General features: G+C 49.0%; 2 protein-coding genes and 1 long non-coding RNA gene across 3 annotated transcripts; all 3 read left to right on the top strand.

Annotated features, from left to right (window-relative positions):
- Positions 1 to 23,871: 23,871 nt before the first annotated feature.
- LOC141277245 (uncharacterized) lies at positions 23,872 to 33,317 on the top strand. Its single transcript, XR_012328295.1, has 5 exons — positions 23,872 to 25,134; positions 26,837 to 26,941; positions 29,057 to 29,146; positions 29,903 to 29,994; positions 32,912 to 33,317. It is a non-coding gene; the product is annotated as an uncharacterized lncRNA (long non-coding RNA).
- Positions 33,318 to 40,161: 6,844 nt separating this feature from the next.
- On the top strand, positions 40,162 to 50,452 carry LOC117309220 (uncharacterized). Its single transcript, XM_033845982.1, has 6 exons — positions 40,162 to 40,231; positions 40,874 to 40,965; positions 43,951 to 44,056; positions 46,407 to 46,496; positions 48,475 to 48,566; positions 50,270 to 50,452. Exons 1-6 carry the CDS (start codon positions 40,162 to 40,164, stop codon positions 50,450 to 50,452), a joined length of 633 nt encoding a protein of 210 aa, XP_033701873.1.
- Positions 50,453 to 57,672: 7,220 nt separating this feature from the next.
- On the top strand, positions 57,673 to 66,850 carry LOC117309219 (uncharacterized). Its single transcript, XM_033845981.2, has 6 exons — positions 57,673 to 57,742; positions 58,384 to 58,475; positions 60,893 to 60,998; positions 63,320 to 63,409; positions 65,361 to 65,452; positions 66,571 to 66,850. Exons 1-6 carry the CDS (start codon positions 57,673 to 57,675, stop codon positions 66,751 to 66,753), a joined length of 633 nt encoding a protein of 210 aa, XP_033701872.1. The 3' UTR covers positions 66,754 to 66,850.
- The last annotated feature ends 2,304 nt before the right edge of the window (positions 66,851 to 69,154 follow it).

The following is a 69,154-nucleotide window of genomic DNA, read 5'->3' as shown; positions in this document are numbered from 1 at the left end:
TTTTTTTTTGCGGTACACGGGCCTCTCACTGTTGTGGCCTCTCCCGTTGCGGAGCACAGGCTCCGGAAGCGCAGGCTCAGCGGCCATGGCTCACGGGCCCAGCTGCTCTGCGGCATGTGGGATCTTCCCGGACCGGGGCACGAACCCGTGTCCCCTGCATCGGCAGGCGGACTCTCAACCACTGCGCCACCAGGGAAGCCCCTCCAATAGTGTTTTAAACTTGATAATAACCGCAACAAGTATGCTTCAGTTACTTGAGTCTGCATTTAAAATTTTAATCCTATATAATATTTTCTCAAAAACAAGAATGATCCTGTAACATAGAAAACACGTTGCTGTTGTGGAGTCTCTTTAAAGTGTCCGTCCCTCACTCTTCCGTGAGGTTAGATGGTTACCCCTGGTGGTGCCTGACTGACTCCAGGGTGGTCACGGCGTCGGTGATCCTTCTACGATAAGGGGCACCAGTGTCAGTCAGGGTGCGAGGGTCAATTCTCTTTTAAGACTACGAAAGGAAGTCTAGGAAGGGAAGGAAGTGAGGGTCGTTGGAGTTGCTTGACGGGCATTTAGGGAATTCTTTTCTCCACCCGCACCTCACTTGCAGGGGTAACTATGCCCCTGCCATGTTTATTCCCTGAGGTTTGACCCTTCCCTGGCCTCAGCTTATTGGTACCCATGGGTTCCCCGTGTCCAGTCAGACTCGGACTGAGGGCCACCTGGGTGGTCACACAGGCTGGGGCTGGGTGTGTTGGTGAACAAGGCCACGTGCCAGAGGGAAACTTAGTTCCTGGTGCTTCACCCACCCCAGTGCCTTGGGGATCCTGGCTGAACTGCCTACCTTTGGGTTCCCTAAGAACTCCTGCCTCATTACAATAATCGTCCTTGCACTTGAGCTGGCTTTGTTATTAGTGTAGTGTTTTGCTGTTTTCAGCAGCCCCAAATCATTTCCCCTTTCTGGGAACCACCGAGTCTTGTGGGAATGCCACAGTGCCCTGCCCCTTCCCTGTCCAAAGGCTGAGCCCTGTGCCAATCAGGCTCCCTGAGCAGAAGGGCACACAGAAGTCATCCCAGTGGCAGCACTGACCATACATGAGTTCCTGCTACAGAGAGAGGCAAGAGCTGTTCTGGTAACTGTCCTTCCTGAGGCCTGATTGTTTAGTTCTTCCTTTGATTTTCTGAGTACCCATTATCCTTCCAGGCTATTCCTTACTTGCTTTACTTGGCCATAGATAGTTATTTATAACCCCAAAGAGTCCTAACTGATACAGAAATGGATGCAGAAATGGGTTGGAGATAATAAACCCTGAGGGAAATTGGGATACTTGGAAACATTCAGTATTGGGCCTTGGAATGGGAAACTCAAAGACCAAGGCATGTGGCCTTAAAATATTTAAGTACTGCCCATGGTCGGTCATCTGGACTCACCTGCTTCCTGGGGTGAAGGGCTTGATAGCAGCTGTCACAAACAAATCCAAAGACTATGAAGGATGTCGTCAGGGAGCTCAGCTCCATGCTCTGTGGTGACCTAGAGAGGTGGGATTGGGGGTGGGGGTGGGGGTGGGAGGCTCAAGACAGAGGGGATATATGTATGCATATAGCTGATTCACTTTGTTCTACAGCAGAAACTAACAATACTGTAAAGCAATTTTACTCCAATTTAAAAAAAAGACTATGAGGAGTGTCGAGATCAGAGGTACAGGTGGGTTTCTACCTTTAACCTGCAGGGCTCTGACTTTGGTCCGTTAAACCCATAGCCTTGCCCTATTCCCAATGTGAAAAGCTTGGGCAGCCCTAGGGAAACACGATCCTGGCAATCAGAATGGTGGGTCTAGGAGACTCGGAAACACTGAGACCACCCTGAAGCTCCAAACCCTTGAAAACACTCCTCATTCACCACTTCCATCCCAGAAATGGAATCCCAGAAATGCTCTCTGATGTTCTTGGCAATGGGAAGAAACTGAGTATTGAAAAGGGGGCCGCTTCTCAGAGGAAGCATGGCTGGTGTAATCGGATCCTGGGGGGGATGGGAGTCCTGACACAGATTCATGGATGTGATGCCCCCACAAAGGATTTATATAACAAAATAAGCCAAAGTCTAGGTCCAAAAGAGGCTGACTAGGGCCACCATACTGGAGTCACAACGTCCTTGAGTCTGTTTATAGACAATGTCACTAGAGTCCAGGGACCCTTGAGGAAGGACTCTGTTAAACATAACACCTGTGCCTTATGGAGATAATCCATTTGTTGATAAACAAACCTTCCAAGGACCAGTGGATGTTGCACCTAAACAAACACTCATCCTTGGGGTTGGGAGCATTGCAAGGTGAACAGCAATTAAGATGTAATGTGCTGTCTGCAGGCAAGCCAGCTCCCGAGAACTGGGCTCTACATCTCCTAGTTGTACCTTCCTAATTCTTCACTTGGTTTAACTCATTCCTCCCCTGGGAAGGCATGAGTGAGGATGAAGCCAGGACTGGTACTATGTCCACCCTCCAAACAGCCAGACATCTGGGGGTAGGTTGATCACACCAAGCCCCTTTCATCACAGAGAGGGCAATGTTTTATCCTCAATGGAACAGTGATGTGTTCTGGATTTAGATTTTCCTTTCCCTCCCCACCAGCCTCTTCTCAACATCTGTGGGCTTCCTGTGTGTTTCATACAGCACTTAGGCACCACATGTAGCAGTCATCCATCAGAATGATGCTCATGACAAGCAACCACAAAACCTCGATGACACCCAATAAATGTTTATTTCTCACACATCGAGGATCAGATCGGTGAGAGGGCTCTGCTTACCTTGGCTGGGCTTGTTCATGTGCCTGGGGATTGGCTGGCTGTCAGCTGACGTCGGCTAGCAATAGCTGGGGTTGGGAGACACAAACAACTCCCGTCCTCCTGAGACTAGTGGACCACCTCCTTATGGTGGCGGCAAAATGCAAGAGAACAAGTGAAAATACCCAAGGCCTCTTGAAGCCTAGACTTGGAACTAGTATACTGTCACTTTCATCTCATTCTGTTGGCCAAAGCAAGTCCCTTGGGGTGGGGAATATACTCCACCTTTAGGAAAGGAGTTAAAGCCACATGACAGAGAGGAGTGAAGAATCAGAGACATTAATGGAACCTCAATACCTTGCTGTTAACCAAGGAATTCTCTTCCCATGATTTATATCCCACACACCTGTATAATCCCTAAAAAACATCCTAGGTATATCCTAAGGAAAACTAAGCCATGGTCTTCGATGAGAGAAGCCACCATCTGACTTTGGAAAGCTGTTTTGCCAAATGTGACATATGCCCCAAACCTACTGTCTGTAGTTGGAAGACAAAAGTCCAGGAACAAAGAATTGAAAACAGAGGTGTACTTCCTTCCATTGCATCTCATTACCCAATCTCCAAATTCTTGTTTCAGGAAGCCTGTTGATTTAGAACTCTTACTACCCAAGGGAACTTTTACAGCTGGAGACACAATAGTTCCATATAACTGGAGCTAGACTGTCCCCTAGCCTTCTGGGGTTCCCTCTCTGACCACTAGACAAATAGGCAAAAAGAAGATTATGATGATAACTGAGGTTGGCCCTAATTAACAAGTAGAAATATGGTCGGTCACTGCTTATTTTGATTATCTCTTGTCATGTAACAATTCCAAAACTTAGTGACTTAAAATAACAACCAACAATCATACATTTGCTCACAGTTCTGCAGACTGGATTGGACCCAGCTAGGATCTTCTGCTGTCTTGTCTACAGTCACTCATGTGTTATAGTCATATATCTGGAGACTCAACTAGGGCTCCCTGAAGGGTTGGCTTCTCTCTTGCCTCAAGTTGAGAATTGCTGGCCGGTGAAGATCTCTCTAAGTCAAATCCAGCCCATAAAGACTGGAAGAGGTAGCTACTTGTTCAAATGTACAGAACAAAGCAAACCTACAAGGAACATGAATAATCAAGAAAACACAGCACAATCAAAGTAAGAAAACAAATCTCCAGTAACCAACATGGTAGAAATGGAAATCTGTGAACTGTCTTACAAAGAATTAAAAATAATCATCTTTAAAAAGCTCAGTGAGTTACCAGAGAACGTGGGTAGACAACCAAATGAAACCAGGGAAATTATACATGAACAAAATTAGAATATCAACAAAGAGAAACAAACAAGCAAAAGAACCAAGTAGAAACACTGGAGCTAGAGAATACAATAACTGAACTGAAAAATTAATTAGTGGGGTTCAGAAGCAGAATTAATCAAGGAGAAGACAGAATTAGCATACTTAGGGGCAAGTGATTCAAAATTTTCAGTAAACAAAGCTACAGTAATCAAAACAGCATAGTACTGGCACAGAAACAGACACAGAGATCAATGGAACAGAACAGAGAATCCAGAAATAAACCCACACACTATGGTCAATTAAACCATGACAAACGAGGCAAGAATATAAAATGGAGCATTAATAAATGCTGCTGGGAAAACGGGACAGCTACATGTAAAAGAATGAATTTAGAGCATTTTCTAACACAATATACAAAAATCAACTCAAAGTGGATTAAAGACCTAAATGTAAAACTGGAAACCATAAAACTCCTAGAAGAAAACATAAGAAGAACACTCTTTCGAGCCCTGGTCTGGGAAGAGCCTATATGCCGAGGAGCAGCTAGGCTCGTGAGCCACAACTACTGAGCCTGCGCATCTGGAGCCTGTGCTCCGCAACAAGAGAGACCACAACAGTGAGAGGCCCGCGTACCGCAAAAATAAATAAATAAATAAATAAACAAATAAAAATTAAAAAACTAGTCCCAATACCACTATTACACTTAAAATAATTTCTTAATATCTCCAAATACCCCGTGTTCAAATTTCTCCATCAGAAACGGCAATCTATTTTAAAAGTGCTATTTTAAATCTATTTTTTAAATTACTCATATAAAATGAGCATAAACTTGTGATCTTGTTGAACGCAGTTTTTTTTTGTTTTTTGCTTTTCATTGGATGCACGTAGCTCTTGGCTGCACAAGGCTGCCGAGAGGTGCTGGAAGTTTTGAGGCAGGGTCTCTAGGGACCTCTATGCTATTTAATACTTTGCCTCCTGGTAAGGGGATGAGGTGCAGAGCGTGAAGGCCCCCTCTCCCCCATGCTCCCTCCATCTGCAGGAACCCAGGGCTGGGGTGAAAGGAGTGAGGCGTGCCACTTCTTGCTCCCACCTCCGCCACTCTGGCGTCCCTCGACCGCCCCCTTCGGTCTCGGGACTACATTTCCCAGAGGCCCTTGAGCTCCACCCGGGCTCGAGCTCCTTAGCAGACACGGAGCGACTAGCGCGGCGAGGCGCGGTGCCTTCTGGGACAGGTAGTTCGGTGGGCGGGTCTCGGAGCGCTTTGGTCCAGGTTTGAATTCCGCCCACCCGCATTCGGCTCTGAGGGAAGGCAGACAGTAGGACGAGCGGTGAGTTTTCGGCAGGGAGGATGGGAGGTGGGTTGGGAGAGGAACAGTGTGTGTGTGTGTGTGTGTGTGTGTGTGTGTTGGGGGGAGGACTCTGTATCGGCCAGTGGAGGAAGCGGGGATGGCTCGGCTGCGCGCTAATGGGGGTGACAGCGGGCGGGTCCTCGGCCACCCCTTCCTGACCTGTTGTGTCTCTGAGGGTGAAGGGTCTGGGCGTGGGTGTGAGTGAGTGACTGGCTTGCCAGCAGGTGACGATGTCAAGGTGGGGGGGTGTGTGGCTCTGCGGGGGTCCGGGGAGTGTGTGGCCTTGTCTGTCCGTCCCAGGGCGGGAGATTTTAATGGGATTCCACACTGCACGAATTCTGACTTTGTGAGGCGTCTGTGTGAGTCTGCGTCTGACTCTGCGGAGTTGTGCCCAAGGGTGTGCATTTTTGTCTGACAGGTGGAGTCAATGGGTACTTAGGTGTGTGTGTCTCTGTGTGGGTGTGTGACTGCAGCAGAGTCTGATTGTGTGTCTGAATTTGAGGAGCTCATGTCTTCACTATGTGAGGGGCATGCTAATCTGATGGCGGTGGCAGACGGTTATTAAGGGGCCTCCAGGACCCTGGAGGGGTCAGTTGGGAGTTAAGGGAGCCACTTACGAACTTGGCCGGCTGGGGGCATGGTTGAATGATTTGGAGGGAATACCTGAAGCAGTTTAGGGGGCGTTGGAGCTGCGGAAAGAGGGTTCTCGGAGGACGCATATGAAGTTTTGGGAATGAGAAGGGCTTTTGGAAAACGGCTTTTGAGCCAACAGTGGTTATGCACATAAGTGTCCGGCTGTCCTGGGGGCTGGGAGCATGAATGGTCCGCACATGTGAAAGGAGGCAGCTTCTGGGCAACGGGACCTGGGTCTGTCCTGGGTGTCAGCCAGAGGGAATCGTGTGTCTGGAGGGTGATTTTGAGTTTTGAGATGTGGCTGCAGGTGTGTTTGTGTCTTCATGCCCCAGTGTCCAACGTGTTTATCTGGAAGCTGTGTGTGTGTGTGTGTATGTCTGTGTGGGTGTGTCTGCGTGGGTTACCTGTGGTTTGAAGTTGTGTGAATCTGAATCTGCACATTTGTAAGTGGGGAGCAAGTGGGTTTTATTGTTTTTAAAAGGCTTGCAAGGCTGAGGGGGTGACTCCGATTTTCCAGGTGTGTGTGCGTCTGTGTCTGTGTGTCTGCATGCCTGTATTTCTGTGGATGGATTTCTGCATATTTGTCTGTCTGATCTGCTAGGGGGTCTCAATTTTTTCAAGCTTACAAGGCTGAAGGAGTGATTCTGAGGTTTAAAGTGAGCCATTGTGAGTAGGAGCTGGGGGGGTCCAAAGGGGAGTGACAGGGGGCATCTGAGGCGAGAGGCTACTGGGGGGTTGGGTCCCCAGGTGAGACTGAGGGTGGACCCTGGGGTGTCAGGCAGAGGTGGTCTGAGTATCCCATAGGGTGCCCTTTGAGCTTTAAGTGTGCAGACGTGTGTGTCCTGCGTGTGTGTGTGCCTGGTGTGCCCAGTATCTGAAGCTGTGTGTACATGCACATTTGTGTGTGTGTGTGTGTGTGCGTGCACGTGCCTGAGTGTTACTGAGCCTCAGGTTGTGTTACTGCCCATTTGTGTGTATTTGAGGGTCTACAAGTGGGTCTTAATTTGTACAAGTAGAACACCGAGGCCGAAGGGGTGTCTCTGAGTTTCTCAAAGTATCCCACTGTGAGTAGGAGTGTGAGTCCTGGGCAGGAGGCCACCTCGTGGGAGGGAGTCATTGTGCGCCTGATGACCCTGCAGGACCCACCCTGTCCCCCAACCACCCCCAAGGGGTCCCCAGGCCCCAGTGCCTCTGATGCATGAGCCTCTGTGCCTTTCCTAGGAAGGCCTGGCCTGGGCAGTGGGGGAGGAGCGCTGGGGGAGCAGACGGATTCTGAGGCCCAGTAGGAACCCCTCAGTAACAAGGATAGTGATGCTGGCAGGCTGGGGGCCTTCGTGGAGGAAGAGGCCCCCAACCCTCCCCCCTAAAAATACAATTGTAGCCAACACTCTGACGCCTGTGCTGGTGTCAGAGACTGTTTTAACCACCTGACTTGTGTTCGGGGGCGGGGGTTGGGGGTTTGTGCGTATCACTGAGCAACTCGGTCCCGTTCATTCACCCAAGTTTGTCTACCGCCTCCTTGGGCACCTCTGGAGCCAGTGCTGCTCAGGTGCCAAGGAGAAGCACTGAACAAGCCTGCCCGCTCCTGCCCAGCGGCCCAGGCAGAACCTAGGTCGGGAGGTCAGTCCCGAGGCCACAGCTCTGAAGGGTCCCTGTCATCAGGGCGGGGACAGTTTGGGGCCAGGGCAGCGCGGGGTCGCGCTGCAGAGTCTCCTCGGGGATGTGCGGTTGCGTTCGCGGCAATGGGGCGCAGGAGCTGCTGCCTAGGAGCCCCTGAGACCCGATGGTGCCCGCGGTGGGGCCCCTTGAGGAACCCGCATCTCCCCTGAGGACGGTCGGGATGCTCAGATCCTTGTGAGCCGCGGGGTGACTCCAGGTCAGGGTTCCTCTGGCCACTGGGAGGAGGGGAGAGTGGAGGGGACAGAGGAGGCTGGGGTGTCAGTAGTAGGGGTGGTGGGGACTCCGTCCAGGACAGGTGGAGGAGGAGCCTGGGTCCTGGTCCTGAGGTTTTAGGGGGTGGGACGGGCAGATGGGGGACTCTGTACTTGGATGGAGGAGGCCGGGGTATGGGGGGAGGGGATACTTTGGGAGAGGTCTTTTCGGGATCAGGGGGCCAGGTACGGAATTGGCCTAAAAGAATAACCAGAGGGCCATTCGGGGGGCGTGGAGCCCCTCCTGCAGGCTTTGGGGGGCGCCTGAGGAAGCTTATGGAGATTTACTTAAGAGAAGGACACTTGGCAAAGGGCTGTGCAGCCTCCAGTGATTCTGCGCGTGCACTTGCTTCGCTGCGGGTTAGGACCGGGGGCATGCCAGGGGCGCCCATCTTAGAGGGGCACCTCTGGGGGTTGGGCCATGAGTGAGACTGGGGATCAGCCCTTGGTGTCAGCCAGAGGGGAATTGTGTTGGAGAGGGTGACTTGTATTTTCAGGTTGTGCATCTGCCGTTGTGTGTGTCCCAAGCATGTGTTTGTGTGTGTGTGTGTGTGTGTGTGTGTGTGTGTGTGTGTATCTACTGGTGGGTCTCAATTTTTAAAAATAGGTCTGTGGGCTCCAAGGGTGTCTCAGAGGTTTTCAGAGAACATCATGGGGTGTTGGAGTGTGCGTGTGAGTCCCTGATGGGGGATCACCAAGTTCCTGGGGGATCATCGTGTGTCTGATGGTCCTGCCGGGCCAGCCCTAACTCCCCAGCCACACTTGAACTGGCAGCCAGGCCCTTGTGCCTCAGCTGCTCTGAAGCATGAAGCTCTGTGACCTGGGGATCTTCTTCCATAAGGTTCTGTCTTCCCTGGAAGACCTGGCCCAGAACCAGGGCCTGGATGGGTGGGGGAGGGGCGCTGCGGGAGATCAGAGGTCAGAGGCCAGGTTGGAAGGTCCTGGCATCAGGGACAGTGATGCAGGGAAGGTGGGGGTGGGAGAGGAGGTGGAGGAAGAGGCCTCCTAACTGCCCTCCCCCCCACCAATAACAACAGAGTTGGATCCAACACATAAACTGCCTGACTGTGTGTCAGGCTGTGTTCTCAATACCTGACATGTGTTTAATCATATTCAACCCTCCTGTTTAATCATTCATTGTCCTTATGTTTATGGAGGGGACACCTGACAGCACAAGAGGTTAAATACCCGCTGAATCGGGGCTTGTTAGGTAAAATGCAGGATGCATACTTAAATTTGAACTTCAGACAAACAAAGAATTACCTTTCAGTGTAACCATGTCCCAGATATTTCTTGCCTATACTTAAACATAACTTGGCAAAACAAATAATTATGTAGACCCGTCCCATGCAGTGTTTGGGAGCTACTTATACTACAATATGATTTGTGTATCTGAAGTTCAAATCTCAGTTTGCTGTGTATTTCTTGTAATCTTGTTGTTAAATCTGGCGAGCTTGATCCTTGAGGTCTCTCCGCTCGTGACTGGAAGGCTGGAACCCCCCAGTGCACCCTCCAGACACACTGGCCCAAGTCCTGCCCAGGGTAAAGCTGGGGTGGAGGCGGGGTCCCAGGACCCCACAGCTGAGCCTGCTGCTAGGCACCCTTGCTGCAGTGCTGGCCGCTCGCTCCCCAGGGGCTGTGGTGAGGGGTCTGTGGACCAGCCCCCTCGTCTTCACAGCAGTCCTGAGAGGCCATCCCTTGAGCATCCTGTACCAGAAGAGGCCCCCGAGGACAGGGAAGAGGGGTGCTGGTCTGAACCATTTGGTCAAGCTGCAGTGTAGCCTTAGGACAGCCCTGAAATACAGCACTGGGAATGCTGGCCATGAGTGTGCTTATTTAGTGCCTGCTGTATGTCAGACACCACAGGCCCTTTTGATATAAAGTTAACTGAGCTGCACCTTCAGGCCCCAGCACTTTGTGTCATAATTTTTCTATTCTTAAAGAGGCATAAACCCCACACCCATGATCCCTGCCCTTGCCCTTGCCAGGTGCCATGGCCATCGCTCGCCCCACATCACACACTGGGCCTTGGAAGCCACTCTAGGAGGGAGGCATTGCCAACACTTCCCCTTGGATGCTGGGGACCTGGAGACTTGGGGAGGGGATGGAGCTGTCTGAGTCCATCCGACACCTGAGAGCAGTGCTGGCGTTCACACCCAGGCCATCTGGGTCCCCAGCCCAGGCACTGACTGCTCTGGTCTCCTGTCCATAGGGAGCACCTGTGGTGTCACGATGCTACCTCTCAGCACCATCGAGGGCCAGGAGACGGAGGAGGTGCAGACCAAGCCGCCGGAGAAAGGAGGTGAGACACACACGGAGTGGAAAACTGTGGGCAGGTGGCAGTGGGGAGGGCCCCCCGGGGAGACCTGATGGGGAAGTGTTGACCCTGAAGACTGATCCCAACCCCAAATAGCTCCCACTGGCTCCTGCTGGGGAGGGAGGGCCCTGAGGGGCACCCAGGATGGAACCTCCCTGACATCACCTGATGTCAGTGCGTCCTGTCTCTCCCCTGTTCAGAGCCTACAGCAGTGTCTCCTGGGAGCTGAATGCATTGGAGCTTCTTTTTGTGGCCTGGACACCCCTGTTGTCTTACCCCAGCCCCTTCACTCACTGACATTCCCTGTCTGTTCCCTGTGAGACTACAGGATGCAATTTAATGCATGTCTGCAGGCACTGCTGTGCAACGTCCCTAACCTTTCTGTGCCTCCGTTTCCTCCTCTGTAAAATGAGATGATAATAGTAGTTATTTCAGGGAGTTATAATGAACAACCAGACAAGCTAATAATTGTAAAATGCTTAAAAGTGTCCCTGCCACATCGCAAGTACTCCTCACATATTAGCTCTTGTCAAGGGTTCGTGATGAAGATTTTATTATTATTGTTTCTCAAGCCTCAGAGGGCAAGATGGCCTCATGCCTCTTTCTTCCTCCCTCAGCCCTGCCTTCTGAGGTTCCTGATGATCTGCTGAACAGTCCCTCCAAAACGGAGGGAACGATGTCAGCCAAACTCCTGCCGATCTGTCCCTTGGTAAGTCTGCTTGTTTCCTCGCTTGACCAGAGTCCCCTGGGTTCTGAGAGGAAAGGCACATCCACCACCCCCTCTGCCCAGCAGAGACCCTTGGGTGGCTCAGTGCCCCTTGTACCCTTGAGGATGTAGCCCCAGCTCTGGGGGATGGTTTTCTTGGAGATGCTGCCCTCTTTCCTGCCTTCTTTTCTTTCCTAATTCCTGCCTCTGCTCCAAGGTCACCTCCTCCATGAAGCCTCCCTTGCTCACTTTGGCCTCATTTCTCTCTAACCCCTTGCTTTGCTCAGTTTCTTCAGCGTTATTATTGCTACCTGAGAGCACACCTGTGTCTGTGTGTTCATCATCTGTGTTCCCTACTCGAGTGGTTCTTGGGGAGCAGCAACCTCCTCTGTTGTTCAATGGCATATCCCCCTGCCTAGAACAGATGTAGCCAGTGTTAGGCATTGTATACACATGGGCTGATTAAGTGAGGGAATGAGTTACGTAAGGGTCCCTCCTGCGTAGGCAGCTGTGGCTTTGTCCACCTGGACACCATTCCTCCTTCTCCTACTAACACCCTTGATTTTTCTTGGGAGACCACCTGTCTCCATGCCCTTTGGATGGATCTGATCCCATCCTCAGACCAGCTCCAGGTATGCCCCTGATCAATCAGAGCCAGCAATGCCAAGGTTCCCTATGATTGGTTCCAGGCTGGGCAGGTGACTCAACCTTTGCCAATGAGGCATCTGCTCTGCCTCTGGGATTCTTAACAGGTGGGAGGGGAGTTTGGAGCGGCCCTGATGGGGAACCAGGGGTGCCACGGGGAGAGGTCAGGGGAGGCACAGGGTGAGGATGCTCGCAAGAACACGTTTCCTATTAGTGCCTGCAGCAGTCCCAGGGAGGACTCCCTAGAAATCTTATTAGAAAAGAATGTAAGAGTCACAGATTTTGCAAAGCAGTACAAAGATCATCCAGATTCACCAATTGTTAATATTTTGTATTTTCATGTTCTCTCTAATATATATATTTATATATACATTCCTCAGTCTATCACCTTAGATATAGAATATACTCTTACATAAGTGTGGGACTGTTGTAACATTCAGGCTTTTATCCTTATGCACACTTTCATCTGATCTATGTCCATATTCCTGTTTTGTGAATTAGCTACATACTACCTTTTCTTTTTCGTTCTTTTCCCCACAGCACAAGGTCCATTCTGGTCCAGGTATTGTGCTTAGTAATGTATCTTTAGACCTCTTTAATCTGGAAAATCTCCTCAACCTTTCTTGCCTATGACAACTTTGAAGACCAGAGTCACCCCACCCCATATTGTTTTATTTATTTATTTGTTTGTTTATTTATTTTTTAACCATTTCCCCGTGAATGAGAGTCAGGTTAGCTATGATCTCTGGAATACCACCTAAGTGATGCCCCGTCCTTTTCTAGACATCACATCTAGGTGCACACGAGGTCTGTCTGCCATCATTGCTGATGTACTCGGAAGAAATACTTGTCCGATTTCTCTACTGAATACTTTCTGATTTTGTTTTCTCCCTGCAGCTAGCTAATAAGAGGTCAGTTGGGACACATTTTTCATGAAGCAAAAATCTTAGAAGCGGACAGCATTCTGTTTGGCCCATTTTGGGTACTTTGCCCACCACTGAACCAATCATCAGCTGAGGGGATGCAGGACCCTAATTGCCCCAGCCTGGGTCCCATGACCATGGGAGTGTGTGGGGTAGAAGGTCCTTACCTTTCCCCAAACTCAGAGAACAGAAGTATGGATGAGGAAGTGATTCTCAACCAGAGGCAGTTTGCCCCCCTGCAGACATCTTCAGTGTCTGGAAACATCTGTAGCTGTCACAGCTGAAGGGGTGATGCCGCTGGTGTACAGCAGGTAGAGGCCAGGGTTGCCTCTCAACTTCCTACAATGCACAGCGTGCAGCATCCCCTGCAAAGGATGATCCCGCCCCACAATGTCCGTAGTGTGGATGTTGAGAAACCCACACTAAGGCCATTTTGGGGAAGAACTGCTTTGCAAAGATGAGGGCACTGAGTAGAAGAAAACCCCTCTGACTAAGCAGGAGGCATTGTTAAAGATGCTTTTCTTGGATTATCCTGTTCAATCCTCACGACTCCCCTTTGAGAAAGCACTTATTTATACTTCATTATACAGAAGTGTACACTGAGGCAGGGGAAGGTCAGGTCGCTTGCCCCAGGATCCCCAGCTGTTTGTAGCCAAGTTGGAATTCAGCCCCAGGTGGGCTGCCGCTGAGTGCACGTGCTCAGCCCTCACACTTGGGAGAGGGGATGCTACCCAGGGCACTAACGTTCTCCTCTTTCTTCTGTGTTCTCGTTCCTTTAAGCCAACTGTTTGCTTCGCCTATTACTTGGAAACGGATGACTCTGACTCTGATTCCCAGTTTCCTCCTGAACCTTCGAAACCTGGCTCGAACTGCACCTCCCCTTCCAAGGCTGGTGCAGAGTACGAGGAGATCCAGGCATGGGAATGTCCCCTGTGCTGCCTCAGCATCCTCTGCCTTTCCTAATACCCGAGGTCCCTCTGCTTCCCGCTCTAGACCCCGTGCTCCCCAAACATGCATGCTGGGCTACTGTGATGTAAAATTCCAAAATATAGCTGCTTAAATATGCCAAAATTGATTTGTCCTCCGTGTTGGTGGTCTGTGTGTAACCTCTCGGGGCGAAGGTGTAGACACTCTTTGGAGTTGGGCAGCCAGGGTCCTTTGACCTTGGTGCTCTGTGCCACATGTCTGGAGAGGGCTCACCCCCACGTCCCATCCACATTCTGGCTCAGGGGAAGGGGAGAAGGATGAGGAAAGGGGAAGACACACTTTAGTCCTTCAAAGGGCAACTCCTACAAGATGCCGGATCACTTTTCCTCAAACCTCATTGGCCAGAGCATAGTCACATGACCACATCTAGCCGCAAGAGATGCTGGGAAGTGCAGTCCTTAGCTGGGCAATCCTGTGCTCACCTAATTGCTTCTATTATTATAGCAAAGGAAAATGGCTATTGTGTCCCTACTGATTGGGTCTGTTAAGTTAATTTATCCTCAGCACCAGACTGTAATGAATACACGAGTGAGTAAGTGTATTCTTCAGTTCTGTATCTCTCTCCCCTTGACTAGGATCTCCTCCATTTTTACACAAATATTTAGAATAAGGAATATTTCGGGACTTCCCTGATTAAGACTCCAAACTCCCAATATAGGTGCAACGGGTTTGATCCCTGGTCAGGGAACTAGGATCCCCCATGCGGCATGGCATGGCCAAAAAAAAAAAGGAATGTTTCTTGAGCACTGACCATGTGGTAAGCCCTGAGCTCATTTCTTTACACTTTTTGATTCCCTTAATCCTCACAACCACGTGACAGGTTCTGTTATCTCTCTTTCCAAGACAAGAGAACAGAGGCACAGAGAGTTCATGTCACTTGCTTCAGGTCACACAGATCATAAGTAGCCAAGCCAGGATTCACACCCAGGCAGGCTGGCTCCAGAGTCTCTGCCCTTAACCATCATGGTAATAACCTCACACATGTGGACACTGGGACTTTCCCAGATGGTCGCACAACTGTGAGTGGAAGAGCATCTTCCAACATTCATACCTTCCAAGATTCATAGCGTCCATTCACTTACCTCTTCAGATATTGCGTAAATACTCGGAATATGCATGCAGCACTTACGTTTAGACACAGTAGTGCCACTTAACTGCAACAACAACAAAATCCACAGAAATTGTCGACTGAAGTGAAAATGTACAATGTGAGAGCTGTGAGTTTCCATTTTGTGTGGGGTTTACTGAGGACTATAGCCCAGGAGACAGCCGCTCTGCTCCACAAGGTAGGTAGGAGGTCAGGTTCTGTGTGATTTTGGAGAACGTGTATGCGCAATGACGCACACCGCTTGGTAGAAGGGTACCGTTAGTCACAAGGAACACATATGTCACTTATGATTTTAGCCCTTTTCTAAGTATGAGAAGATACAAGAATAGTGGTTTTTAAAATTTTCTCCTGAAAACATCTAACTCTCTGAAAGCCTTTCTGCTGGTTTCTCCCAGAGCATAGGGTACCTCAGCCTGATCTTCACTCTTAATTACTTTCCAGATGTATTGCTGGTATCAACTGAAGTGGTTAATGACTTCATTTTTGTAGAAGTGGGTGGTGGGGAACCTTCTTTTGTTGGCAGTGCCTTCCTCTTGGTCATAAATTCAACCAAGGTTTGGGAGGCATTTTATAGCCAGTTTCTCCCTCAGCGCTAGTAAGGTTTGTTGCTAGCTCAGGCGAGTATTTAACCGATAGCCCGTTCAATGTGTTATTGCTGGACTATGCCCTGTTAATGGTAGCCATACATGTCTCTGGACCACCTATCTTACTAGTCCCTTATGGTCCAGGAAATGGTTCCCTCTTGTTGCTTCTTCCCGTATCTAGCATTACACTATTACGATCACTGATCTCACGTGGAACCATATATTCGATCCGTTGTTTCAAGGCGCCTAGGCATCATTATATTTATTGGAGGCTCAGTCACACAATTCTGTTTTATTTTTTTAAATATTTATTTATTTATTTTGGCTGCATCAGGTCTTAGCTGTGGCACATGGGATCTTTGTTGCAGCATGCAGGCTTCTTAGTTGTGGCACGCATGCGGGATCTAGTTCCCCGACGAGGGATCAAACCCGGGCCCCCTGCATTGGGAACGTGGAGTCTTACCCACTGGACCACCAGGGAAGTCCCAGTCACATAATTCTTAATGCAAGAAATAACAATATTGTAAATAGGCAGAATACAAGCAATATAGCTGGTAGCGTCACAAGTAAATGTTTAAGACAAGAAATTCCAGTAGGTGCAGCCCAGTATATCCCAGGTCATTTGTCCCTGTCTATTACATACCAATCACTAACTTTAAGAGAAATGATATATTAGCATTGTTCATAAAGCACCCAGCCCAATTCCCTGTAGTCATTAAGCTGATTATCCTTAGCATGATTTAATTTTCCTCCACATAAGGGAAACCCTTAAATTTCAATGACCATACCCTGATATTTGCAGTACAAATTCATCCTGTAACTGAGGGACAGTCCCTCCTAAAAAACAGAAAGTTATATTCTTTGACTGAAATTTTCCTCATTGCTCTGATTGAGCTTGAGTAACGTTTAAAGATGATTCATTTAAAAAATTTATTTTATTAAAGTATAGCTGATTTACAATGTTGTGTTAATTTCTGCTGTACAGCAAAGTGATTCAGTTACACGTATATATACATACTTTTTCATATTCTTTTCCATTATGATTTATCAGAGGATATATTTATTTGTTTATTTATTGCTGTGTTGGGTCCTCGTTGCTGCACGTGGGCTTTCTTTACTTGTGGCGAGAGGGGGCTACTCTTCACTGCGGTGTGCGACCTTCTCATTGCAGTGACGTCTCTTGCTGCGGAGCACGGGCTCTAGGCGTGCAGGCTTCAGTAGTTGAGGCATGTGGGCTTAGTTGCTCCATGGCATGTGGGATCTTCCCCAACCAGGGCTCGAACCCATGTCCCCTGCACTGGCAGGCGGATTATTAACCACTGCACCACCAGGGAAGCCCTATCAGAGGATATTGAATATAGTTCCCTGTGCTATACAGTAGGACCTTGTTGTTTATTCATCCTATATATAACTTGCATCTGCTAATCCAAAACTCCCAATCCATCCCTCCCCCAACCCCCTACCTTTGGCAACCACAAGTCTGTTCTCTATGTCTGTGAGTCTGTTTCATAGATAAGTTCATTTGTGTCATATTTTAGACTCCACATATAAGTGAGATCATATGGTATTTGTCTTTCTCTTTCTGACTTACTTCACTTACTTTGATAATCTCTAGGTCCATCCATGTTGCTGCAAATGGCATTATTTCATTCGTTTTCATGGCTGAGTAGTATTCCATTGCATGTAAGTACCACATCTTCTTTATCCACTCATCTGTCGATGGACATTTAGATTGTTTCCATGTCTTGGCTATTGTGAATAGTGCTGCTATGAACATTGGGGTGCATGTATATTTTTGAATTATGGTTTTCTCAGGATATATGCCCAGGAGTGGGATTGCAGGATCATATGGCAACTCTATTTTTAGTTTTTTGAGGAACCTCCATACTGTTCTGTATAGTGGCTGCACCAATTTACATTCCCACCAACAGTGTAGGAGGGTTCCCTTTTCTCCACCCCCTGTCCAGCATTTGTTATTTGTAGACTTTTTAATGATGGTCATTCTGACCAGTGAGAGGTGGTACCTCATTGTAGTTTTTATTTGCATTTCTTTACTAATTAGCGATGTTTAGCATCTTTTCATGTGCCTGTTGGCCATCTGTATGAAATATGATTCATTTTTATGGCTATGGTCAGAGCAAGTAGTTTGATTGGCTAAGTGAGGGGGTCCCATCTTGTAATATGAGTAGTGGCCCAAATAAAGCAAAGACAGTACAAAAAAGAAAATTACAGACCAATGAATAAAGGTGTAAAAATCCTCAACAAAATATTAGCAAATTGAATATGATAATATATAAAAAGTATCATACACCAGGATCAAGTGGGTTTTATTCCAGGGATTCAAGCATAGTTCACTATCTGCAAATCAATCATTGTGATACACCACATTAACAAAAGGAAGTCTAAAAGTCACATGATCATCTAACAGACACCAAAAAAGCATTTGGCAAAGTTCAACCTCCGTTCATGATGAAAACTCTGATGAAAGTGAGTATAGAGGGAACATACCTCAACTGAAAAAAGGACATTTATGACAAACCCACAGGGAACATCGTACTAGATGGTGAAAGCTGAAAGCATTTCCTGTAAAATCAGGAAGAAGACAAGGATGCCCACCCTCACCACTGCTATTTTACATAGTATTGGAAGTCCTAACCACAGCAGTCAGACAAGAGAAGGAAATAAAAGGCATCCAAATTAGAAGGGAAGAAGTAAAGCTGTCACCATTTGCAGATGATGTGATACTATATACAGAAAACACTAAAGTCTCCACCAAAGCTATTAGAATTACAACAAGGTCCTACTCTATAGCACAGGGAACTATATTCAATATGTACAGCAAAAATTAACACAACATTGTAAATCAACTGTACTTCAATGAAAAATAAATTAAAAAAGCTATTAGAACTAATAAATGAATTCAGTGAAGTTGAAGTTTACAAGATTAATATACAAAAATCTGTTGATTTTTATACAATAGTAATGAACTATCACAAAGAGAAACAAGAAAGTAATCCTGTTTAAAATGGCATTAAAAATAATAAAATACCTTGAAATAAAATTAACCAAGAGCTTAAAAACCTATACTCTGAAAACTATAAAACATCGATAAAGGAATTGAAGATGATAAAAAGAAATGGAAAGATACCCCATGTTCATCATTGGAAGTATTAATATTGTTAAATGTCCATACTAAACAAAGCAAACTAGAGATTTAATGCAATCCCTATCAAAATACCAAGGACGTTTTTTCACAGAACTAAAACAAATACTAAAATTCATATGGAACCACAAAAGATCTTAATTGCCAAAGCAATCTTAAGGGAAAAGAATAGAGCTGGAGTAATAATGCTCACTGACATTGGACTATACTACAAAGCTACAGTAATCAAAACAGCATAATACTGGCACAAAAACATACACATAGATCAATGGAACAGAATAAAGAGCCCACAAATAAACCTGCACACATATGGTCAATTAATCTATGACCATAAAAGGGCAAGAATATGCAATGGGGAACAGAAAGTCTCTTCAATAAGTGGTGGTGGGAAATTTACACACTACATATGAAAGAGTAAAATTAGAACATTTTCCCACACCATATACAAAAATAAACTCAAAATGGATTAAGGACCCAAGTGTAAGACCCAAAACCATAAACTTCTGAAAGAGGACAAGGCAGAACACTCTTTGACATAAATCAGAGCAATTTTTTTTTTGGATCAGTCTCCCAAAGCAGAAGAAATAAAAGCAAAAATAAACAAATGGGGCCATATTAAACTTAAAAGCTTTCGCACAGCAAAGGAAACCATCAACAAAATAAGGACACAACCTACTGAATGGGAGAAAATATTTGCGAATGATGTGATGGACAAGGACTTAATTTCTAAAATATACAAAGAGCTCATACAACTCAATATCAAAAACAAACAAACAACCCAATCAAAAAAAGGGCAAAAGACCTAAATAGACATTTCCCCAAAGAAGACATACAGATGGCCAACAGGCACACGGAAAGATGCTCAGTATCGCTAATTATTAGAGAAATGTAAATCAAAACTACAATGAAGTATCACCTCACACCGGTCAGAATGACCATCATCAAAAACTCTATAAATAATAAATGCTTATTATTATAAATAATAATAAGTGTGGAGAAAAGGGAACCCTCCTGTGCTCTTAGTCGGAATGTAAATTGGTGCAGCCACTGTGGAAAACAGTATGGAGGTTCCTTAAAAAACTGAAAATAGAGCTACCATATGATCCTGCAATCCCACTCATGGGTATATATATATATATATATATATATATATATACACATACACATATATATATTAAAAAAAAGAAAACACTAACTTGAAAAGATACATGTACCCCAGTGTTCATTGCAGCATTATTTACAATTGCCAAGATATGGAAGTGACCTAAGTGTCCAGCCCCACATGAATGGATAAAGATGTTATACACATATAACATCTCACACACACACACACACACACACACACACACACACACACACATACACACACACACACACAATGGAATACTACTCAGTCATAAAAAAGAATGAAATTCTGCCATTTGCAACAACGTGGATAGACCTGGAAGATATTAGCCTTAGTGAAATAAGTCAGACAGAGAAAGACAAATACTCCATACTATTACTTATATGTGGCACCTAAACAATAAAACAAAAAATGAACATAACAAAACAGGAACAGACTCACAGATGTAGAAAATAAACTAGTGTTTACCACTGGGGAGGGGAGGAGGGGCAAGATAAGGGTAGGGGGTTAAGAGATACAAATTACTATGTATAAAATAAATAAGCAACAAGGATGTATTATACAGCACAGGGAAATATAGCCATTACTTTGTAATAACTTTAAATGGAGAATAATCTATAAAAATATCGAATCACTATGTTATTCATCCAAAACTGATATATTATATATCAACTATACTTCAATAAGAAAAATAAATAATGGCCCCAACAGAAGTATAACTTCTTTCTTCTAGAATAAATTTCTTAAGGGCTATCCAATTAGAGTCTTGCACAGGAGAAATCCACCAAGATAACCCAGTAGTGGATGTAGTGGATGTGGGTAACTGACCATAAACCCAACGACTGGAATAATCTTTAAACTCTGCATAGGATTGTGCTAATGATAGCAAAACATTTCATTCACATGCAAAAGTCCTCACAATCAAAAAACAGTATAAATAATCATACGAGTCAGGTCTGGCATCTTGGGATAGCCCTCTACTTCTGATGCCATCTTCTTTTTGTCCTGGTCTGAATATAATTTCTCCTGTGTTTGAGCATCGTTGTGAGATGAGGTTGAGGTCAGCAGTCCTCTCCATAGACCAGTCATATTCCACCTGCGATATCTACAGATTTGGGTGGTTTCCTCTCTTCTCAAGGTCTCCAACGTGTCTTGAGATTCCTCCACCTACTAGGAGGTATCCTTCCTTCCCAGTGTTGCTGGGAACTCTGAAGCAAGGTGCCAGGTTATTTTTCCAAGGGGCTTTATGGCTCCATAAAGTTCACCTTGGTTCTTTAAAGCTGTCTAGTCATATCTGATTCTCTGCATATTCTTAAATATGACATGCCAGTCAAAGCAATGGTAATAAAACAAGTGTTTCCATTTATGTCCTGTTACAAGGAGAATAGATTCTTATTGAACTTATGCAAATAACTATGTTGTCATAAAACTAAGAATACTAAGAGTTTCCAAATGCTGGAAGGATCAGGTAGAGAGAAAATATAAATGTTTCTGCTTACAAAGGTGTAATTTACCAAATTGCTGTCATAATTAGTTGAAAGTGAAATGCTTCCTTATGTCTAGAAAACAAAGATTAAAAGCCAGTGATATTTCAGACAAAAAGCCATAAAAATTAAAAACATATTCATCCCTTCACTGAGTCCTATGGAACTAATCCTTGTTGATCTTAATCTTGTGTTAACAATTTATGAAGTCATCAGGTTTTCCATTTGAATTCTTTAATTTCTTACCCAGTTCAGTGGTATGATTCGAAAGTTATCAGAAATCTGTATCTGTCAAAAAGACATTTCAATGTAAACAAATTAAACATAAAGTTCAAAACAGTTTCTCAGGCCCGCCAGGCACATGTCAGTGGCCAGATGTGGCCAGAGGCTACCATACTGGACACTGCAGATACAGAGCATTTCCATGGGCACAGAAGGGTCTGTCTCAGGACTGCTTTAGATCTCTTACATTATCAGAATTATTACACACCATTGCCCCCAGAAAGTGAGGATGTGGGCTTGGTGCTGTGAGACACTGAAGAAGCACAGCCAGACAGAGCATCTTATCAATGGCTCTTGGAGACTCCTGGCTCCATGCACGGTCCTCTGGGCAGTTTGAGTCTCAGGGTGGCCAGTGCCCTGCCCGCAGGACAACCCCTCTGCCTGGGGCAGATTAACCAGTCGGTTGCTGATAGTGTAGATAAATGCTAACATTTCCTGGGCACTTTCCACCTGTCAGATATGGTGCTGAGCACTTTACATAGATGATCTCCTTTACCCTTCACCAGAGTCCTAGGAAGCAGGAACTAATATGATCCCCAATTTGTAGGAGAGAAGAACAAGCTCTTTAAAAAACATCATTATTTCAGGTTTTGAACATAAATCAAGGCTCTATGGCTATTTTTTATATTACACTTTTTCAACTTCACGGGATTCAAATTTTCACAAACTATATCTCTAAAAAATAAAGTATAGCTGTTTTCATTTCTGCCCAAACTGCCCCTTTTCCAGGAGTGGCTTGGCTTTATCTACTGTAGGAGCTGGCACAGAAAATTCTCTTGGTCAAGGGTGGGCAGACTCTGGCCATCCAGCCCACAGCCTGTTGTGTAAATAAGGGCTCTTGCCACAAGTACACCCATTCCTTACCTACCGTCTGGGCTGCTTTCATGCAAAGTCTTTTAGCTGCGACAGAGACTTATTGGTTCAGAAAGGCTAAAATATTTGCTATGAGACCTTTGACAGAAAAAGGTAACTGACTGCTGCTTCTGAATACCTTCAGGATACATAAATAAGATTGAGCCAAAGGGTGTGCTAGGGACTGGATGTGGAAGACCAAGGAGTGGTGGGCGTGCTTTTCTTTTTCCTTTTGGCCACACTGTGCAGCATGCAGGGTCGAATCCATGCCCCCTGCATTGGGAGCACAGAGGCTTAACCACTGGACCACCAGGGAAGTCCCTGTGGGGGGCGTCTTGAATGACTTCATGAATTCTGGCTTGAGCCACTGGAGGTGCTGGGTTCCAAGTTGAGGATGACTTGGGAGGGACAGAAGTAGTATGATAAGGGTTCATTTAATTTTGGACGTGTTAAGTTGAATTATAGCCAAATAAGCCTTAGCAAGCGCAGGGAGTGTGCATTAAATCTACAAATATTTAATTGAGCTTCGTGTCTGTCTGGTTTTTCAAATTACCTTAATATTCACCCATTCCCTCTTGTCCAGGAATCTGGCACTGCCCAGTGAGTTCTGATCTGCAGGTCAAGCTTGAAACTTGATAGTCAATTAAGTCATTCATTCATTTATTCCAAAATCTTTTACTGACACCATAAATAAAGTCAAAATTTGAATAAGAAATGGATCAAAAGTACATTCAGTACACATTACAGAGGAAAGATCAATATCCTTAATATGTAAAGAACACTTACAAATAGATAAGAAAAAGACCAATGACCCAATCAAAAATTGGTGAGATATATGAAAAGGTAATTCATAGTAAAGAAATGAAACTGCTTCTAACCATGTTTTCACCCAGCAGTTGGTAAAGATTAAAAAATATGTTCAAAAAATAAAAAAAATGTGTTCATATACTGACTTGGCCTCTCCAAATGCATTGTTAGTTGGGTTCTCATCTGGCACTCTTTGCATAGAGCACTTTGGCAATAGCTGTCCCCAAATTTGAAATGCACATACGCACTGATGCAATTCTTTCAGTTCTAAAACCTATCCTGAGAAGCTTCCAATTGTGTGCAATGACACATTTTCAAGGAAGGTCATTCCAGTAGTGTTATTAGTAAGAAAAAAACCAGAAGGCACCCAACTATCCAGTCTTAGGAGACTTGGTTAAACAAATCATGGTAAAGTCATTCAGGGGAATAGTCTACCACCATCAAAAAGAATGAGGCAGTTCTGTATGGACTGATATGGCAAGATTTCCAAAATATATTCGTTAGCTAAAAACAGAAAACAAAAGCAAGAGTGTGTATAGTAGGATATCATTTATGTAAAAAAAGAAACAGGTGGCTAGTGGCAGATGAAATATATTTTTTATATACACACGTGCATATACATGTATAATTAAACCTATAAATTAACATATAATTAAGCATACAAATAAATGAATAAATATTTATCTCTGAAAGCATAGATAAGAAATCCGTTAATGCCAGTGGGGATTAGTCTAAGGAGGGAACACGGTGGGGAGAGCTGGAGGAGAAGGAGACATACTCTTTTCCATATGTTTTATCCTGTTGGAAGTTTTCACCACCCTTGCAGAAACCAAAGTTCCTCTACATCCACTTCCCCTTTCTTCCAGGACATTAGAACCCTGAATCTCAGCTGGGATATTGCTACCTGAACGAAGGACAGCATTTCTCACCTATTGTGCTGGTAGTCCGTTTGATTAAGGTCTGGCCAGTGAGGCATAGGGTAAGGACCATCCTTACCAGACAGCCAGGTGGGGTGTGTTTCTGCACCTGTGTGCCCATCCGCAAGTGAGTCTCAGTTGTTACCAGCAGACCTGGGAGGCTGAGGCGTTATCTCGGGGGTTTTAAAGGTATGCCATTGTGAGTAGCAGTGAGTGTGTGGGCGTCTGGGAGAGGGGTCACCGCTTGCCTGGGGGTCACTGTGCTTCTGATGATACTGCAGGACCAGCCCCCAGCCCCCAGTAACCGCTTCCCCCGACCCAAGCATCCAGGCCCTTGTGTCTCTGCTGCTCAGAAGCATAACTTGAGGCTCTTCCCTGTCAACCCGCACCTCCCTTCTCCTGGAAGACCTGGTCCAGGACAGAAGGCTAGACTTTTTGGGGAGGGGCGCTGGGGGGAGGATGGCTATCTGGGGCCCAATTGGAAAGCCCAGCAACAGAGACAGTGATGGAGGGAAGCTGGGGTCAGAGAGGAGGTGCAGGACCAGGATTTCCAGTCCTCAAACCCTGACAACATTATACTTTGTTTCAGGCGCTGTTTCAGTCACTGGACCTGAGTATCTATGTGGACAGGAAAGGGGCAGTGGTCGTGAGCGGCTCCTTTCGCGCTTTTGTCTTGCGCGTCCCCGGGCACGTTTTCTGGACCCCCTGCAGGATGCCAGGGACCAGCACTGAGCTAGCCCGCCCCGCCCCTGCCCCCCGGGAAGCCCGCGCCAAGTCACAACCCGGGAGGGGAGGGCAGTCCCGCCGCTGCCTCTCTGAAGGGTCTGCGCCATCTGTGCGAGTGCGCAGTAGGGGGCGGGGGGCGGCGGGGTGGCGCTGTGGGGTCTCCGCGGGGAGGGCTGGGGCGCCCAGCCAAGATGCGCGGGTGCGTTCTTGGCAATAGGGCGCAGGAGCTGCTGACTAGGAGCCCCTGAGACCAGACGGTGTGCGCGCTGTGGAGCCCCTTGAGGAACCCGCGTCTCCCCTGAGGGCGGCCAGAGTCCTCAGACCCTTCTCAGCCTCGGGGCGACTCCTGGTCCGAGGATTTCTCGGGCCACTGAGAGGACAGAAAACTGGAGGGGACCGAGGAGGACTGGGCTGTCCGGGTTAGGGGATGGCTGGGACTCCTTCCAGGTCAGGTGGAAGAGGAACAGGGTTCCGGTCCCGAGATTTTAGGAGGTAGGAGGGTCAGATCTGGGGACTTCGTAGTTTGATGGAGGAGGCGGGAGGTATGGGAGTGGGACACTGGGTAGATCAGTTGGGGGTCGGGGGCTAGTTACCGAATTGACTGAATAGAACGTAGGAAAATGACTTGGGTGGGGGGGAGTCCAGAGGGCATTTGGGGAGTGGGGGGGGGGTCGTGAAGCCCCGCCGGAAGCTTTTGGGGGAGCCAGAGGAAGCTTGTGAGAAGGGAGCTTGGAAAAGGGTTTTCGAGCCTCCAGCGATTTTGCGCGCCCGTGCCTGCCTGAGGGTGGTGGCTGGGAGCTTGCCGGGGGCGTGCATCTTGGAGGGGCAGCCTCTGGGGTATGGGCCCTGGGTGAGACCTAGGGCCGGTCCTGGGTGTCAGCCAGAGGGGATCATGTGTCTGGAGGGTGATTTTCAGCTTTGAGATGTGTCTGCAGATGTGTTTGTGTCTTTATGCCCTGCTTTCCAAAGTATTTGAAAATATGTGTTTCTACAAGTGTGTGTGTGTGTGTGTGTGTGCGCGTCTATGTCTGCCTGGGGTGTCTGCTGTTTCGAGCTCTGTAAATCTGAACCTGCGCGTTTGTGTGTGTGGGTCTGTGAGTGGGTGGCATTGTTTCTAAAAGGCCTGCAAGCTGAGGGGGTGTCTCTGATTTTCTAGGAATGTCTGTGACTGCAGTGTGGGTGTGTGTCTGCAGTGTGTGTGTGTGTGTCTGTGTGTGTGCACGACTGGGTGTTGCTGAGCTTTTGGATGGATTTCCGCATATTTGTCTGTCTGATCTGCTAGTAGGTCTCAATGTTTTCAAGCCTACAAGGCTGAAGGAGTGATTCTGAGGTTTAACGTGAGCCACTGTGAGTAGGAGCTGGGGGGCGTCCAAAGCAGAGTGACAGGGGGCATCTGAGGTGAGAGGCTACTGGGGGGTTGGGTCCCCAGGTGAGACTGAGGGTGGACTCTGGGGTGTCAGGCAGAGGTGGTCTGAGTATCCCATAGGGTGCCCTTTGAGCTTTAAGTGTGCAGGCGTGTGTGTCCTGCGTGTGTGTGTGCCTGGTGTGCCCAGTATTTGAAGCTGTGTGTACATGCACATTTGTGTGTGTGTGTGTGTGCGTGCACGTGCCTGAGTGTTACTGAGCCTCAGGTTGTGTTACTGCCCATTTGTGTGTATTTGAGGGTCTACAAGTGGGTCTTAATTTGTACAAGTAGAACACCGAGGCCGAAGGGGTGTCTCTGAGTTTCTCAAAGTATCCCACTGTGAGTAGGAGTGTGAGTCCTGGGCAGGAGGCCACCTCGTGGGAGGGAGTCATTGTGCGCCTGATGACCCTGCAGGACCCACCCTGTCCCCCAACCACCCCCAAGGGGTCCCCAGGCCCCAGTGCCTCTGATGCATGAGCCTCTGTGCCTTTCCTAGGAAGGCCTGGCCTGGGCAGTGGGGGAGGAGCGCTGGGGGAGCAGACGGATTCTGAGGCCCAGTAGGAACCCCTCAGTAACAAGGATAGTGATGCTGGCAGGCTGGGGGCCTTCGTGGAGGAAGAGGCCCCCAACCCTCCCCCCTAAAAATACAATTGTAGCCAACACTCTGACGCCTGTGCTGGTGTCAGAGACTGTTTTAACCACCTGACTTGTGCTTGGGGGCGGGGGTTGGGGGTTTGTGCGTGTTGCTGAGCGACTCGGTCCCGTTCATTCACGTGAGTTTGTCCACAGATTCCCTGGGCATCTCCGGAGCCAGCGCTGCTCGGGCGCCAAGGACAAGCACTGAGCAAGCCCGCCCGCTCCTGCCAAGGGGCGCAGATAGACCCGGGTCTGGAGGTCAGTCCCACGGCCGCAGCTCTGAAGGGTCGGCGCCATCAGGGCGGGGGCGCAGCGAGGGGCGGGGTGCGGGGGGAGGGTGGCGGCCGGATGGCGCTGCAGGGTCTCCGCGGGGAGGGTGGGGCACCAGGCAGGATGCGCGGGTGCATTCAGGGCAATGGGGCGCAGAAGCTGCTTTCTAGGAGCCCCTGAGGCCCGATGGTGCCCACGGTGGGGCCCCTTCTGGAACCCGCGTCTCCCCTGAGGGCAACCCATGTCCTCACGCCCTTTGAGCCTCGGGGAAAGTCAGGGTCCTATGATTTCTCTGGCCACTAGCTGGAGAGGAGACTGGAGGAGACAGAGGAGGCTGGGGTGTCAGTAGTAGGGGTGGCGGGGACTCCGTCCAGGACAGGTGGAGGAGGAGCCCGGGTCCTGGTCCCGAGATTTTAGGGGGTAGGACGGGCAGACGGGGGACTCCGTAGTTGGATGGAGGAGGCGGGAGGTATGGGGGGGGGGTGCTGTAAGGACACTGGAATGGTCGGGGGGCGGTCAGGGGGCCAGGTACAGAATTGGCCAAAGAGAACATAGGAAAACTATCTGGGGGGAATCCAGAGGGGAGTTTTGTGGACAACTTGGGGCAGGGAGCCTTTTAGAGGCGTTTGGGGGTCCGCTGAGGACACATATGATGATTCGCTGATGAATAAGGTGATTGCAAATGCAAAAGTGTTTTTGAGCCTCCAGTGATTCTGGGGGCTCATGTCTGGCTGCAGGTGGGGGCAAGACCTGGCCCAGAACCAGGGCCTGGATGGGTGGGGGAGGGGCGCTGCGGGAGATCAGAGGTCAGAGGCCAGGTTGGAAGGTCCTGGCATCAGGGACAGTGATGCAGGGAAGGTGGGGGTGGGAGAGGAGGTGGAGGAAGAGGCCTCCTAACCGCCCTCCCCCCCACCAATAACAACAGAGTTGGATCCAACACATAAACTGCCTGACTGTGTGTCAGGCTGTGTTCTCAATACCTGACATGTGTTTAATCATATTCAACCCTCCTGTTTAATCCTTCGTTGTCCTTATGTTTATGGAGGGGACACCTGACAGCACAAGAGGTTAAATACCTGGTGAATCGGGGCTTGTTAGGTAAAATGCAGGATGCATACTTAAATTTGAACTCCAGACAAACAAAGAATTACCTTCCAGTGTAACCATGTCCCAGATATTTCTTGCCTCTACTTAAACATAACTTGGCAAAATAAATAAAGGGTGATTTTTTTATGTAGACCCGTCCCATGCAGTGTTTGGGAGCTACTTATACTAAAGTATGGTTTGTGTATCTGAAATTCAAATCTCAGTTTGCTGTGTGTTTCTTGTAATCTTGTTGTTAAATCGGGCGAGCTTGATCCTTGAGGTCTCTCCGCTCGTGACTGGAAGGCTGGAACCCCCCAGTGCACCCTCCAGATACACTGGCCCAAGTCCTGCCCAGGGTAAAGCTGGGGTGGAGGCGGGGTCCCAGGACCCCTCAGCTGAGCCTGCTGCTAGGCACCCTTGCTGCAGTGCTGGCCGCTCGCTCCCCAGGGGCTGTGGTGAGGGGTCTGTGGACCGGCCCCCTCATCTTCACAGCAGTCCTGAGAGGCATCCTGTACCAGAAGAGGCCCCCGAGGACAGGGAGGAGGGGTCCTGGTCTGTACTACTTGGTCAAGCTATCTTGTAGCCTTAGGACAGGGCTGGAATATGGCACTGAGAATGCTGACCATGAGTGCACTTATTTAGTGCCTACTGTATGCCAGACTCCAGAGGCCCTTTTGATACTCAGTTAACTATCACGTTCACCTCCAGGGTCCCAGCACTTTGTGTCATAATTTTTCTATTCTTAAAGAGGCATAAACCCCACACCCATGATCCCTGCCCTTGCCCTTGCCAGGTGCCATGGCCATCGCTCGCCCCACATCACACACTGGGCCTTGGAAGCCACTCTAGGAGGGAGGCATTGCCAACACTTCCCCTTGGATGTTGGGGACCTGGAGACTTGGGGAGGGGATGGAGCTGCCTGAGTCCATCCAACATCTGAGAGCAGTGCTGGGGTTCACACCCGGGCCATCTGGGTCCCCAGCCCAGGCACTGACTGCTCTGGTCTCCTGTCCATAGGGAGCACCTGTAGTGTCACGATGCTACCTCTCAGCACCATCGAGGACCAGGAAATGGAGGAGGTGCAGACCAAGCCGCCGGAGAAAGGAGGTGAGACACACATGGGCTGGAAAACTGTGCGCAGGTGGCAGTGGGCAGGGTCTCCAGGGCATGGCTGATGAGGAAGTGTTGACCCTGAAGACTGATCTCAACCCCAAATATCTCCCACTGGCTCCTCTTGGGGAGGGCGGGCCCTGAACTGCCCCCGGTAGTTCTATCTTACATGATGATAGGACAACATCAAAACTAGCCCATGGCTATTGGCACAATCCATGTGTATTTTTCCATGTATTTCATCACATGTGTAGTGGCCTGTAACAATCATACAGGAGACAGAAAATACCTGACCATTTCCTGCAGAGGCATCCCTACAGGCAGCTGCATATCAGCTGTCCCTTCCTCCTGGACATGGGCTCCCCAGGGTGCTACCATCTCCAGAGCCCCCTGTTGTCTTATCCCAGCCCCTTCACTCACTGACCTGCCCTCTCTGTTCCATTTGGGCCTTCAGGATGCAATTTAATGCATGTCTGCAGGCAATGCTGTGCAACCTCCAGCAAGTGTCCTAACCTCTCTGTGCCTTCGTTTCCTCTCTAATGTTGGATTAATATACTACCCATCTCAGAGACTTATTATGAAGAACCAAATAAGATAATCCATGTAAAATACTTAAAAGCATGCTTCACACATAGCAAGTACGCCACACATATTAGCTCTTGTCAATGGTTTCATGATGAAGATCTTATTATTACTGAGTTTCTCAAGCCACAGAGGGCAAGATGGCCTCACGAGTCTTTCCTCCTCCCTCAGCCCGGCCTTCTGAGAACCCTGGTGGGGCACCAAAGAAGCCCCCCAGAAAGAATGCAAGAGTGTCAGCCAGACGGGTGCCGATCTGTCCCATGGTAAGCCTGTTTGCTTCCTCCCTTTCACCAGAAGCCCTTGGGTCTGAGCTCAGGCACATCTGCCACCCCCTCTGCCCAGCAGAGACCCTTGGGTGGCTCGGTGCCCCTAGTGCCCTTGAGGATGTAGCCCCAGCTCTGGGGGATGGTTTTCTTAGAGTTGCTGCCCTCTTTCCTGCCTTCTTTTCTTTCCTAATTCCTGCCTCTGCTCCAAGGTCACCTCCTCCATGAAGCCTCCCTTGCTCACTTTGGCCTCATTTCTCTCTAACCCCTTGCTTTGCTCAGTTTCCTCAGCGTTATTATTGCTACCTGAGGGCACACCTGTATCTGTGTGTTCATCATCTGTGTTCCCTACTCGAGTGGTTCTTGGGGAGCAGCAACCTCCTCTGTTGTTCAATGGCATATCCCCCTGCCTAGAACAGATGTAACCAGCGTTAGGCACCGTATACACATGGGCTGATTAAGTGAGGGAATGAGTTACGTAAGGGTCCCTCCTGCGTAGGCAGCTGTGGCTTTGTCCACCTGGACACCATTCCTCCTTCTGCTACTAACACCCTTGATTTTTCTTGGGGGACCACCTGTCTCCATGCCCTTCGGATGAATCTGATCCCATCCTCAGACCAGCTCCAGGTATGCCCCTGACCAATCAGAGCCGGCAATGCCAAGGTCCCCCATGATTGTTCCAGGCTGGGCACGTGGCTCACCGTGGCCAATGAGGCGTCTGCTCTGCCTCTGGGATTCTTAACAGGTGGGAGGGGAGTTTGGAGCGGCCCTGATGGGGAACCAGGGGTGCCACGGGGAGAGGTCAGGGGAGGCACAGGGTGAGGATGCTCGCAAGAACACGTTTCCTATTAGTGCCTGCAGCAGTCCCAGGGAGGACTCTCTAGAAATGTTATTAGAAAAGAATGTAAGAGTCACAGATTTTGCAAAGCAGTACAAAGATCATCCAAATTCACCAATTTTTAGCACTTTTTCTATTTTCGTGCATTCAGCCCTGATACACACTTTCATCTTATCTCTGTCCACATTCCAGTTTTGATAGTTTGCTACATGCTGTCTGCTTGGTGTTCTTTTTCCTCCTACACAAGGTCTGGTCTAGGGCAGGTATTGTGCCTAGTAATGTATCTTTACTTCTCTTAAAAGCTAGAAAATCTCCTCAGCCTTTCTTTGCCTCTATGGCACTGAAGATTTTGAAGTCCAGAGTCACACCCCGCCCCATATTCATGTTTTATTGGGTTTATTTTTTACTATTTCCCCATGAATGAGTTCCAGCATAGCTATAATCTCTGGAATACCACCTAAGTGATGCCGCGTCATTCTCATGACATCACATCGAGATGCACCCTAGGTCTGTCTGCCGTCACTGGTGATATGAATTTTGATCCATTCAACCAAGATGCTTGTCCCATTTCTCCACTTAATAATTTCTGATTTTCTTATTTCTCCATGTAACTAACTAATAAGAAATCATTGGAGAGACACTTGTAGATGAACCAAATAACCTAGAAGCAGAGACCATTCTGATTGGTCCTTTCAGGTCCTGTGCTCACCACTGAACCAAGCATCCGCTGAGGAGATGCAGGACCCCAGTTGCCCCAGCCTGGGTCACATGCCCATGGGAGTGTGAGGGGTTGAAGGTCCCTACCTTTCGCCAACCCCAAGAACAGAAGCATGGGATGCAGCAGTGATTCTCAACCAGAGGTGTTCCCCAGGGGACACCTTCAGTGTCTGGAAACACTCTTGTTTGTCACAATTGAAGGGGTGATGCTGCTGGCATCTGGTGGGTAGAGACCAGGGATGCTGGTCAACGTCCTGCAATGTCCAGGACGTCCCCCCCGACCCCTGCAAGAAGGATCTGGACCCACAGTGTCACTAGTTTGGAGGGTAGGTAACCCGGAAATAGGGGAAAGGACGATTCTGCACAGGTGATTACACTGAGTGGAGGGAAAGCCTTCCTGTCCACCCTGAGCCTCCCAGCCGGGAGTGCCAGCCTGGTGAAGCTGAGAGCACAGACTCCAGAGTCGCAGTGCTGGCTTCAAATCCGGCCTCAGCCACCACGAGCTGTGGGACCCGGCACCAGTTCCTGAACTTCTCTGAGCCTCGGTTTCCTCATCTGTGAAATACGGCAGTAGGAACACCCCCCTCACAGGGTTACTACGAGGATTAAGTGAGTTCACATTTGTGCTATGCTTACAACAGTGCCTGGGATATAAGTATCTGTCACATGAATGATGGGAGATCTCTGTCCCCTGAGGAGGTTATATACTCACTTCTAATCCTGACTGCCTGATATCCCCCGCCTCTATGTCTGATCATAAAGAGTGAGAAAACTTACTGGTCCCTCCCTACCTCCGTTACCTCATCTGTAGGATGGAGAAATAAGAACAGAGGCCACCTCATGAGGATTAAATGGAACCTGACATGTCATTCATGCAGCAGAGTAAATACTCAATAACCACTGGGTAGAAATAATAGTCCTCTCAGAAATTACTGCAGCTACATACTGCCAGCACCGTGGGAGACACTTTATATTGAAAGGAAGTGTTTAATTTTTTTAGGAAAGCAGATGGTTTTAAGAAAGCAGCAAAGCAAACGTTGTCACAGCTAACGGGTTTCCAGCTCTCAGTAAGTGGCAAACATTGTTAAATTTAAAGATCCTTTTCTAGGATTACCTTGTTCAGTCCTCACACTCCTCTATGAGAGAGCAGTTATTTTTATTCCTTTATACAGAAATGTAAACTGAGGCCAGGGAAGGTCAGGATGCTTGACCCAGGATCCCCAGCTGTACGTGGCCAAGTAGGAATGCAACCCTAGGTGGGCTGCCCCTGAGTGCACGTGCTCAGCCCCCAAACTAAGGGTGACTGGACACTACCTAGGCACTAACATTCTATTCCTTCGTCTCTGTTCTCTGTCCTTCCAGCCAAGTGTTTGCTTCACCTTTTACATGGAATCGAATGACTCTGACTTTGAATCACAATCTTCTTCTGAAACTTCGAAACCTGGTTCAAAGCGCACCTCCCCTTCGAAGCCTCGTGCAAAGTACAAGGAGATCAAGGCGTGGGAATGTCCCCTGTGCTGCCTCAGCATTCTCTACCTTTCCTAATACCTGAGGCTCCTCTGCTTCCCACCCTAGACCCCGCGCTCCCAAAACACACTTCCTGGGCTACTCTGGTGTAAAACTCCAAAATACAGCTGCTTAAATATGCCACAGTTGATTTCTCTCTGATGGTGACTGTGTGTAAACTTCCAGGGGGGAAGTGTTACAAACTGGTGGATTTGGGCAGCCAGGGTCCTTCAACTTTGTTGCTCTGTGCCACCTGGCTGGAGAGGGCTCGCCCCCCACACCCAGTCCACATTCTGGGTCAGGGGAAGGGAGAGGGGAAGAGGGAAGGGGAAGACACACTTTAGTCCTTCAAAGGGCAACTCCTTCAAGATGCCCAGATCACTTTTCCTCAAACCTCATTGGCCAGAGCATAGTCACATGACCACATCTAGCTGCAAGAGATGCTGGGAAGTGCAGTCCTTAGCTGGGCAATCCTGTGTCACCTACTAGCTTCTATTATTACAGCAAAGGAGAATGGATATTGTGTCCACCGCTGACCAGGTCTCTTATGTTAATTTAGCCCTGGCACCAGGCTGTGATGAATACATGAGTGAATAAATGTACTCTTCAATACTGTCTCTCTCTCCCATTGACTAGGATCTCCTCCATTTTTACACAAATATTTAGAATGATGAACCTTCGAGCACTGACCATGTGGTAGGCACTGAGCTAATGTCTTTACACATTTTGATCCACTTAATTCTCACAACCATATGGCTGGTTCTGTTATTATCCATCTTTCCAAGAGAAGAGAACAAAGAGGCACAGAGAGTTCATGTCACTTGCTTCAGGTCACGCAGATCACAAGTAGCCAAGCCACGATTCATACCCAGGCAGGCTGGCTCCAGAGTCTCTGCCCTTAACCATCATGGTAATAACCTCACACATGTGGACACTGGGACTTTCCCAGATGGTCACACAACTGTGAGTGGAAGAGCATCTTCCAACATTCATACCTTCCAAGATTCATAGCGTCCATTCACTTACCTCTTCAGATATTGCGTAAATACTCGGAATATGCATGTAGCACTTACGTTTAGACACAGTAATGCCACTTAACTGCAACAACAACAAAATCCACATAAATTGTCGATTGAAGTGAAAATGCACAATGTGAGAGCTGTGAGTTTCAGTTTATTTGGGGACTTACTGAGGACTATAGCCCAAGAAGCAGCCTGTCAGAGAGCTCTGAGGAACTGCTCCAAAAGGTAGGTAGGAGGTCAGTTTCTGTGTGATTTTGGAGAAGGGGTCCATGCAGTCAAGCACACATCTCAGCACACGGTTCCTGTTGGTCATGAAGAACAGACATCTCAGTCAATGATTTTAGTGCTTTTCTAAGTATGGGAAGATGCAAGAATCTTGGTTCATAGTATTTTTTTCCTGAAAATATCTAATTATCTGAGGGCCATTTCTGCCACTTTCCCCAGAGCATAGAGTGCCTCACCCAGGTCTTCACCCTGAATTCCTTTCAGGGTGAACTGTAGGTGGTATGGAATGGTGGGCAGCATCCTTTAGTTGGCAAACTTCAGGAGCAAAGCCACAAGGGGTCGTGGAGGTGTCTCTGCTGAGGTTTCTGGGCTCCTCCAGATGCCTGGTGGATGCTGGTCCTCAGCTCACCCAGGCTGGCTTCTCTTGGGACACTGGGGAGACCTGGCCCTGCTCCAAGTATCTTTCATCCTCCAGCAGGCTTGCCTGGTCATGTTCATCCTCATGGCAGGGGTAAAGACGCAAGAGAGAAACAAATACCAGTTTCACAAGTACTTTTCAAGCTTCTGCTTGAATCACATTTTGCCAGCATCCCTTTGGCCAAAGCAATTCCATGGCCAAGTGCAGATTCAGAAGAGGAGGGCACTAAACACTTAGGGGGCTGCAGGTTTGGACATGGGGGAGGGTGGAAAACTGGGGCCATGTTTGCAACCTACCACAAGGCAGGATTGTGATCATATCCCCAACCTGCATCGGCTCCCACCTGTTAGAACACAAGAGGATTCACCAGCCAGGCACCTGGGAGGGAAGCCAGGAATGTGGGAGAACCTTCACCTGCCAGGTGGCCCTTCTCAAGCATCAGAAAAGTCTCTGGGACGATATGTTATCAGTGTGAGGGATGAGGAAAGACTTCCTGCGTATGCCAAGTGTTCAGAGTCATCAGAGCATGCTTCCCAGATAGAAACCCTACAGGTGTCCTGAGTATGGGAAAGCTTTCCCCAAGACCCAACTCCTAATAATCATGGGAAATTCCACACGGCAGGGAAGCCGTGTGCATGCACCAAAGGTGGGGTCCTTCGGGCAGGTCTCCTCCCTGACGCACCACCAGGAAATTCATGTTGGAAAAGACTGTAAACTCTCCCAGTGTGAAAAGACCTTTAGCTGGAATGCACGCAAAACCCCCCAGTGCAGGTAAAATGAGGGAACCTCTGTGGGTGGAATTTTCCTTCATTTCTCCTCAGAAGTTTTCTGGTAGATCAGAAGTTCTCATTTGGGGTGATACCCCACTGCCCCTCCTGGAACTTCTCCACAATGTAGGGATATTATAGTTGGTCCAACGTGGTGGTGCTACTAAGCTCTCATGGGCAGGGGCCAAGGATCCTCTACACCTCCCCCAATGCACAGGCACAGCCCCTGCACAAGGAATGTTCTGGCCCCAAACGTCAATAGCGATACTATGGGAAACTGCATTTGAGAAGGAATTCAGTTTAATTTTCTTGCCCACAGCAAAGTAACCATGAACTTCATATGGCTACTTCAACGTAAAGGAGTCAAACATAAATAAAATTCGGAACAGAGTTTCTCAGCTTCTCCAGGCAAGTTTCGGTGGTCAAATGTGCTCAGGGGCTACCATACCGGACACTGCAGGTGCAGAACATTTCCACGGGCACAGAAGGGTCTGTCTCAGGACTGCTTTAGATCTCGTAGGCTATCAGAATTATCACAAACTGTATCCCCCAGAAAGTGAAGATGTGGGCTTGGTGCTGTGAGAGACTGAAGAAGCACTTCAGACAGAGCATCTTATCAATGGCTCTTGGAGACTCCTGGCTCCATGCACGGTCCTCTGGGCAGTTTGAGTCTCAGGGTGGCCAGTGCCCTGCCCGCAGGACAACCCCTCTGCCTGGGGCAGATTAACCAGTCGGTTACTGATAATGTAGATAAATGCTAACATTTCCTGGGCACTTTCTACCTGCCAGATATGGTGCTGAGCACTTTACATAGATGATGTCATTTACCCTTCACCAGAGTCCTAGGAAGCAGGAACTAATATGATCCCCATTTTATAGGAGATAAAAGCGAGGCTCTCATGAGCTTTTTCAAAACACTATCGTTTAAAATTTTCTACCAGATTCAAGACTATGTGCCTATTTGTATACTATGCTCTTTCCATTCACAGGATTCAATATTACACTATTTTTTCAATATTATTTTCATAAAATATTTCTTTTTTTTAAAGACATGCCCGTTCAGTTTTCTGCTCAAACTGCCCTTTTGCCAGAGAGCAGCTTGGCTTTATCTACTGCAGGGTCTGGTACAGAAAATTCTCCAGGTCAGGGATGGGCAGACTCTGGTCATCCAGCCCACAGCCTGTTGTGTAAATAAGGGCTCTTGCCACAAGTACACCCATTCCTCACCTAACGTCTGGGCTGCTTTCATGCAAAGTGGAGTAGCTGCTACACAGAGCCGATGGCCCAGAATTCTAAAGTATTTGCCATGACATCCTTGACAAGACAGGTGACTGACCTTGCTTCGTATAGATGCCAAACTGAAATCAATACGGGTGGAGGTGTGAGAATGGTTAGAAAAAGGAGGGAAAATCGTGAACTATTGGGACTGTGATGCACAGTGTAAAAGATATTTTGTGTTTGAGTCCAGGGCACAGGCTGCATACATGTGTTCCTCCGTGTGTGGCGTGTGTTTGTTCATATTCGAAGAACAAGTTTAGAAATACTACGTACTCTTATTTCCTGCACAAGTAATTCTCAACCACTAAAAACCCTGCCCAGGGCGACCTTCTAAATTGCTTTCCCTAACGAACGAGGACGAAGAGGCCCCCGACCCTCCCCTCTATTAACGGAATCGCAGCAAACACGCTGACGCCTGTGCTGGTGTCAGAGACAGTTTTAACCACCTGACTTGTGTTTGCGGGCGGGGGTTGGGGGGTGTGCGTGTCGCTGAGCAGCTCAGCCCTGTTCATTCGCGCGAGTTTGTCCACCGCGTCTCCGGGCATCTCCGGAGCCAGCTCTGCGCGGGCGCCAAGGACAAGCACTGAGCAAGCCTGCCCGCTCCTGCCCAGCGGCCCAGCCAGAAGCCGGGTCCGCAGGTCAGTCCCGCGGCTGCAGCTCTGAAGGGTCTGCGCCATGCGGCGGGGGCGCAGCGCGGGGCGGGGGTCGGCGGGATGGCGCCGCGGGGTCTCCGCGGGGAGGGCGGCGCTCCCAGGCAGGATGCGCGGGTGAATTCTGGGGAGTGGGGTGCAGGAGCTGCTGCCTAGGAGCCCCTGAGACCCGATGGTGCCCGCGGTGGGGCCCCTTGAGGAACCCGCGTCTCCCCTGAGGGCGGTCGGGATGCTCAGGTCCCCGTGAGCCGCGGGGCGACTCCAGGTCCGAGGATTTCTCTGGCCACTAGCTAGAGAGGAGACTGGAGGGGACAGAGGAGGCTGGGGTGTCAGTAGTAGGGGTGGCGGGGACTCCGTCCAGGACAGGTGGAGGAGGAGCCCGGGTCCTGGTGCTGAGGTTTTAGGGGGCAGGACGGGCAGACGGGGGACTCTGTAGTTGGATGGAGGAGGCGGGAGGAACAGGTTTGCTCTGCACACCAGAGAAGCCGGTCGGGTATCGGGGGTCAGGTAACGTACTGGCCAAGTAGAAAATCGGAAAATGGTACTGCAGGGAGTCCAGAGGGTAGTTTGTGGGATGAGGAGCGGGGAGCCCCTCCGGTTGTGTTTGGGGGTTCGCTGAAACGCACAAGAGGTTTGCAGATGAGAAGGGCCTTTGGAAAACAGCTTTTGAGCCGCCAGCGCCTCTGTGCGCCTGCGTGCTGCGGGTGGGGGCAGGGAGCCTGTTTGGGGCACGCATCTTTGAGGGGCAGCCTCGGGGGCATGGGCCCTGGGTGAAACTGGGGATGGGCCCTGGGTGTCAGCCAGAGGGAACTTGTGTTGGAGAGGGTGATGTGTAATTTCATCTTCTGCGCCTGCAGTTGTGTGTGCCCCGAGTGTGTGTGTGTGTGTGTGTGTGTGTGTGTGTGTGCATGTCCAGGACTGCCTGTGAGGAGGGTGTTCAGTACTGACAAGCACGCGTGCCCTCCTGAGTGGCGGGGGTCTCTGAGTCTCCCTGGAGTGTGTCTGCAGGTGTGCTTGTGTCGTCATGCCCTGGTTTCCCCAGTGCTCACCTGAAAATGTGTGTCTCTAACAATTGTGTGTGTGTCTATCTGGCCGGGTGTTCCCGCCCTTTGACGCACCTTGTATTTGCACGATTATGTGTGAGGGTCTGTGATGGGTCTTGTTCTTTAAAGAGGCTTAGAGGGAGAGGTTTGACTCTAAGTTACCAGACAGTGTGTCCTGAGTGTGAGTGTGTGTGTGTGTGTGTGTGTGTGTGTGTGTGTGTGTTTTTAATCGTATTTAATCCTCAGGCTTAATATTTATAGTCCTCATTTTCATGACAGCGCAAGAGGTTAAATAACCCCTGAATCAGGGATGGCAGGTAAAATACAGGACACCTGCTTAAATTCGAATTTCAGATAAATAACGAATTACCTTTTAGTATAAGTATGTCCTGAATATTTCATGGGACTTACCTACACTTAAACATAATTTAGCAAAATAAATAAAAAATGGTTTTTGTGCAGACATGACCCATGCAGTGCTTTAACATCCTTATGGTAAAAAATGATTTGTGTATCTCAAATTCAAATCTCAGTGTGCTGTGTATTTCTTGTGATCTTGTTGTTGTTAAAATCTGGCGAGCTTGACCCTTGCGATCTCTCGACTAGTGACCGGCAGGCTGGAACCCCCCAGTGCACCCTCCAGACACACTGGCCCAAGTCCTGCCCAGGGTAAAGCTGGGGTGGAGGCGGGGTCCCAGGACGCCACAGCTGAGCCTGCTGCTAGGCAGTGTTGCAGCAGTGCTGGCCTCTCCCCAGGGGCTGTGGTGAGGCGTCTGTGGACCGGCCCCCTCGTCTTCACAGCAGTCCTGAGAGGCAGTCTTAAGACTTAAGACTTAAGCCTCCTGTACCAGAATGGGGCCCCTGAGTCCAGGGAAGCGAGGTCCTGGTCTGAACCATTTGGTCAAGCTGCCTTGTAGCCTTAGGACGGGGGTGAAACATCGCACTAGGAATGATGGCCATGAGGTGCACCTGTTGAGTGTCTGCTGTATGCCAGACACCAGAGGCCCTTTTGATACTCAGTTAACTGACATTCCCCTTCAGGGTCCCAGCTTTCTGTGGCATAATATTTTTTCATTTTTACTTATTTACAAAACAGAGGCAGACTCACAGACTTAGAGAACGAACTAACGGTTACCAGGGGGGAAGGGATAGTTGGTGAGTTTGGAATTGACATGTACACACTGCCGTATTTAAAATGGATAACCAACAAAGACCTACTGTACGGCACAGGGAACTCTGCTCAATGTTGTGTGGCAGCCTGGATGGGAGGGGAGTCTGGGGGAGAATGGATACATGTATATGTAGGGCTGAGTCGCTTTGCTGTGCACCTGAAACTATCACATTGTTAATCGGCTATACTCCAATATAAAATAAAAAGTTTTTTTAAAAAGGTAATATTTCTTCATTGTTTAAATGGTCAGAACCCCACACCCATGATCCCTGCCCTTGCCCTTGCCAGGCGCCATGGCCATCGCTCTCCCCACATCACACACTGGGCCTTGGAAGCCACTCTAGGAGGGAGGCGTTGCCAACACTTCCCCTTGGATGTTGGGGACCTGGAGACTTGGGGAGGGGATGGAGCTGCCTGAGTCCATCCAACACCTGAGAGCAGTGCTGGGGTTCACACCCAGGCCATCTGGGTCCCCAGCCCAGGCACTGACTGCTCTGGTCTCCTGTCTATAGGGAGCACCTGTGGTGTCACGATGCTACCTCTCAGCACCATCGAGGGCCAGGAGACGGAGGCGGTGCAGACCAAGCCGCCGGAGAAAGGAGGTGAGACACACATGGGGTGGAAACCTGTGGGCAAGTGGGAGTGGGGAGGGCCCCCCGGGGAGACCTGATGAGGAAGTGTTGACCCTGAAGACTGATCCCAACCCCAAATATCTCTCACTGGCTCTTCCTGGGAAAGGAGTGTCCTGAGGGGCTCCCAGGATGGAACGACCAGACATCACCTCATGTCAGTAGGTCCTGTCACTGCCCTGCTCAGACCCTTCAGTGATCTCTTGAGAGCTGAATGAATCTGGGCTCCTTTCTGTGGCCTGGACACCCCTGTTGTCTTACCCCAGCCCCTTCACTCACTGACATTCCCAGTCTGTTCCCTGTGGGTCTTCAGGATGCAATTTAAGGCATGTCTGCAGGTGCTGCTGTGCAACCTCCAGCGAGTGTTCTAACCTCTCTGTGCCTTGGTTTCCTCATCTCTAAAGTGGGATGATGAGAGTAGCCATTTCAGAGAGTTATTATGAAGAACCAAAAAAGATAATACATGTAAAATACTTAAATACATGCCTGGCACAAAGCAAGTACTCCACATATATTAGCTCTTGTCAGTGGTTTCACGATGAAGATTTTATTATTATTGAGTTTCTCAAGCCTCAGAGGGCAAGATGGCCTCATGCCTCTTTCCTCCTCCCTCAGTCCTGCTTTCTGAGAACACTGATGATCCACCAAAGAAGCCCATCAGAATGAAGGGAACGATGTTATTCAGAGTCCTGCCGTTCTGTCCTGTGGTAAGTCCGCTTGTTTCCTCCCTTTGGCCAGAGGCCCCTGGGTTCTGAGAAGTCAGGTACATCCACCACCATCTCTGCCCAGCAGAGACCCTTGGGTGGCTGGGTGCCCCTCTGTCCATCTCTCATTCCGGATGTGGCCCCATCTTGTGGGGGATAGTTTTCCTTGAAGATGCTGCCCTCTTTCCTGCCTTCTTTTCTTTGCTAATTCCTGCCTCTGCTCCAATGTCACCTCCTCCATGAAGCCTCCCTTGCTCACTTTTTCTCCATTTCTCTCCAACCCCCTTGCCTTGCTGAAGTTTTTTCAGAGTAATTATTGCTACTTGAGAGCATACCTTGTATCTGTGTGTTCATCATCTGTTTTCCCTACTAGAGTAGTGCTTGGGGGCAGGAACCTCCTCTGTTCCTCAATGACATACCCCTGTGTGTAGAACAGATGTAACCAGTGGTAAGCACTGTATACACTTGAGCTGATTAAATGGAGGAATGAATTAGGGAACGGTCCCTCCTGCGTAGGCAGCTGTGGCTTTGTCCACCTGGACACCATTCCTCCTTCTGCTACTAACACCCTTGATTTTTCTTGGGGAACCACCTGTCTCCATGCCCTTCGGATGGATCTGATCTCATCCTCAGACCAGCTCCAGGTATGCCCCTGAGCAGTCAGAGCCAGCAATGCCAAGGTTCCCTATGATTGGTTCCAGGCTGAGCAAGTGACTCAACCTTAGCCAATGAGGCATCTGCTCTGTCTCTGGAATTCTTAACAGGTGGGAGGGGAGTTTTTGGAGCGGCCCTGATGGGGAACCATGGGGGCCCCGGGGAGAGGTCAGGGGAGGCACAGGGTGAGGATGCTCGCAAGAACACCTCTCCTGTTAGTGCCTGCAGCAGTCCCAGGGAGGACTCTCTAGAAATCTTTTTAGAAAAAAAATGTAAGAGTCACAGATTTTGCAAAGCAGTACAAAGATCATCCAGATTCACCAATTGTTAACACGTTTTCTATTTGCATGTTTTCTCACATATATATCATATACATATACATTATATATAATATACATATGTATTCCTCAGTGTGTATGGCCTTAGAAATAGAATATTTTCTTTGGTAAGTGTGAGACTGTTGTAACATTTGGGCTTTTAACTCTTACATGCACTTTCATCTAATCTAATGTCCATATTCCTGGTTTGTTAGTTTAATACCTAATGTTTTTTTGACGTTCTTTTTCCTCTTACACAAGGTCTCGTCTAGGCTTTTTAGTAATGTATCTTTAGTCTCTTTAAGCTGGAAAATCCCCTCAGCCCTTCTTTGCCTCTTACAACACTGACGATTTTGAAGACCAGAGTCACACCCTGCCCCATATTGATGGCTTTTTATTTTGTTGTTTTTGTTGTTGTTTTGACCCATTCCCCCTAATGAGATACCACCTAAGTGATGCCCTGTCCTTCTCAGGACATCACATCTAGATGCACATGAGGTCTTGCATGTGAGAAGGAATTCAGGTATAATTTTCTTGCTCTGCAACACAGTAATCACCAACTAACTGCATGAGACTACTTCAATGTAAATGAATCAATCTTAAAAAAAAATTCAAAACACGGTTTCTCAGCTGCTCAGGGCAGGTTTAAGTGGCCAGATGTGGCCAGTGCCTACCGCACTGGACAGTGCAGATACAGAATATTTCTATGGTCACAGAAGGGTCTGTCTCAGGACTGGGTTAGATCTCTTAGGTTATCAGAATTATCACAGAGCATAGCCCCCAGAAAGTGAGGTTGTGGGCTTGGTGCTGTGAGACACTGAAGAAGCACTTCAGACAGAGCATCTTATCAATGGCTCTTGGAGACTCCTGGCTCCTTGCATGGTCCTCTGGGCAGTTTGAGTCTCAGGGTGGCCAGTGCCCTGCCCGCAGGACAACCCCTCTGCCTGGGGCAGATTAACCAGTCGGTTACTGATAATGTTAGATAAATGCTAACATTTCCTGGGCACTTTCCACCTGTCAGATAGGGAGCTCAACACTTTAATGATCTCGTGTAACCTTCACCAGAGTCCAAGAAATAGGAACTAATATGATCCCCCAATGTATAGGAGAGAAACCCAAGGCTCATGAGAGCTTTTTTAAGGTTGTTATTTCAAATTTTGTACATCATCAAGACTCAGTGGCTGTTTTTATATTACACTCTTTTCATTCTCAGGATCCATATCTTCATAAAGTATTTCTTTTTTAAAAGAAAAACAACAAAGTGTATCTGTTCACGTTTCTGCCCAAACTGCCCTTTTACCAGAGAGCAGCTTGGCTTCATCTACTGCAGGAGCTGGCACAGAAAATTCTCTGGGTCAGGAGTGGGCAGACTCTGGCCATCCAGCCACAGCCTGTAGTGTAAATAAGGGCTCATTAGCACAGCCACGTCCATCCTTAGGTAGGGTCTGGGCTGCTTTCCTGCAAAGTCCAGTAGCTGTGACACAGACCTGGTGGTGCACAAAGGCTAAACGATTCGCCATGACATCCTTGACAACAAAGGTGGCTGGTCTTGCTTTGCATAGATGCCAGACTGAAGTCAATACGGGTGAAAGTGTGAGAATGTTTAGAAAAAGGAGGGAAACTCTTGAACTACTGTGAGTGTGACACAGTATATAAAAGATATTTTGTGTTTGGGTCCAGTGTACACGCTACATACATGTCTTTCTAGGTGTGTGCGGCATATATCTCCTCATATTCAAATAAGAAGTTTAGAAACAGTACTTACCCTTATTACCTGCATAACTGATTCTCATTCTGTTAAAACCTGCCCATGGCGACCTCCTTAACTGGTTCCTCTAACGAACGAGGCCCCCGACCCTCCTCCCTAAAAATAAAATTGCAGCCAACACTCAGACACCTGTGCCGGTGTCAGAGACTGTTTTAACCACCTGACTTCTGTTTGGGGCCCGGGATGGGGGAGTGCTTTGCGTGACGCTGAGCCACTCAGCTCTGTTCATTCCTGCGAGTTTGTCCACAGATTCCCTGGACATCTTCGGAGCCAGCGCTACCCGGGCGCCAAGGACAAGCGCTGAGCAAGCCCGCCCGCTCCTGCCCAGCGGCCCAGACAGAAGCTGGGTCCGGAGGTCAGTCCCGAGGCCGCAGCTCTAAAGGGTCTGCGCCATCCGGACGGGGGCGCAGCGCGGGCCGGGGTCGGGGGGAGGGGAGAGGGGGCGGCCGGATGGCGCTGCGGGGTCCCTGCGGGGAGGGCGGGGCCGCCTGGCCAGGATGCGCCGGTGCGTTCGGGGCAATAGGGCTCAGGAGCTGCTGCCTAGGAGCCCCTGAGACCCGATGGTGCCCGCGGTGGGGCCCCTTGAGGAACCCGCGTCTCCCTTGAGGGCGGTCGGGATGCTCAGATCCTTGTGAGCCACGGGGCGACTCCAGGTCCGAGGATTTCTGTGGCCACTGGGAGGAGGGAAGAGTGGAGGGGACAGAGGAGGCTGGGGTGTCAGTAGTAACGGTGGCGGGGACTCCGTCCAGGACAGGTGGAGGAGGAGCCCGGGTCCTGGTCCTGAGGTTTTAGGGGGTAGGACGGGCAGACGGGGGACTCTGTAATTGGATGGAGGAGGCGGGAGGTATGGGGGTTGGTCTGCACACCTGAGAAGCCAGTTAGGTGTCAGGGGTTCGGTTATCTCACTGGCCGAATAAAAATATAGGAACATGACTTTGGGGGGAGCCCATAGAGCAGTTTTAGAGGAGGAGCGGGGAGTCCCTCCGGAAAGGTTTGCTGGTTCACTAAGAACGAATAACAAGGTTTGCAGAGAAGCGCGCTTGGAAAACAGCTTTTGAGCCTCCAGCGCCTCTGTGCGCCTGCGTGCTGCGGGTGGGGGCAGGGAGCCTGTTTGGGGCGCGCATCTTTGAGGGGCAGCCTCGGGAGATGGGCCCTGGGTGTCAGCCAGAGAGAAATTGTGTGGGAGGGTGATGTGTAATTTCAACTGGTGCATCTGCAGTTTTGTGTGTCCCGAGTGTGTGTGTGTGTGTGTGTGTGCGCGCGCGTGTGCAGGATTGCCTGTGAATGGGGAGTTCAGTACTGACAAGCAGGTCTGCCTGCTTGAGTAGTGGGGGTCTCAGATTTCCCTGGAGTGTGTCTGCAGATGTCGGTGTGTCGTTATGCCCTGGTTTCCTCAGTGTTCATCTGAAAATGTGCATTTCTGTGTGTGTGTACCTGGCCGGCTGGTCCCACTCTATGATGCACCTTAAATTTGCACGATTATGTGTGACAGTCTGTGATGGCTCTTAAGCATCTTAAAAAGGCTTCAAAGAAGAGGTTTGACGCTAAGTTACCAGATAGTGTGTTCTGAGTGTGTATTTAATCATATTTAATCCTCATGTTTAATCATTTATTTTCCTCATTTTCATGGACGGGAAAGCTGACAGCACAAGAGGTAAAAAACCCCTGAATCGGGGCTTGCCAGGTAAAATACAGGATGCATACTTCAATCTGAATTTAAGACAAATAATGAATTACCTTTTAGTATACGTATGTTCCAAATATTTCATGGGACTTGCCTATACTTAAACATAATTTAGAAAACTAAATAAAAAATGACTTTTTATGTAGACATGCCCCAGGCAGTGTTCGGATATGCTATACTAAAAAATGATTTGTGTATCTAAAATTCAAATCTCAGTTTGCTGTGTATTTGTTGTAATGTCTTTTTGTTCTATCTGGCAAACTTAATCCTTGAGATCTCTTGACAAGTGACTGGCAGCCTGGAACACCCCCAGCCCACCCCTTCCAGACACACTGGTCCAAGCCCTGCCCAGGGTAAAGCTGGGGTGGAGGCGGGGTCCCAGGACCCCACAGCTGAGCCTGCTGCTAGGCACCCTTGCTGCAGTGCTGGCCCCTCCCAAAGGGCTGTGGTGAGGTGTCTGTGGACCGGTCCCCTCATCTTCACAGCCGTCCTGAGAGGCAATCACTTAAGCATCCTGTACCAGAAGGGGTCCCAAGGCCAGGGAAGCGAGGTCCTGGTCTGAACCATTTGGTCAAGCTGCAATGTAGCTTTAGGACAGCCCTGAAATACAGCACTGGGAATGCGAACCGTGAGCGCACTTATTTAGCGCCTGCCACCTGCCAGACACCACAGGCCCTTTTGATATCCAGTTAACTGTTATTCACCTTCAGGGTCCCAGCTTTTTGTGTCAAGATATTTCTTCTTTTTCTTAAAGGGGCATAAACACCAGACCCATGATCCCTGCCCTTGCCCTTGCCAGGTGTCATGCCATATGCTCTCCCCAGATCATGTACTGGGCCTTGGAAGAACACTAGAGGCAGGCATTGCCAACACTTCCCCTTGGATGTTGGGGACCTGGAGACTTGGGGAGGAGATAGAGCTGTCTGAGTCCATCCGACACCTGAGAGCAGTGCTGGGGTTCACACCCGGGCCATCTGGGTCCCCAGCCCAGGCACTGACTGCTCTGGTCTCCTGTCCATAGGGAGCACCTGTGGTGTCACGATGCTACCTCTCAGCACCATCGAGGGCCAGGAAACGGAGGAGGTGCAGACCAAGCCGCCGGAGAAAGGAGGTGAGACACACATGGGGTGGAAAACTGTGGACAGGTGGGAGTGGGGAGGGCCCCCCGGGGAGACCTGATGAGGAAGTGTTGACCCTGAAGACTGATCCCAACCCCAAATATCTCCCACTGGCTCTTCCTGGGAAGGGAGGGCCCTGAGGGGCACCCAGGATGGAACCTCCCCGACATCCCCTCATGTCAGTGGGTCTTGTCTCTCCCCTGTTCAGAGCCTGCAGGGGTGTCTCTTGGGTCTCCTGAGAGCTGGAATCAATCTGGGCTCCTTTCTGTGATCTGGTCACCTGCCTGGACTGGCCCTGCATCCAGTTGCCAGGTCTAGGGGCTACGAGGTCATTTGTTTGGGATATGATGGAGGCCTAACGCAAGGATTTAGCTGAGGGGATGGGCAAGAGTGGGGTAGGTTGTGGACCCTGCTGGTGGCTTGGTCTCATGAGTGAGGGATTCTGGGTCTGTTGGGATGCTTCCTTTCTGAAACATCTTACTTTGCAATAATTTTATATTCACAAGAAGTTGCCATAGTAGTACATAGAAGTTCCATGGACACTTCATCCCATTTCCCCCAGTATCTTTATTTTATATGATGATACTACAACATCAAAACTAGCCCATGGATATTCACACAATCCATGTGTGTTTTTACTTGTGTTTCATCACATCTATAGCTGTGTGTAACCATCATACAAAACAAGATACAGGCCACTTTTTTAGCTACCTACTCCCTTACCAGAGGTAGCTACTTTCCAGCTTCTTGTCCAATCTTCCAGAATGTTCTATGCTCACTCATACAGACAAGGATGTGTATCTGTTACTATGTATTTATGTCTGATGCACTGTGTGTACTCTATATGCCACTGCCGGTTCCTCTTTTGTCTTCTTTCATTTAATTCTGATCTGACACTTGGTATCTTCCAGTCCCAGTCCCACTGCTTTCCAAGCACCCAATCACTCATGCTTCACAACTCTGTGAGGTAAGGACAGTGATTGCCCCCCTTTGCAGATGGGAAATCTGAGGGGTGACAGGGATGAATGATTAGCTCATGCTGGGATTTGAAGCGTTTGGCCTCGGGGTCTTTGACCTTAAGCTCTGTGTCCCCTGTCCGTCTTGGGGACTCTTCCCCACAAGATGACAAGTTTGTGTTCCAGCTGTCTGGCATTCCATGGTCTGTCTGTCCTGTCCTGTAGTTTATTTAACCTGGTTCCTGCAGGTGGCCATTCGGGTTATTCCCAGTCTTTGAGGAAGACAATAAATGCAAGTAGAGATAAGATTATAGTTGGGTCATATGGCGCACAGGGGAATATACCCTGGACAATATGTTTAAAAGGGGGAATGGCTGCATCAAAGGAGGATGTGCATTTGTAATTTGGTGAGTTTGACTGAATGGTCCTCGGTAGAGAGGCGGATTTCCATTCCCAGCAGGAGTGTAGGAGTTTCTAAGAAAATATCTGGATTTGTTGGTAGCTTTGAAATATCAGGAGACTTCACTCTAAATCAAGACATCTGTCTTCTGTGGGGAAACTAGACAATTTTCTGGAGGGGCATCCCCACAGGCAGCTGCATATCAGCTGTCCCTTCCTCCTGGACACGGGCTCCCCAGGGTGCTACCATCTCCAGAGACCCTGTTGTCTCACCTCAGCCCCTTCACTCACTGACATTCCCTCTCTGTTCCCTGTGGGCCTTCGGGATGCAATTGAATGCATGTCTGCAGGCGCTGCTGTGCAACCTCCAGCAAGTGTCCTAACCTCTGTGCCTTGGTTTCCTCATCTCTAAAGTGGGATGATAGTAGCCATCTCAGAGTTATTATGAACAATCAATTAAGCTAGGATGCGTAAAATACTTAAAAGAGGTCCTGACACATAGCAAGTACTTAACACATGTTAGTTCTTGTCAATGATTTTACGATGAAGATATTATTATTGAGTTTCTCAAGCCTCAGAGGGCAAAATGGCTCATGAGTCTTTCCTCCTCTCTCAGCCCTGCTTTCTGAGAACCCTGATGAACCACGAAAGAAGTCCACTGGAATGAAGGGAAGACTGTCATTCAGAGTCCTGCCGATCTGTCCCATGGTAAGCCTGCCTGTTTCCTCCCTTCAATCAGAAGCCCCTGGATTCTGAGAGCTCAGGCACATCTGCCAGCCTCTCTGCCCGGCAGAGACCCTTGGGTGGCTGGGTGCCCCTGTGCCCCCAGGGATGTGGCCCCATCCTCTGGGGGATGGTTTTCCTTGAGGATGCTGCCTTCTTTCCTGCCTCCTTATCTTTCCTAATTCCTGCCTCTGCTCCAATGTCACCTCCTCCATGAAGCCTCCCTTGGACACTTCCTCCCCATCTGGATCTAACTCCCTGCCTTGCTGAATTTTTTTCAGAGTAATTATTGCTACCTGAGAGAATACCTTCTATCTGTGTGTTCATCATCTGTCTTCCCTACTAGAGTAGTTCTGTTGGGGGGCGGGCAGGACCCTGCTCTGTTGTTCAATGACATATCCCTGTGCATAGAACAGATGTAACCAGCGGTAGGCACTGTACACAGGTGGGCTGATTAAATGGAGGAATGAATTAGGGAACGGTCCCTGCTGAGGCAGGCTGCTATGAATTTGTCCACCTGGATACCATTCCTCCTTCTTCTGCTAATACCTTTGATTTTTCTTGGGGGACCACCTGTCTCTATGCACCTTGGATGGATCTGATCCCATCCTCAGACCAGCTCCAGGTATGCCCCTGACCAATCAGAGCCGGCAATGCGAAGGTTCCCCATGATTGGTTCCCGGCAGGGCACAGTTGACTCAACCTTGGCCAATAAGGCATGTGCTCAGTCTCTGGGATTCTTAACAGGCAGGAGCGGAGCTTGGAGAGGCCCTGATGGGGAACCAGTGGGGCCACGGGGAGAGGTCAGGGGAGGCACAGGGTCAGGATGCTCGCAAGAACGCCTTTCCTATTAGAGCCTGCATAGTAATGTATCTTTAGTCTCTTTAAGCTGGAAAATCCCCTCAGTCTTTCTTTGCCTCTTATGACACTGATGAGTCTGAAGATCAGAGTCACACCTCATACAATGTTGATTGCTTTTTTGGTTCTGTTTTGTTTCATTTCTTTGCTTGTTTGTTTTTTATGCTGTCCCTCTAATGACATTCAGGATAAGCTATGATCTCTGGAATACCACCTAAGTGATGCCCTGTTGTTATCAGAACATCACATCTAGATGCACCCTAGGTCTGTCTGCCATCGTTGGTGATACGAATTTTGCTCCACTCAGCTGAGATGCTTGTCCCTTTTCTCCACGGAATACTTTTGATTTTTGTTTTCCCCATGCAACTAACTAATGAGATATCAGTGGGGCGACACTGTAGATGAACCAAGTAATCTAGAAAGAGAGAGCATTCTGATTGGTTCATTTCGGGTCCTGTGCTCACCAATGAACAAATCATCAGCTTAGGAGATGAGAACCCTAAATCTCTCAGCCTGGGCCACATGCCCGTGGGCAGTAGAAGTTCCCTACCTTTCCCCAACCACAAGAACAGAAGTATGGGATGAGGCAGCTATTCTCAACCAAAGGCAGTTTATCCCCCAGGGGACACCTTCAGTGTCTGGAAAATTTTTCTTTGTCACAGCTAAAGGGATGGTGCTGCTGGCACCTGGTGGTAGAGGCCAGAGATGATGCTTAACATCTTGCAATGTACAGGATGTCCCCCCTGACTACAAAGAATGATCTGACCCCAAAATGTCATTAGTGTGACACTAATGTTCTCTTCTTTCTTCTCTGTTCTCTTTCCTTCCAGCCAAGCGTTTGCTTCACCTATTACTTGGAACCGGATGACTCTGACTCTGATTCCCAATTTCCTCCTGAACCTTTGAAACCTGACCCAAATTGCACCTTCGTTCCTCTGCCTGTGTTAGAGTTTCGTGAAATCAAGGTGTGTGAATGTCCCCTGTGCTGTCTCAGCTTTGTCACTGCTTCCTAATACCTGAGCTCCCTCTGCTTCCTGCTCTTGACTCGGCACCCTGGAATCATGCATGCTGGGCTACTGTGATGTAAAGTCCCCAAATACAGCTGCTTAAATAAACCGAACTTGATGTCTCTCTCATGATTGTGGTCTGTGTGTAAAACTCCCCCAGCCGGCGTATTGCATTCCCGTAGAGTTGGGCAGCCAAGTTCCTTTGACCTTGGTACTCTGTGCCATGTGGCTGGAGAGGGCTCACCCCCACATCCCATCCACATTGTGGCTTAGGGGAAGGGGAGGAGGATGAGGGAAGGGGAAGACACACTTTAGTCCTTCAGAGGACAACTCCTACAAGATGCCCAGATCACTTTTCCTCAAACCTCATTGGCCAGAGCATAGTCACATGACCACATCTAACTGCAAGAGATGCTGGGAAGTGCAGTCCTTAGCTGGGCAATCCTGTGTCACCTACTAGCTTCTATTATTACAGCAAAGGAGAATGGATATTGTGTCCACCGCTGACCAGGTCTCTTATGTTAATTTAGCCCTGGCACCAGGCTGTGATGAATACATGAGTGAATAAATGTACTCTTCAATACTGTCTCTCTCTCCCATTGACTAGGATCTCCTCCATTTTTACACAAATATTTAGAATGATGAACCTTCGAGCACTGACCATGTGGTAGGCACTGAGCTAATGTCTTTACACATTTTGATCCACTTAATTCTCACAACCATATGGCTGGTTCTGTTATTATCCATCTTTCCAAGAGAAGAGAACAAAGAGGCACAGAGAGTTCATGTCACTTGCTTCAGGTCACACAGATCATAAGTAGCCAAGCCGAGATTCACACCCAGGCAGGCTGGCTCCAGAGTCTCTGCCCTTAACCATCATGGTAATAACCTCACACATGTGGACACTGGGACTTTCCCAGATGGTCGCACAACTGTGAGTGGAAGAGCATCTTCCAACATTCATACCTTCCAAGATTCATAGCGTCCATTCACTTACCTCTTCAGATATTGCGTAAATACTCGGAATATGCATGCAGCACTTATGTTTAGACACAGTAATGCCACTTAACTGCAACAACAACAGAATCCACAGAAATTGTCGACTGAAGTGAAAATGCACAATGTGAGAGCTGTGAGTTTCAGTTTATTTGGGAACTTACTGAGGACTATAGCCCAAGAAGCAGCCTGTCAGAGAGCTCTGAGGAACTGCTCCAAAAGGTAGGTAGGAGGTCAGTTTCTGTGTGATTTTAGAGAAGGGGTCCATGCAGTCAAGTACACACCTCATTACAAGGCTACTGTTGGTTGGGATGAACGGACATATCAGTTAATGTGTTTAGTGCTTTTCTAAGTATCGGAGAATCAAAGAATCTTGGGTCATATTATTTTCTCCTGAACATATCTAATGTCTGAGGTGTAACCAAGCCCAGGACTGGCCACTTGCTGCTCATAAGCTAATAGCTCAAGAGGCAAGTGTCAATAGAAAGGAAAGGTGCTTTAATCAGGAAAGCCGACAATCTGGGGAGATGGTGGACTCATGTCCAGGGACCAACTCCAAAGATTCTGCTCAGCCTTGACAGGTTTTAAAGGGAAAAATGGAGGAATCTCAGTGAATCATCGAGGCAGGAGGTTGGGCTCTGCATCATTCTCCATTGCATGCGGAACTGGCTGAGTCTCTCTTCAGATGTTATCTTGCCCGCATGATCTGCCGGCAGGATTGCTTAGGGGCGCTATTGGGGGTAGAGAGCCAGTCATACTTCTTTTTATCTAGGAAAAGAATCGACAGGTTAGACAAGGCATGATGTGCATTCAGGAGAGAATATAAGTCAGGAGTGGGTTTCAATTGCTTAGTGATCTCATTCCTCTGATTAGGTTCTTTTAAGGTTAGAGGGGAACAGAAATGGACAAACAGGAAAGGGCCAAGAAAGCTGCATTCAGAGGGACCTTTCTGCCACTTTCCCCAGAGCACAGAGTGCCTCACCCTGGTCTTCACCCTGAATTCCTTTCAGGGTGAACTGTAGGTGGTATGGAATGGTGGGCAGCATCCTTTAGTTGGCAAACTTCAGGAGCAAAGCCACAAGGGGTCGTGGAGGTGTCTCTGCTGAGGTTTCTGGGCTCCTCCAGATGCCTGGTGGACGCTGGTCCTCAGCTCACCTAGGCTGGCTTCTCTTGGGGCACTGGGGAGACCTGGCCCTGCTCCAAGTATCTTTCATCCTCCAGCAGGCTTGCCTGGTCACGTTCATCCTCATGGCAGGGGTAAAGATGCAAGAGAGAAACAAATACCAGTTTCACAAGTACTTTTCAAGCTTCTGCTTGAATCACATTTTGCCAGCATCCCTTTGGCCAAAGCAATTCCATGGCCAAGTGCAGATTCAGAAGAGGAGGGCACTAAACACTTAGGGGGCTGCAGGTTTGGACATGGGGGAGGGTGGAAAACTGGGGCCATGTTTGCAACCTACCACAAGGCAGGATTGTGATCATATCCCCAACCTGCATCGGCTCCCACCTGTTAGAACACAAGAGGATTCACCAGCCAGGCACCTGGGAGGGAAGCCAGGAATGTGAGAGAGCCTCCACCTGCCAGGTGGCCCTTCTCAAGCGTCAGAAAAGTCTCTGGGACGATATGTTATCAGTGTGAGGGATGAGGAAAGACTTCCTGCGTATGCCAAGTGTTCAGAGTCATCAGAGCATGCTTCCCAGATAGAAACCCTACAGGTGTCCTGAGTGTGGGAAAGCTTTCCCCGAAGACCCAACTCCTAATAATCACGGGAAATTCCACACGGCAGGGAAGCCGTGTGCATGCACCAAAGGTGGGGTCCTTCGGGCAGGTCTCCTCCCTGACGCACCACCAGGAAATTCATGTTGGAAAAGACTGTAAACTCTCCCAGTGTGAAAGCGCCTTTAGCTGGAATGCATGCAAAACCCCCCAGTGCAGGTAAAATGAGGGAACCTATGTGGGTGGAATTTTCCTTCATTTCTCCTCAGAAGTTTTCTGGTAGAGCAGACGTTCTCATTTGGGGTGATACTCCACTGCCCCCTCCTGGAATTTCCCTGCAAGTTTGGGGATATTTCTGGTTGTCCAAAATTGGTGTTGCTACTAAGCTGTAATCGGTAGAGACCAATGATCCTCTAAACATGGTGCAATTCACCAGAAAACCCCCTGCACAGAGAATGTTCCGGCTCCAAATGTCAATGTCAATAGTATCATTACAGAGAATTGCATTTGAGAAGGAATTCAGGTATAATTTTCTTGCTCTCCAACACAGTAATCACTAACCAGCTGCATGAGACTACTTCAGTGTAAACGAATCAATCTTATATAACATTCAAAACAGAGTTTCTCAGCTGCTCCAGGAATGATTCAGTGGCCAAACGTGGCCAGTGGCTACGGCACTGGGCAGTGCAGATACAGAAAATTTCCAAAGTCACAGAATGGTCTGTCTCAGGACTGCTTTAAATCTCATAGGCTATCAGAATTATCACAAAGTGTAGCCCCCAGAAAGTGAGGATGTGGGCTTGGTGCTGTGAGAGACTGAAGAAGCACAGCCAGACAGAGCATCTTATCAATGGCTCTTGGAGACTCCTGGCTCCATGCACGGTCCTCTGGGCAGTTTGAGTCTCAGGGTGGTCAGTGCCCTGCCTGCAGGACACCCCCCTCTGCCTGGGGCAGATTAACCAGTCGGTTACTGACAATGTTGGATAAATGCTAACATTTCCTGGGCACTTTGCACCTGTCAGTTATGGTGCTGAGCATAGAAGATCTTATGTAACCTTCACTGGAGTCCTATGAAATAGGAACTAATATGATCCCCAATTTGTAGGAGAGAAACCCGAGGCTTATGAGAGGTGTTTTTAAAGCTTGTTATTTCAAATTTTGCACATATATCAAGAATCTATTCTTATTTTTATATTACACTCTTTCAATTCACAGGATTCAAATTTTCATAAAATATATTTTTTAAAGTATACATGTTCGCATTTCTGTCCAAACAACACTTTTTACAGGAACTTCTTGGCTTTGTCTACTCCAGGTTCTGGCACAAAATATTCTCTAGGTCAGAGATGGGCAGACTCTGGTCATCCAGCCCACAGCCTGTTGTGTAAATAAGGGCTCTTGCCACAAGTACACCCATTCCTCACCTAACGTCTGGGCTACTTTCATGCAAAGTGGAGTAGCTGCTACACAGAGCCGATGGCCCAGAATTCTAAAGTATTTGCCATGACATCCTTGACAAGAAAGGTGACTGACCTTGCTTCGTATAGATGCCAAACTGAAATCAATACGGGTGGAGGTGTGAGAATGGTTAGAAAAAGGAGGGAAAATCGTGAACTATTGGGACTGTGATGCACAGTGTAAAAGATATTTTGTGTTTGAGTCCAGGGCACAGGCTGCATACATGTGTTCCTCCGTGTGTGGCGTGTGTTTGTTCATATTCGAAGAACAAGTTTAGAAATACTACGTACTCTTATTTCCTGCACAAGTAATTCTCAACCACTAAAAACCCTGCCCAGGGCGACCCTCTAAATTGCTTTCCCTAACGAACGAAGACGAAGAGGCCCCCGACCCTCCCCTCTATTAACGGAATCGCAGCAAACACGCTGACGCCTGTGCTGGTGTCAGAGACAGTTTTAACCACCTGACTTGTGTTTGCGGGCGGGGGTTGGGGGGTGTGCGTGTCGCTGAGCAGCTCAGCCCTGTTCATTCGCGCGAGTTTGTCCACCGCGTCCCCGGGCATCTCCGGAGCCAGCTCTGCGCGGGCGCCAAGGACAAGCACTGAGCAAGCCTGCCCGCTCCTGCCCAGCGGTCCAGCCAGAAGCCGGGTCCGGAGGTCAGTCCCGCGGCTGCAGCTCTGAAGGGTCTGTGCCATGCGGCGGGGGCGCAGCGCGGGGCGGGGGGCGGCGGGATGGCGCCGCGGGGTCTCCGCGGGGAGGGCGACGCTCCCAGGCAGGATGCGCGGGTGAATTCTGGGGAGTGGGGTGCAGGAGCTGCTGCCTAGGAGCCCCTGAGACCCGATGGTGCCCGCGGTGGGGCCCCTTGAGGAACCCGCGTTTCCCCTGAGGGCGGTCGGGATGCTCAGGTCCCCGTGAGCCGCGGGGCGACTCCAGGTCCGAGGATTTCTCTGGCCACTAGCTGGAGAGGAGACTGGAGGGGACAGAGGAGGCTGGGGTGTCAGTAGTAGGGGTGGCGGGGACTCCGTCCAGGACAGGTGGAGGAGGAGCCCGGGTCCTGGTGCTGAGGTTTTAGGGGGCAGGACGGGCAGACGGGGGACTCTGTAGTTGGATGGAGGAGGCGGGAGGAACAGGTTTGCTCTGCACACCAGAGAAGCCGGTCGGGTATCGGGGTTCAGGTAACGTACTGGCCAAGTAGAAAATCGGAAAATGGTACTGCAGGGAGTCCAGAGGGTAGTTTGAGGGATGAGGAGCCGGGAGCCCCTCCGGTTGTGTTTGGGGGTTCGCTGAAACGCACAAGAGGTTTGCAGATGAGAAGGGCCTTTGGAAAACAGCTTTTGAGCCGCCAGCGCCTCTGTGCGCCTGCGTGCTGCGGGTGGGGGCAGGGAGCCTGTTGGGGGCGCGCATCTTTGAGGGGCAGCCTCGGGGGCATGGACCCTGGGTGAAACTGGGGATGGGCCCTGGGTGTCAGCCAGAGGGGAATTGTGTTGGAGAAGGTGATGTGTAATTTCATCTTCTGCGTCTGCAGTTGTGTGTGCCCTAGTGTGTGTGTGTGTGTGTGTGTGTGTGTGTGTGTGTGCATATCCAGGACTGCCTGTGAGGAGGGTGTTCAGTACTAACTAGCAGGCCTGCCCACCTGAGTGGCGGGGGTCTCTGAGTTTCCCTGGGGTGTGTCTGCAGGTGTGCTTGTGTCGTCATGCCCTGGTTTCCCCAGTGCTCACCTGAAAATGTGTGTTTCCAACAATTGTGTGTGTGTCTATCTGGCCAGGTGTTCCCGCTCTTTGACGCACCTTGTATTTGCACGATTATGTGTGAGGGTCTGTGATGGGTCTCATGCTTCTTACAAAGGCTTAGGGGAAGAGGTGTTGACTCTAGCTTATCAGATAATATGTTCTGAGTATGTGTGTGTATTTAATCATATTTAATCTTCATGTTTAATAATTTATAGTCTTCCTTCATGGAGGGGAAAACTGACAGCACAAGAGGTTAAATAACCCCTGAATCAGGGCTTGCCAAGTAAAAAACAGGATAGTTTCTTAAATTTGAACTTTAGACAAATAATGAATTACCTTTGGGTATAAGCATGTCCCAAATATTTCATGGGTCTTGGCTATACTTAAACATAATTTAGAAAACTAAATAAAATATGATTTTTATGTAGACATGACCCATGCAGTGTTTGAACATACTTATACTAAAACGTGTGTTGTGTATCTGAAATTCAAATCTCAGTTTGCTGTGTATTTCTTGTAATCTTGTTGTTGTTAAATCTGGCGAGCTTGATCCTTGAGATCTCTCGGCTAGTGACTGGAAGGCTGGAACCCCCCACTGCACCCTCCAGACACACTGGCCCAAGTCCCGCCGAGGGTAAAGCTGGGGTGGAGGCGGGGTCCCAGGACGCCACAGCTGAGCCTGCTGCTAGGCACCCTTGCTGCAGTGCTGGCCACTCGCTCCCCAGGGGCTGTGGTGAGGGGTCTGTGGACCGCCCCCCTCGTCTTCACCGCAGTCCTGAGAGGCCATCACTTGAGCATCCTGTACCAGAAGAGGCCCCCGAGGACAGGGAAGAGGGGTCCTGGTCTGAACCGTATGGTCAAGCTGCAGTGTAGCCTTAGGACCGGGCTGAAACACAGCACTGGGAATGCTGGCCATGAGTGTGCTTATTTAGTGCCTGCTGTATGTCAGACACCACAGGCCCTTCGGATATCCAGTTAACTGACATTCACTTTCAGGGGCCGAGCACTTCGTGTCATAATATTTCTTGTTTTTCTTAAAGCATCAGAAACCCCACACCCATGGTCTCTGCCCTTGCCCTTGCCAGGCACCATGGCAATCGCTCTCCCCACATCACACACTGGGCCTTGGACGAACACTAGAGGGAGGCATTGCCAACATTCCCCTTGGATGTTGGGGACCTGGAGACTTGGGGAGGGGATGGAGCTGCCTGAGTCCATCCAACATCTGAGAGCAGTGCTGGGGTTCACACCCGGGCCATCTGGGTCCCCAGCCCAGACACTAACTGCTCTGGTCCCCTGTCCATAGGGAGCACCTGTGGTGTCACGATGCTACCTCTCAGCACCATCGAGGGCCAGGAAACTGAGGAGGTGCAGACCAAGCCGCCAGAGAAAGGAGGTGAGACACACATGGGGTGGAAAACTGTGGGCAGGTGGCAGTGGGGAGGGTCTCCAGGGTAAGGCTGATGAGGAAGTGTTGACCCTGAAGATTGATCCCAACCCCAAATATCTCCCGCAGGCTCTTCCTGGGGAGGGGGTGCCTTGAAGGACACCCAGGATGGAACTCCCTGACATCACCTGATGTCAGTGCAACCTGTCACTGCCCTACTCAGAGCTTCAGGGATCTCCTGGGAGCTGAATGAATTTGGGCTCCTTTTTGTGGCCTGGACACCCTTGTTGTCTTACCCCAGCCCCTCCACCCTCTGGCATTCCCTGTCTGTTCCCTGTGGACCTTTGGGCTGCAATTTAATGCATGTCTGCAGGCACTGCTGTGCAACCTCCAACAAATGTCCTAACTTCTCTGTGCTTTGGTTTTCTCTTCTCTAAAGTGGGATGATGAGAGTAGCCATCTCAGAGAGATATTATGAACAACCAAATAAGCTATGATGTGTAAAACACTTAAATGCGTGCCTGGCACAAGGAAACTACTCCACACATATTAGCTCTTGCCAGTGGTTTCATAATGAAGATTTTATTATTATTGAGTTTCTCAAGCCTCAGAGGGCAAGATGGCCTCATGCCTCTTTCCTCCTCCCTCAGTCCTGCTTTCTGAGAACCCTGATGATCCACCAAAGAAGCCCATCAGAATGAAGGGAACAATGTTATTCAGAGTCCTGCCGTTCTGTCCTGTGGTAAGCCTGTTTCTTTCCTCCCTTTGACCAGACTCCTGAGTTCTGAGAGATCCGGAACTTCCTTTGCCCAGCAGAGACACTCGGGTGTCTGTGTGCCCCTTGTCCCTCCCTCATCCCAGTTGTGGCCCCATCCTGTGGGGGACAGTTTTCCTTGAAGATGCTGCCTGCTTTCCTGCCTTCTTTTCTTTACTAATTCCTGACTCTGCTCCAATGTCACCTCCTCCATGAAGCCTCCCTTGCTCACTTTTGCCCCATTTCTCTCTAACCCCTGCCTTCCTGAATTTTTTTCAGAGTAATCATTGCTACCTGAGAGCATACCTGTATCTGTGTGTTCATCATCTGTGTTCCCTACTCGAGTGGTTCTTGGGGAGCAGCAACCTCCTCTGTTGTTCAATGGCATATCCCCCTGCCTAGAACAGATGTAACCAGCGTTAGGCACCGTATACACATGGGCTGATTACGTGAGGGAATGAGTTACGTAAGGGTCCCTCCTGCGTAGGCAGCTGTGGCTTTGTCCACCTGGACACCATTCCTCCTTCTCCTACTAACACCCTTGATTTTTCTTGGGGGACCACCTGTCTCCATGCCCTTCGGATGGATCTGATCCCATCCTCAGACCAGCTCCAGGTATGCCCCTGACCAATCAGAGCCGGCAATGCCAAGGTCCCCCATGATTGTTCCAGGCTGGGCACGTGGCTCACCGTGGCCAATGAGGCGTCTGCTCTGCCTCTGGGATTCTTAACAGGTGGGAGGGGAGTTTGGAGCGGCCCTGTTGGGGAACCATGGGTGCCACGGGGAGAGGTCAGGGGAGGCACAGGGTGAGGATGCTCACAAGAACACGTTTCCTATTAGTGCCTGCAGCAGTCCCAGGGAGGACTCTCTAGAAATGTTATTAGAAAAGAATGTAAGAGTCACAGATTTTGCAAAGCAGTACAAAGATCATCCAGATTCACCAATTGTTAATATTTTTCTGTTGGTATGTTTTCTCTTGTAAATATAATATGTATATTATATGTATATAATATGTATGTTATATATATGTGTATATATTCCTCAGTGTGTATCACCTTAGAAATAGAATATTCTCTTATATAGTGTGGTTTTGAAGACCAGAGTCACACTCTGCCACATACTAATGTTTTTTGCTGTTGTCGTATGTTGTTGTTTTTTACCTTTTCCCCCAATGAGATTCAGGGTAGCTATGATCTCTGGAATACCATCTAATTGATGCCGTGTCTTGCATTTGAGCAGGAATTCAGGTATAATTTTCTTCCCACCAGCACAGTAACCACTAACTGCATGAGGCTACTTCAATATCAATGAATCAATCTTAAAAAAAATTCAAAACACGGTTTCTCGGCCGCTCAGGTTTCAGTGGCCAGATGTGGCCAGTAGCTACCATACTGGACATTGCAGATACAGAACATTGCCATGGTCACAGAAGGTTCTGTCTCAGGACTGGGTTAAATATCTTATATTATCAGAATTATCACACAGTGTAGCCACCAGAAAGTGAGGATATGGGCTTGGTGAGAGCTTTCTTATTTTAAGGTTGTTATTTCAAATTTTGTACGTAATCAAGACTCAATGGCTGTTTTTATATTATACTCTTTTCATTCTCAGGATCCATATCTTCATAAAGTATTTCTTTTTTAAAAGAAAAACAACAAACTGTATCTATTCACGTTTCTGCCCAAACTGCCCTTTTACCAGAGAGCAGCTTGGCTTCATCTACTGCAGTAGCTGGCACAGAAAATTCTCTAGGTCAGGAGTGGGCAGACTCTGGCCATCCAGCCACAGCCTGTAGTGTAAATAAGGGCTCATTAGCACAGCCACGTCCATCCTCAGGTAGGGTCTGGGCTGCTTTCCTGCAAAGTCCAGTAGCTGTGACACAGACCTGATGGTGCACAAAGGCTAAACGATTTGCCATGACATCCTTGACAACAAAGGTGACTGGTCTTGCTTTGAATAGATGCCAGACTGAAGTCAATACGGGTGAAAGTGTGAGAAAAGTTAGAAGAAGGGGGAAAACAAACTGCTGTGACTGTGATGCCCAGTGTAAAAGATATTTTGTGTCTGGGTCCAGCACACATGTGCTTCTATGTGTGTGGCATGTGTTTCTTCATATTCCAGTAAGAAGTTTAAGAAACACTACTTACCCTTATTACCTGAACAACTGATTCTCTTCCACCTAAAACGTGCCATTGGCGACATTTTATATTGGTTTCTCTAACCAATGAGGATGAGGAGGTCCCCGACCTCCCCCAATAGTGAAATTGAAGGGAACACTCAGATACCTGTGCTGGTGTCAGAGACTGTTTTAACCACCTGACTAGTGTTGGTGGTCAGGGGGGTTGAGGGGGTGTGCGTGACGCTGAGCGACTCAGCTCTGTACATTCCTCGGAGTTTGTCCACAGATTCCCTGGACATCTTCGGAGCCAGCGCTGCGCGGGCGCCAAGGACAAGCCCTGAGCAAGCCTGCCCGCTCCAGCCCAGCGGCCCAGACAGAACCCGGGTCCGGAGGTCAGTCCCGCGGCTGCAGCTCTGAAGGGTCTGCGCCATCCGGGCGGGGGCGCAGCGCGGGGCGGCGGGATGGCGCCGCGGGGTCTCCGCGGGGAGGGCGGCGTTCCCAGGCAGGATGCGCGGGTGCGTTCGCGGCAATGGGGTGCAGGAGCTGCTTCCTAGGAGCCCCTGAGACCTGATGGTGCCCGCGGTGGGGCCCCTTGAGGAACCCGCGTCTCGCCTGAGGGCGGCCAGGATGCTCAGACCCTTCTGAGCCGCAGGGCGACTCCAGGTCCGAGGATTTCTCTGGCCGCTGGGAGGAGGGAAGAGTGGAAGCGACAGAGGAGTTTGGGGTGTCAGTAGTAGGGGTGGCGGGGACTCCGTCCAGGACAGGTGGAGGAGGAGCCCGGGTCCTGGTCCTGAGGTTTTAGGGGGTAGAACGGGCAGACGGGGGACTCTAGTTGGATAGAGGAGGCGGGAGGAATAGGTTTGCTCTGCACACCACAGAGGTCAGTCAGGTAACGAATTCGCTTAATGGAACATAGGAAAATGATTTGCGGGAGAGTCCAGAAGGTAGTTTGGGGGGTCGGGAGGGGCAGGGAGTCCCTGCAGATGGGTTGGGGGTTCACTAAGGACGCATAAGAAGGTTAGCAGATGAAAAGGGCACTTGGAAAACAGGTTTTGAGCCTCCAGTGCTTCTGTGTGCCTGCGTGCTGCGGGTGGGGGCGGGGGGTGTGCTGGGGCGATTATCTTAGAGCAGCGGCCTCTGCGGATGGGCCCTGGGTGAGAATGAGCGTGGGCCCTGGGTGTAGGCAGAGGGAAATTATGTTGGAGAGGGTGATGTGTAATTTCAGCCTGTGGGTCTGCGTTTGTGGGTGGCTAGAGTGTGTGTGTGTGTGTGTGTGCGCGCGCGCGCGCGCGTACGTCCAGGACTTTGTGTGAGGAGGGCGTTCAGTACTAACTAGCAGGCCTGCCCACCTGAGTGGTGGGGGGTCTCAGAGTTTCCCTGGAGTGTGTCTGCAGGTGTGCTTGTGTCGTCATGCCCTGGTTTCATCAGCGTTCATTTGAACATGTGTGTTTCCAACAATTGTGTGTGTGTCTGGCTGGCTGGGTGTTCCCACAAATTGATGCCTCTTGTATTTGCATGATTAAGAGTGAGAGTCTGTGATTGCATCTTACACTTCTTAAAAAGGTTTACAGGAAGAGGTGTTGACTCTGATTTTCCAGATAGCGTGTTGTCAGTGTGTCTGTATGTGTGTGTATTTAATCATATTTAATCCTCATGTTCAATAATTAATTTTACTCATTTTTCTGGAAAGGAAAGCTGACAGCACAAGAGGTTAAAGAACCTCTGAAATGGGGCTTGCCAGGTAAAATACAGGATGCTTACTTAAATTTGAATTTCAACAAATAATGAATTACCTTTGGGTATAATTATGTCCCAAATATTTCATGGGACTTGGGTATTCGTAAACATAACTTCGTATATCAAATAAGTGATTTTTATGTAGACATTTACCATGTGGTGATTGGGACCTATCATGCTAAAATATGATTTGCCTATCTCAAATTCAAATCTCAGTTTGCTGTGTATTTGTTGTAATATTGTTGTTAACTCTGGCAAACTTGATCCTTGAGATCTCTCAGCTAGTGACAGGCAGGTTGGAATCCCCACAGTGCACCCTCCATACAAACTGGCTGAAGTTCTGCCCAGGGTAAAGCTGGGGTGGAGGCGGGGTCCCAGGACCCCACAGCTGAGCCTGCTGCTAGGCACCCTTGCTGCAGTGCTGGCCTCTCCCCAGGGGCTGTGGTGAGGGGTCTGTGGACCAGCCCCCTCGTCTTCACAGCAGTCCTGAGAGGCAGTCACTTGAGCATCCTGTACCAGAAGAGGCCCCCGAGGACAGGGAAGAGGGGTCCTGGTCTGAACCATTTGGTCAAGTTGCCTTATAGCCTTAGGACACAGCTGAAATACAGCACTGGGAATGCTGACCATGAGGTGCACTTATTGAGTGCCTGCTGTACGCCAGACTCCAGAGGCCCTTTTGATACCCAGTTAACCGACCTTCACCCATGATTCCCAGCACTCTGTGTCATAATATTTCTTCTTTTCCTTAAAGGGGCACCATGGCCATCGCTCGCCCCACATCACACACTGGGCCTTGGAAGCCACTCTAGGAGGGAGGCATTGCCAACACTTCCCCTTGGATGTTGGGGACCTGGAGATTGGGGGGGGGATGGAGCTGTCTGAGTCCATCCAACACCTGAGAGCAGTGCTGGGGTTCACACCCGGGCCATCTGGGTCCCCAGCCCAGGCACTGACCACTGTGGTCTCCTGTCCATAGGGGGCACCTGTGGTGTCACGATGCTACCTCTCAGCACCGTCGAGGGCCAGGAAACGGAGGCGGTGCAGACCAAGCCGCCGGAGAAAGGAGGTGAGACACACATGGGGTGGAAACCTGTGGGCAAGTGGGAGTGGGGAGAGCCTCCAGGGTAAGGCTGATGAGGAAAGGTTGACCCTGAAGACTGATCCCAACTTCAGATATCTCCTAGTTGCTCTTCCTGGGAAGGGAGGGCCCTGAGCGGCACCCAGGATGGAACCTCCCTGACATCCCCTCGTCAGTGGGTCCTGTCTCTCCCCTGCTCAGAGTCTTCAGGGGTGTCTCTCGGGAGGTGGAATCAATCTGGGCTCCATTTTGTGGCCCGGATACCTGCCTGGACTGGCCCTGCATCCAGTTGCCAGGTCAGGAATTGCAGGGTCAGGTCATTCAGGTGGAATATGAAGGAGGCTTGACCCAAAGAGTCGGCAGGAGTGGGGTGATTCCTGTGAAGCCTGTGGATCCTGCTGGTGGCTTGGACACATGAGTGAGGGCTGTTGGATTTGCTGGGATGCTTCCTTTCTGAAACGTCTTACTTTGCAATAATTTTATATTCACAAGAAGTTGCCATAGTAGTACATAGAAGTTCCATGGACACTTCATCCCATTTCCCCCAGTATCTTTATTTTATATGATGATACTACAACATCAAAACTAGCCCATGGATATTGGCACAATCCGTGTGTGTTTCTACTTGTGTTTCATCACATCTATAGCTGTGTGTAACCATCATACAAAACAAGATACAGGCCACTTTTTTAGCTACCTACTCCCTTACCAGAGGTAGCTACTTTCCAGCTTCTTGTCCAATGTTCCAGAATGTTCTATGCTCACTCATACAGACAAGGATGTGTATCTGTTACTATGTATTTATGTCTGATGCACTGTGTGTACTCTATATGCCACTGCCGGTTCCTCTTTTGTCTTCTTTCATTTAATTCTGATCTGACACTTGGTATCTTCCAGTCCCAGTCCCAGTGCTTTCCAAGCACCCAATCACTCATGCTTCACAACTCTGTGAGGTAAGGACAGTGATTGCCCCCCTTTGCAGATGGGAAATCTGAGGGGTGACAGGGATGAATGATTAGCTCATGCTGGGATTTGAAGCGTTTGGCCTCGGGGTCTTTGACCTTAAGCTCTGTGTCCCCTGTCCATCTTGGGGACTCTCCTCCACAAGATGACGACTTTGTGTTCCAGCTGCCTGGCATTCCATGGTCTGTCTGTCCTGTGTTCTAATTTATTTAACCTGGTTCATACAGGTGGCCATTTGGGTTATTCCCAATCTTTGAGGAAGACAATAAATGCAAGTAGAGGTAGGATTATAGTTGGGCCATATGGCGCACGGAGGAGTATAACCATGATAATGTGTTTAAAAATTGAAATGGAAGCATCAAAGGGGTGTGCATTTGTAATTTTGACGGGTTGACTGAATGGTTCTCCATAGAGAGGCCGATTTCCATTCCCAGCAGGAGAGTAGGAGTTTCTAAGAAAATATCTGGATTTGTTGGTAGCTTTAAAATATCAGGGGATTTCACTCTAAATCAAGACATCTGTCTTCTGTGGGGAAACTAGACAATTTTCTGGAGGGGCATCCCCACAGGCAGCTGCATATCAGCTGTCCCTTCCTCCTGGACACGGGCTCCCCAGGGTGCTACCATCTCCAGAGACCCTGTTGTCTCACCTCAGCCCCTTCACTCACTGACATTCCCTCTCTGTTCCCTGTGGGCCTTCGGGATGCAATTGAATGCATGTCTGCAGGCGCTGCTGTGCAACCTCCAGCAAGTGTCCTAACCTCTGTGCCTTGGTTTCCTCATCTCTAAAGCTGGATGATGATAGTAGCCATCTCAATTTAGCTATGATGTGTAAAATGCTTAACTGCGTGCCTGGCACATAGCAAGTACTCAACACATGTTAGTTCTTGTCAATGATTTTATGATGAAGATATTATTATCGAGTTTCTCAAGCCTCAGAGGGCAAAATGGCTCATGAGTCTTTCCTTCTCTCTCAGCCCTGCTTTCTGAGAACCCTGATGAACCACGAAAGAAGTCCACTGGAATGAAGGGAAGACTGTCATTCAGAGTCCTGCCGATCTGTCCCATGGTAAGCCTGCCTGTTTCCTCCCTTCAATCAGAAGCCCCTGGATTCTGAGAGCTCAGGCACATCTGCCAGCCTCTCTGCCCGGCAGAGACCCTTGGGTGGCTGGGTGCCCCTGTGCCCCCAAGGATGTGGCCCCATCTGTAAGGGATGGTTTTCCTTGAAGATGCTGCCCTCTTTCCTGCTTCCTTCTCTTTCCTAATTCCTGCCTCTGCTCCAATGTCACCTCCTCCATGAAGCCTCCCTTGCTCACTTTTGCCCCACCCCCCTGCCTTGCTGAATATTTGTCAGATAATTATTGCTACCCGAAAGCATACCTTGTATTTGTTTGTTCATTCTGAAGGGGTAGGAACCTGTTCTGTTGTTCAATGACATATCCCCCCTGGCTAGAACAGATGTAACCAGTGGTAGGCACTGTACACATGTGGGCTGATTAAATGAAGGAATGAATTAGGGAACGGTCCCTGCTGAGGCAGGCAGCTGTGGCTTTGTCCACCTGGATACCATTCCTCGTTCTTTTGTTAAAACACTTGATTTTTGGGAGGACCATCTGCCTCCATGAACTTTGGATGTGTCTGATCCCATCCTCAGACCAGCTCCAGCTATGCCCCTGACCAATCAGAGCCGGCAATGCCAGGGTTCCCTGTGATTGGTTCCAGGCTGGGCACGTGACTCAACCTTAGCCAATGAGGAGTCTCCTCCATCTCTGGGCTTCTTAACAGGTGGGAGGGGAGTTTGGAGGGCCCTGATGGGGAATCAGGGGGGCCGTGGGTAGAGGTCAGGTGAGACACAGGGGCAGGATGCTCGCAAGAACACCCTTCCTGTTAGTGCCTGCAACAGTCCCAGGGAGGACTTTTGAAGAGGTTTTCTTATTAGGGAATAGTGTGAGAATCAAAGACTTTATGAAAACAGTACAAAGGTCATCCAAATCCACCGATTGTTAACACATTTTCTATTTGCATGTTTTCTCTAATATGAATATATATAATACATGATGTTGATGGTGCTCAACATCCTGCAATGTACAGGATGCCCCCCTTCCCCGAAAGAATGATCTGACCCCAAAATGTCATTAGTGTGACACTAACGTTCTGTTCTTTCTTCTCTGTTCTCTTTCCTTCCAGCCAAGTGTTTGCTTCACCTATTACTTGGAACAGGATGACCCTGACTCTGATTCCCAATTTCCTCCTGAACCTTTGAAAACTGACCCAAATTGCACCTTCGTTCCTCTGCCTGTGTTAGAGTTTCATGAAATCAAGGTGTGTGAATGTCCCCTGTGCTGTCTCAGCTTTGTCACTGCTTCCTAATACCTGAGCTCCCTCTGCTTCCTGCTCTTGACTCAGCACCCTGGAATCATGCATGCTGGGCTACTGTGATGTAAAGTCCCCAAATACAGCTGCTTAAATAAACCGAACTTGATGTCTCTCTCATGATTGTGGTCTGTGTGTAAAACTCCCCCAGCCGGCGTATTGCATTCCCGTAGAGTTGGGCAGCCAAGTTCCTTTGACCTTGGTGCTCTGTGCCACGTGGCTGGAGAGGGCTCACCCCCCCATATCCCGTCCACATTGTGGCTCAGGGGAAGGGGAGGAGGATGAGGGAAGGGGAAGACACACTTTAGTCCTTCAGAGGACAACTCCTACAAGATGCCCAGATCACTTTTCCTCAAACCTCATTGGCCAGAACATAGTCACATGACCAATCTAGCTGCAAGAGATGCTGGGAAGTACAGTCCTTAGCTGGGCAATCCTGTGTCACCTACTAGCTTCTATTGTTACAGCAAAGGAGGATGAATATTGTGTCCACCGCTGACCAGGTCTCTTATGTTAATTTAGCCCCGGCACCAGGCTGTGATGAATACATGAGTGAATAAATGTACTCTTCAATTCTGTATCTCTCTCCCATTGACTAGGAGCTCCTCCATTTTTACACAAATATTTAGAATGATGAACCTTCGAGCACTGACCATGTGGTAGGCACTGAGCTAATGTCTTTACATATTTTGATCCACTTAATTCTCACAACCATATGGCTGGTTCTGTTATTATCCATCTTTCCAAGAGAAGAGAACAGAGGCACAGAGAGTTCATGTCACTTGCTTCAGGTCACACAGATCATAAGTAGCCAAGCCATGATTCAAACCCAGGCAGGCTGGCTCCAGAGTCTCTGCCAACAACCACAAAGTCAAAGCTGTTGACTGAAGTAAAAATACACAACATGAGAGGGGTGAAGTTCAATTTTACTTGGGGACTTACTGCGGATTAGAACCAGGAGATAGCCTCTCAGAGAGCTCTGAGGAACGGTTCCAAAAGGTAGGTAGGAGGTCAGTTTCTGTGTGATTTTGGAGAAGGGGTCCATGCAGTTAAGCACACATCTCAGCACACGGTTCCTGTTGGTCATGAAGAACAGACATCTCAGTCAATGATTTTAGTGCTTTTCTAAATATGGGAAGATGCAAGAGTCTTGGTTCATAATATTTTCTCCTGAAAATATCTAATTATCTGAGGGCCATTTCCTCCACTTTTCCCAGAGCATAGAATGCCTCACCTGGATCTTCACTCTGAATTCCTTTCAGGGTGAACTGTAGGTAGGACTGGAGAGTGGGGAGCATCCTTTAGTTGGTAAATTTTAGAAGCAACAGCCACAAGGGGTCGTGGAGGTGGCTCTGCTGAGGTTTCTGGGCTCCTCCAGATACCTGGTGGACGCTGGTCCTCAGCTCACCTAGGCTGGCTTCTCTTGGGGGACTGGGGAGACCTGGCCCTGCTCTAGGTAACTTTCATCCTCCAGCAGGCTTGCCTAGGCATGTTCATCCCCATGCAGTGTTCAGGGCACAAGATAGAAACCAATAACAGTTTCTCAAGCACTTCAAACTTCTCTTTAAGTCACATTTTGCCAGGATCCCATTGGCCAAAGCAATTTTCATAGCCAAGCACAGATTCAGAACAGGAGGGCACTGCCCACTTAAATGTCAAATGGTATGGACATGGGGCAGGGTGGAAAACTCTGGCCATTTTTGCAATCTACCACAATGCAATTCTGAACACATTCCCAACTTCCAGTGGATTTCCATGTCCTCTCCTGGGCCGCGTGGGGGACCAGTCCCTCGGTGAACAAGGATGCTGTCTGGAGGTACAGGAACCAGTGATCTTCAAGGACGTGGCCATGTCCTTCACCCAGGTCCTGCTGGAGCTGGTTCAGAAGGACCTGTACAAGGACACGTTATTGACAACTGTGGGAATCTGAGCTCCCTGTGTAAGGACGGCCTCCCCCAGTTCAGACAGGGCTCACCAGAGCTTGGTGGTCTGGTGATTCCAAAAGGCTATCAAGTTTCCAGAAGACACGGATGAGCTCCAGCCCCGGACTGGCCTCTAGCACTGGGATTTTGATGGTGTTGGCTCTGCTCCTGGTCTCAAGACAGCTTCCAGGAGCCCCAGGAGCACCAGTGCTCTAATTCACTTGCAACAGGAATGGTAGACTATTTTGGTGCTTGTATTCCCCCCAGGAGTCTGACCTGATCTGATTGGACCTGGCTTCATCACATGACCACAGCTAACCAATTACAGTGGCCAGAGAGATAAGGTATGAGCTGATTGGCTGATGTACGCAATGGGGTGGGCTCTGCTGCCTGGGAACTACTTGGATCTCCATCCTTAGAGATTTGAGCTGGTGGGGTGGAAGGTGTGGGTAGGTCAAGGTGGATGTGGAGGCTGG

This window comes from Tursiops truncatus, chromosome 19 (assembly GCF_011762595.2).
Source record: "Tursiops truncatus isolate mTurTru1 chromosome 19, mTurTru1.mat.Y, whole genome shotgun sequence".
NCBI classification, from domain to species: domain Eukaryota; kingdom Metazoa; phylum Chordata; class Mammalia; order Artiodactyla; family Delphinidae; genus Tursiops; species Tursiops truncatus.
This window is presented reverse-complemented; position numbering and strand designations above follow the sequence as displayed.

What these genes read in the sequence shown, in the direction of transcription:
- LOC117309219 (XM_033845981.2), top strand. Translation starts at nt 57,673, where the DNA reads ATGCTACCTCTCAGCACCATCGAGGGCCAGGAAACTGAGGAGGTGCAG. An exon ending in TCCTGCCGTTCTGTCCTGTG is followed by an intron (nt 58,476 to 60,892) that starts GTAAGCCTGTTT and finishes GTTTGTCCACAG; the next exon opens with ATTCCCTGGACATCTTCGGA. An exon ending in GACAGAACCCGGGTCCGGAG is followed by an intron (nt 60,999 to 63,319) that starts GTCAGTCCCGCG and finishes TCCTGTCCATAG; the next exon opens with GGGGCACCTGTGGTGTCACG.
- LOC117309220 (XM_033845982.1), top strand. Translation starts at nt 40,162, where the DNA reads ATGCTACCTCTCAGCACCATCGAGGGCCAGGAGACGGAGGCGGTGCAG. An exon ending in TCCTGCCGTTCTGTCCTGTG is followed by an intron (nt 40,966 to 43,950) that starts GTAAGTCCGCTT and finishes GTTTGTCCACAG; the next exon opens with ATTCCCTGGACATCTTCGGA. An exon ending in CAAGCCGCCGGAGAAAGGAG is followed by an intron (nt 46,497 to 48,474) that starts GTGAGACACACA and finishes CTCCTCTCTCAG; the next exon opens with CCCTGCTTTCTGAGAACCCT.